We start from the raw sequence: 72,089 nt of genomic DNA, 5'->3' as shown, positions 1-72,089 counted from the left end.
GCAATATGACGTATGAGGAATATTTCAGTCATCTTAACTCACTATCAGAAGCAAACATTATAATGCAAAAATGTGAAATAAAGGATTGCATCATGAGATTTGTCATGGCGATGTCTTGTGTTTCACAGAAACACACGTTTGAATCTGCTGTTCCTGAGGATCTCCAACTGGAAGGCTATAACATGTATAAACACAACAGAAGTGTCTCTTACAGCAATTTTCCAGACGTGGCTAATCAGAAAGGTAGTGGAGTTGCAGTGTATGTAAAAAGCCGTCTAAAAGCCCAAAGGCTGCAGTATCTACAAGGTGTTACAAATATGGAATTTCCTGCACTAAAAATTACAGCTCCCATCCAAGTCATCATTGTTGCTGTTTATAGACCTCCGAGCTACAGAATTATGGATTTCTTGAAAAATATGGAGAAGCTGTTGGAAGCTTGTGAAATCATGGATCTTGACCACATCATAATCTGTGGAGATTTCAAAGAAAATCAGATGTCAAGAACTGCAAAGCCCATACATGGTTTACTTGCTTGTAGAGGTTACACACGGCTGATACATGGAGCAACAACAGAGAAGAACACGCTCCTTGATCTCATGTTTACTTCTCACCAACAAAAATGTATTACATCTGGTGTAATGCACTCCTACTTTAGTTACCACAGTCCTGTTTATGGTGTGTTCCATGATTAATGCACCATTAAATGAGAAGACCATGCTCCCCTCATGAAATGTGAATACTCTCTTGTTTGGGATTTGCCTGAAGACAAAGACATTGAGTCTCGCATGTGGAGTCTGCATTGTGTAAAATCCATATGGAACTGGTGGCACTGAGTACGCATTAACAGTACCAGTGGGGCTCTTTACAGCCTTAGTCACCAGGTAGGCCAGAGCGGATATGTTGTATTGGTAAAATCCAAATGGAACTGGCGGCACTGAGTATGCATTAACGGTACCAGTGGGGCTCGATACGAACTTAGTCACCAGGTAGGCAAGAGCGGATATGTTGTATTGGTAAAATTTATATGGAACTGGTGGAACCGAGTACTGGGGCGGCACCAAACTTCATATAAAAAAAAAAATGAATCACTCCACAAACATATAATCCTAAATTTATTGTAATGATTAACTTGCATGCAAAGCCAAAAGTCTGCTCCAAGCTGTAAGCAAACAGCCATCAATAAAACAGTTCAGCTTTTGTAGTTTAACATATTTGGTTGTAACACTGTAAATCATTCCATGCATGAACCTAACTAATTTTTTAAAAATACATTTGATTTCTCACCAAAAACAGTTCAAAAGAACATAATTTGTTGTTTTTATTCTAGTAGTTGTATTTGACAATAGCATCCACCATCAGCAACATCAATGCAATCAGCCAGCAACACCAGAGAAACCAACACAGAAACTAGCAACAACCTAGCAGGCAGTGGGAACCATTTAAGCTGCGCAACCATTCTGCGTTTCCTTCAGGAAATGCACTTTTCTAGTTATATTTATTATTAAAAGTAATTATTGTTAATATTATTAATATTATTCTATTTATTGTATGTCAGTATTTATACTAGACTTTGATAATATTATATATAATATTATTACAATATTACAATCGAGTATACACACACACACACACACACACACACAATATATAATTATAATTTTCCACACTTCTAGTCAGGTTAGCTACAGGGCTAACATCAGGTTAGCTACAGGGCTAACAAGTAAGCTAAGGACACCACAGTTTTTTCAGCCAAGGTTACCTTAGATACTGTTGCTATGTCATAAATCCTGCGAAGTGGTTGGTTAGTGGAAAAACCAACCACAGAGCTTCTACACACAGGAAAGCTTTTGACTGGTCAGTTTATTCCACTGGGGTGGAGCCACTATGTTGAGTTGCTGTCACTCAAGATAAAAAAAGATGGTTCCTGTCTGTTTACATCTTGCATCAACCTCTTCGCCCCACCCCTGTGTTCCAAGACAACAGCAGCACCCTGTGCTGAAAGAATGGGCAGCAGCCTGAACAAGCAGAAAACATTGTTTTTTATTCAAATCAGCTCACCTTAAATGCATGTTTATGCTCAGAATACTCATAAGACCCTCGGATTTACAAAAATGTCTGCAAATTTTACTGTAATGATAAAGGAGGAAAAAATTATTGCCAAAGTTTGGTGAAATGTGCAAAATTTCCTGCTGGTGTGAACAGGGACTCAAGCCTCTTTTGTCTGCTTAAGGACCTCTCCCACTAGCCAAAATCATGTGACTGCATTCCCATACTTTGTCATTGTGGCTCTTGCCATAATCTTTACGGACAACAGAGAGGACACACTTCACGTATCCTCCCTGCTGTCACTAAAGATTATGATGACAGCCATCATGCCAAAGTATTTCCAGGAACGCAGTCACATGGTTTTGGCAAGTTGGAGGTGGAACTCACTCACTTGCCCCTTCAACAGACAACATTTCACAAAACTTTAGCAATTATAAGACCCCCTTCAAGATTATAGCGAAGTTATGACCATTTGTGTAAATGTGATTGTCTTGTGAACTTTCTAAGCTTAAAGTCGCATTTTGGATGTGCTGGTTTTAATAATAATAATAATAATAATAAAAAAGAAACAGTTCTTTTTCAGGTTTGTTCAGCTGCTGCCCCGGGAGACGGGGACAGGGCAAAGACTTTTCTCCTCATTCACTTGAACAGAGCGCAGTTCATTTTGTTTAAGCTCAGTAATAACACTCTTTATTAAGTCTTATTTTTATTTGAACAAAATCATATTACTACACTGAAAAATCTTAAATCCACAACAAAAACAATGAGCAAAAAAGAGAATATGCTCTGTATGTATTTTAACATCTGTGACTGTGACTCAAATGTGGCCTCTCAGCATGTTTACTGTTGGAAAAGTTGCAACATTATCTATGATAAAGTGGTTCCACTCTTGCATACCATGCACTTTGATATATCTCCTCAATCACTATTCTCCTAGCCTAACTTCTTTATTTATAGATGTGTTTGATTGATGGACAGTTTTTTTAAGTTTATGAGTTTTGTTCTCTTTTTTCCATAGAATGTTTTCAAAAGTCTCAACACCCTATGGACGTCCTCAACCCATAAAGGTCAAGTGTGTGGCCAAGTACAGTGCCACACGAGCACTTAGTTATGAAATGGTGGATGGCACAATTGCAGTTCAAGCTCTAGGCCTATAGCAAACTGTGCTGTGTGTGCAGTAGCCCACTTCAAGGGGGAGGATTGTGATAGCTTGAGGCTGGCCAGTCATACTACCTCAAAAATTACACTCTGACTGAAAAGTACGGCCAGGCCAAATTGTTTTTCATGCCTTCCACCACTGTCTTTAAAGCTGGGAGGTCAGAGTCTCAAGTGACCAGGAGACTAACTGCAATCATGCCGTCCATCCACCCTCTAAAGAATATAAACATGACAGGAAGGATCGATGAGTTCAGCACTCTACAGGGCAAAATCGTCCAAGTAAGTATTGATATATGAATTATTTATAATACAAAAAAGAAGCACTGCTGTGCATTCAACTGGCAGCATATTCCTGACTTTTTCAAATTCAAATAAAAAATTACTAATTAAATTGTGTATTTATAATCATCAGCCTGGTAAGTGAGTGTTCAAATGTCATGCAGTGTTTACTAATGCTAGCTCTATGTGGCATTAAGCATCTAGCATTTACTCCAAAACTTCTAAGTTTTAGACTTGTCAGTTTTGTGTAGTTAGTATTTTAAAATTTGCATTTGAATTCAAAAAGAAGTCTGGAATATGATGCTATATGCACACACTGACTGTCCTAAGCACTACATGAATAGGTGGCCAAACTTATAGTCATAAAATAACCAGCCACAGTTTATTTGAATGGTCCCCTATAGATGCCCTAAAGATACTTAAATTATTAACACACTTTCTGGTGATGTTCATTTGATTATCAACACCATTATGGTCAGGAGAGGGATTAGCTGTAGCTTTTGCCTTGAACATTAAGGTTAGGTTTAGTGTTAGGAATAGATTTAATAAAATCACACACTGAACTTGTTTTTAGTTGAATGTTACTTAAAGACAGACTAAGGATTTACAAATCATCTGCAGCGGACCATCCAAATAAAGTGTTACCAAATAGCCTAAGTCATATAGACTGACTCACTCATATTCTGGGCATAAATAACACCTTAACTGGCTGTTTAACCTCTGATGGTCCAGGGTATGTTTTATTTTTCTACCTGAATTTATGTACTCAAATCCTAAGGCATATTAATCAGTAACTGCATGATATAAAAGTAAAGTGTAGGTGGTTTTTGTGAAGGAATCCCTTAAAATTAATATCATAAGAATAATGATATGTGTGTTTTCTGAAGACCATTTTTTGGCTGTCTGTTATATTTTCCAGAAATAGTTTTATCTACATAGAACTATTGATACATCTGAGATCACTCAAACATCACGCATACCCACACACACAAGGGCATCACACCCAACACACTGACACACACAAATGTTCTGTCATACAGAACCACACACACTATCAAACACACACTTCAGTGAATGACGCCTGTCCAGTGTGCCTGTTCAAACGTGCAGACACAGACACACAAAAGCCACACATATACACTTGCTAGTAGAATACAATTTACTTTTATTCCTGTCTATTATCTGCTGTAGTTGCGAATCCATATTTCTAAGTGTTTAAATAGATAACAGTGTCATGACACGTGTGCTGTGAACGGTAAAGATGACATATGTTGACTCATCATACATGTTAGGCCGGGGCCCAACAATCATATCTACAAAGGGCCAGTGTGCTTTCATTCCAGTCAGGCAGATGCACACCTGTTTATACCTGTTCAGCAGGTCTCAGTCTTCTGACATTTTATTAGCTATATGCTCCTGTTTGAATGAAACGAAATGTAGTAGCCACACCAGCCCTTTTGCGGATAAGTTTAGTGTGAGATCATGGAATTCATTGACATTTTTGTATAAAATATATTGAGTACAACAAGACTTCAAAATGCAAAGAATGGTGCTGTGCCAATATGGCCTACAGTCTTGCTGGCATCGGACAACTCCTCTTCCTATACAGTTGTCACAGTAAATTGACGTAAAGTTGATTTTTATTTTCATTACTGTATACCAATAAAGACCCAGGGTTTGTTTCTCAGAGCAGGATCTTTCAGTAAGTCCATGGGTCCATGCTGCTCTGTTTATAGTGCTGCATTTTGTTTTTTTACCCGTGACTTTTTTGCTATACAGTAGATATACAATGTTCAATCTTATACCAAAAAGGCAGTGTGACTACAAGTTTTCATTCCAGCAAAGACTTTTGGAATGAGATCTGCAGCTACACCAGCCCTTTGCAGATAAGGATGGCCACTTCTCCTATGCAAGAATGAATTTTGAATGGTAAAAAAAAATATGGTGCTTTAACTTAAAAATTCAGTAAGCTGTCTGATTTCACAATTTTGAGAATAAAACACAAATGACTGTTTGGGTATTTTCTATTAGAAGATTAATAAACAGTTTTTTACAGTTCACAGCATTTGTAACTGCTTAGAAGAAGCTTACCTTCATGCACACAAATATGTTTTGTGTTGTTTACAGAAACTAGAGAGCACTGCTGTTAGCGAAGAGGTCGACACTGTTGGGATCACCTCCAGTGCATCAAGCACTGTTATTTTAATGGCAATGATGGAGAAATATACACTTCCATCATCGGTGTGGAGTGGCGACATTGACACCATGGTCTGCATGCTTCCTTTAAGAGCGACAATTAGGAGGCAAGGAGGAATCATTTCCTCTATATGCTTTCCAGACTTTAGCAAACTCTAAAGAAGTTTTATCGTTTTTAGCTGGCTTTTTTAAGCCAACTTGAAGTACGAAAGTTTCCCTTTCTAGTACAGTTGTAATTACCTGCGGAAGCGTCTACATTCATCTGACACTTACCATGACCGTGCTGAGGGACTTTCTTCAACGTAACCAGCTCTGGCATCTATTCCAAGATGTCCAAAGCATTGGGGAGTATTTCCTCAATCCCCAACAGCTGGTGGTTGAACACAACAACGCAAACATGGTCACTTCCATCAAATTGGACACCGAGGCATCTGGCGGCCAGTGCAACATGCTCCCTCAGCCTTCAAAGTAAAAAACCCCCGAGACCGACCCTCCGCAAAGCGGAGTAACGTGAGTACTGCTGCAGGTTCTTCTGCTCAAAACCAGGAGCAGGACGAAATACATGGTGTGGCGCAGGCCATCAGACTTTTAGAGCAAAACCCCGAAGTTACCGTAACCTATGTGTTGCCGTCAGGTCATGCTGTGCCCACATTAGGTTTTAGTGTATACTGATGCTTTGTGTAACTGTTTTCCTTCACTTCACACAAAACTGTCCAACATTGAGTTAAAATATGTAGTTTTCATGTTCGGCTATTAAGACAATGATCATCTTTACCTCTGCGTTTTCAGGCGATCTCAAACGTAGATTGCTTTATTGATTCAGATTTAAAATAGTCTGTTTTCTGTTATACATATGATTATGTGCCTGTTCTAATGCACTATGAAACAGGGGAGTCCAATCTTATCCCAAACGTCCAATGTAGATGCAGGTTTCCTTTACAACAGAGCACGAGGAGACCTAATTCTCATCACAGCCTATAAACTGTCGATCATGTGCTCGTAGTTTGTTTCAGTGAAAACCCGCAACCACACTGGCTACATGATTATGGATAAGATTGATTACCCATGTTAAAAAGAAATGTTCTGTATGGTTAAAAGGTATGTAAATGTGCTGCATGTAAAAAGTTCAAACCAGACCAAAGATCGGTTTGTTAATTTTTATTTGGTTGATTTTTATTTAAAGTTCAGTCAATCAACTTTTTAGATTCAATGCCTTTTTTTACGCCCATGTTTTTTGTAGGAAGTCTCTGTTGAAATTTACAGACAAGCTGAAACGTTTAAATGTTGAAGTGCAATTATTTAGTTGCGCTGGTTGATGATTAGTAGGGGTGCGGGAAAAAATCGATTCTTAGATGCATCGCAATGCGGATGTGAACGATTCTGAATCGATTCACAAACGGCAAAAATCGATTTCCTAAATATTTATATTTATAACATAATTAACATCATTGAGTTTAAGATATCTGTGTATTTAAAGTACCATTGGATTTATTTAAACAGCTTTAGGTTCAGGCTACATCATTTTAACCATTGTTTACAGCTTTAAACTTCAATAGTAATATTTAAACAGCTTTAACACATTCTACAGCTGTCAGGCTACATCGGTTTAACCATTATCTACAGTTTTAAACCTCAATAGTAATATTTATACAGCTTCAACACACTCTACAGCCATGAGGCTACATCGGTTTAAACATTATCTACAGTTTTAAACCTCAATAGTAATATTTAAACAGCTTCAACACACTACAGCCATCAGGCTACATTATCTACAGTTTTAAACCTCAATAGTAATATTTAAATAGCTTTAACACACTCTCCAGCCATCAGGCTGCATGGTTTAACCATTATCTACAGTTTTAAACCTCAATAGTAATATTTAAACAGCTTTAACACACTATACAGCCATCAGGCTACATCGGTTTAAACATTATCTACAGCTTTAAACCTCAATAGCAATATTTAAACAGCTTTAACACATTCTACAGCTGTCAGGCTACATCGGTTTAACCATTATCTACAGTTTTAAACCTCAATAGTAATATTTATACAGCTTCAACACACTCTACAGCCATGAGGCTACATCGGTTTAAACATTATCTACAGTTTTAAACCTCAATAGTAATATTTAAACAGCTTCAACACACTACAGCCATCAGGCTACATTATCTACAGTTTTAAACCTCAATAGTAATATTTAAATAGCTTTAACACACTCTCCAGCCATCAGGCTGCATGGTTTAACCATTATCTACAGTTTTAAACCTCAATAGTAATATTTAAACAGCTTTAACACACTATACAGCCATCAGGCTACATCGGTTTAAACATTATCTACAGTTTTAAACCTCAATAGCAACATTTAAACAGCTTCAACACACTCTACAGCCATCAGGCTACATGGTTTAACCATTATCTACAGTTTTAAACCTCAATTGTAATATTTAAACAGCTTTAACACACTATACAGCCATCAGGCTACATCGGTTTAAACGTTATCTACAGTTTTAAACCTCAATAGTAACATTTAAACAGCTTCAACACACTCTACAGCCATCAGGCTACATCGGTTTAACCATTATCTACAGTTTTAAACCTCAATTGTAATATTTAAACAGCTTCAACACACTATACAGCCATCAGGCTACATCGGTTTAACCATTATCTACAGTTTTAAACCTCAATTGTAATATTTAAACAGCTTTAACACACTCTACAGCCATCAGGCTACATCGGTTTAACCATTATCTAGTTTTAAACCTCAATTGTAATATTTAAACAGCTTTAACACACTCTACAGCCATCAGGCTGCATCGGTTTAACCATTATCTACAGTTTTAAACCTCAATAGTAATATTTATGCTGTATTGTTTAGAATGTTTGATTGGTCAGTCAGTAAAAAATAGTCCAAATGTGTTTTTTTGCAAATATAAGATAAGCATTAGTGTTTCTTTTGTTTAATACTGTTTTCAGGAATAGTTGGAGCCAGGATGAGGAAGAGCTAGGACTGGGTGGAGCCAGGACAAAGTGGAATCATGAACAAGTGGACCCAGGGTTGGTGCAAGCATTAAGTGTAGCCATGATGGGGTGGAGACAGTACAAAGTGGATTCAGGAAGAGGCGGGGCCAGGATGAAGTGGAACTAGGGTTAGGATGCAAGATTAGGTGGAGACCACATGAAACCAGGATGAGGTGGAATCACAAAGAGGTGGTGCCAGGGTTGGTGCCATGATAAGGTGGAGCCAAGATGAAGCCAGGATGAGGTGGAATCACAAAGTGGTGGAGCCAGGGTTGGTGCCATGATTAGGTGGAGACCACATGAAACCAGGATGAGGTGGAATCACAAAGAGGTGGTGCCAGGGTTGGTGCCATGATAAGGTGGAGCCAAGATGAAGCCAGGATGAGGTGGAATCACAAAGTGGTGGAGCCAGGGTTGGTGCCATGATTAGGTGGAGACCACATGAAACCAGGATGAGGTGGAATCACAAAGAGGTGGTGCCAGGGTTGGTGCCATGATAAGGTGGAGCCAAGATGAAGCCAGGATGAGGTGGAATCACTAAGAGGTGGGGAAGAATGAGCCTGTATAACACACACACACACATACGCAGACAGATGCCCACACATTTATTGTTCTTCAGAAAGGAGTCAGGTAATAAACTTGACATTTTGTAGCTCTCAGGTAATGTTAGTCTCCGGTAGTGTTATAAATATGATTAACTGTCTAAAATGTTTAATTGACTTTTCTATCTTGCAAAACACAATAAAAAAGATTATGGTAGCTGTAATATGTGTGTAAAACATCTGCAGCATTGGTGGTGTGTGGATTGGAAATGAACACTTGGTCCAAAATTGTGTTTTTCTCTGTTGTGGCAGTGTTTATAACTTGTGTGTATTCTTTTGAATCAAATAAATAAAAAATGGGCTTATTTGAGGTAGCTGGTCTTCATTAAAGTCACCACACACAACAACTGGTTTGTAGTCCATGATGTTCAACAAGGTCAAAAGTGCCTCAAGATATGGCAGAAAATCTGAAAGTCTGTAGTTTGTTGGTCTGTAGACAACGGCAATCAGAGCCTGTTTTGGGACTTTTACTACTAAACTCCAGATCAGTTACATTCTGTATATACTGCAGAGGATGAGCTTGAACGTCATTTTTCACATAAATAGCAACTTCTCCACCGCCTCTGTTTGACATGTGTGTATAGTTTGTATAGGATGTGTGCCTGTTAGCAGAACCAGTCAGATGTGTCTCAGTAAGGCACAGAACATCTGATAGGAATTGTTTATGATTATGTTTAATATCTTCAATTTGACTTTGTAGGCCCTCTGTGTTGTGAAGTACTGTCCTCAGAGTTGAGCTCAGATTTGGGTCTCTTACCATGTGGAGAAGTGGCTGAATGACATGCTGGTCAGCTTTTGGCATATTTTCCAATGCAGCACTGCTATCAGGATCACAAAAAATCTTCTTCTCATCATAGTCAATGACATGTCGTCAGTGATGTAGTTCTGCTTAATGCAACATAAGCCATATCCGGTTCAAATACCTTCTTCAGTGATACAACAGCACAGTGAGTGGTCATCCCCTGTACTTTATGAGCAGTGCATGCAAAGGCTAAGTTTAAAGAGACACCTAAGCGTGTTTACACTATTGTAAATGAAAACAGAGAAAAGTATGAAAAGCACAGTGAAGCGATTGAACAGGCCATTGAAAATTTTGAAGAAAATGGTCCTATTGAAGATGCCTGGACTAACTTAGCACCAACAAATGAACTGATCCGTTTGGAATGCATGATAGAGCAGGAACCCCCAAACCCCACTGATGTAACTGAACAGGATGATGTTCTAGATTATGTTGCATCCACGTCTGGAACACGCCGGGGAGCCGCCACTTGACACACAGGGGTAAGTAAATCAGGAGACACTGAGGCTATGGGCAGGTCCGGAAATTCAGAGGCTGCTGCGTCGTCCTCGGAGGCAGGCGGGCCTGCTGCGACGCCCTCTGAGGCAGGCGGCTCAGGGGAGCAGTGCAGAAAGCAGACATGGGCTGTTCCTGGGGTGCAGAAGCAGCAGGAAGTTCAGCCACCGACAATTCCGGTGCAGCTGGACTGGCTACACCCTCACTGCCCTTATGCCTATGGCGTTTGCATTTCTGCTTCCTCAAAAGATTGCCTTCCTCCAACTCCTGTTCGGACGTCACTTGCTCCTGGCTTATGGCTGCCTGAGGGACTCGGGCCAGGGAGGCTTGAGCAGCCATGGCTTGCTGCTGGGTGATACACCGGTCAGAGCCCAAGTCCCTTGGCACCCTCCCTCCCAAAATTATGCTTCAGGGGGAAAGCAGTTCTCTCCCCAGCCAGGATGGTGGAGATGTGCGGAGCGGAGCACAAGAACCAAAACAAAAACACAAGCACGTGGCAGAAAGCACATGGCTACAAAACAGGGCAGCACACACACAGGAACAAAGGGAAATCGGGACACACAGGAGCACAACACCTTCCCTCTTTGCCACCTCTATGACCTCTGGCGTGAGGTGTGACTTGTGGGTATCGAAGACAAGGAGCAGAGGATGCTCCTTCTGAGCATGACGGACAAAATGCTCAAACCAACATTGGAACAAATCCCCATCGTCCTCCCCAGCTGCATTGAAGCAGGCCACCACAGATACATCGTCCCAGGAGCAGGAGGCCTGCTGGTAAGCATCTTTAGACCCCCATCCATCTGGAAACCAGTCTCATCACAGTTATAAATTTGTGATGGCTGGTTCAACAAGCTATGGTCTTCCACCCTCCCTCAGTCAATGGTGTCAGGGGTCCTCATGGTAAGCTCAGCAGCGTGTTTCCTCCTGAAACAATACCACCACTTCTTCCCCAGTGGTGGCGCATCTTCATTCGGCTTCTCTTCCTCCTCACTGCATTGGCGTATGCCAGCAGCCGCACCTTAGTGAGGGGGAACCGTGCTGTGCACAGTAAACGCAGTACTGCACCAGAGAGCATTCGTCCTCTGGTGCCAGTAACTGCTTGCGACCTGTGTGACAGCCATGGGTCACCCGCCCACTCACTCAGTCCCTCAAGATGTTGTGGGGGACATTGAAGAGTCTGGCTGCATGGCGCACAGCCATGCCAGCAGAAACCTCCTCCAGTGCCCGCATCATCTCCTCTTCTTTTCAGTTTTTTCTTTTTGCCATTTTTCTGTGAATATAAAAGTCACATTTCTAGCTTTTCTGTGATTTTACTTTTTAAAGACTACCACTTTATTATGATGTTGATTATAAATTAGCTATAATTTATTATTTTTAGCTATAATGTAAAAGTATTGATATTACCAATCATCACCATATTATTATTAAAATAATAATAATAATAATAAGGTGATTGTTATTATTAATACTACTAATAATAATCATAGTAATAATAGCTAACGTTTGTAATAATGCATGTTTTTATTCAACTTGATTTGCTTGTGTATAGAACACAGCTCTTTGCTGCGTGTCCGATTGTGCCAGTCAAATGAGAAACCGCGGTTACGCATGATTCCTACCAGATGGTTTACAATGCAATTAAGTTTGTCCTTTGTGGGAACTTTTTTTACCTCAGAGCAGAGAAAGCTAACCAGTAAGATAACTTTTTACACAGACAAATATTCATCGCGGAATGAAAATGAGTTGTGTGTTCTGTGTGGTTATGTACACGCAGAATTACAATGTTATTGTTTTTGGCTAGAATAAAGTTTTAATGCCCTTGTAAAGCAGGAGCTTATGTGTTTTTCAATTTCCCTGAGCAATTGGTAGAGAGAGAGAGAGAGAGAGAGAAAGAGAGAAAGAGAAATACGCAATACGCGGAAGTGGCTGATATTCGGGGACAGCCGAGGTTAGGGGTTGCTATGTTATAGCCTGTATTTCCTCTGTATATGTTGTGCACAGCGTATCTTGTGTAGCATTTTAAGTCTAGATGCTCTACTTTTTGACCGAAGTAAGCAGTGTTCTCTGTGATTGGTCCTGAAGTGCAAATCTGTCTGATGTAGTCTTTTAAATTTTGGCTTCTTCTGTTCACGAAAATTCAGATCATCTCTGTACCGTTTTGTAAAATATTTCTTCTGCCTTTGCCTGAAAGCATCATCTATTTTGTAGCTATTGGTGATGTACCGTCTCTGCTTCTCTCTGGAAGCAGGATTATTTTTGTAGCTATTGGTGATGTACCGTCTCTGCTTCTCTCTGTAATCTGGGTTATTTCTGTAGCTATTGGTGATGTACCATCTCTGCTTCTCTCTGTAATCTGGATTATTTCTGTAGCTATTGGTGATGTACCGTCTCTGCTTCTCTCTGAAAACGGGATTATTTTTGTAGCTACTGGTGACGTATCGTCTCTGCTTCTCTGAAAGCTAGACTGTTTTTGTAGCTATTGGTGATGTACTGTTTTTGTTTTTCTCTATATATTGTGTTAATCATGTAATTAACTCTTACTGACTTTTGCTTTGCAAGTCTGTAATTTCCATTTTCAGTATAATGTACTCAGCTGTGCTGTTTCATCTTTTCTTTGATCATTTGCATATTTGTTCCTTCAATTTAACCTTGTCTAAGCAGCAACGTCTTACTTACATCACCTCTCAGAGTGCTCTCTCTGGCTTTACATACTCTTCCATTCCTGAGGCACATCGTCCTTCAAAAAACTGAATCTCTGTGGATGTTTAACAATGCTGTAACAGTGTGAGTCTGTCTCTATTGTACTTGGCAACTCAGCAAAAGTCAGTAGATCACTTACATACCTCCCTTCATTTAGCAATGATCGTTTGATCTCGGTATACAGCGCATCACCCTTCGCTAAAATGTTGTCAAGATTGAGACTGTTCAAGTTGTCATTCTCACTGTGTACAGCAAGAAACATAAGGGCACTGCATGTACACTGCACCTCTCGAGAAAATTCATTATATCTTACATCAGCTTGGCAGTGAGATGCTATGACTGAGGTAACATGTGCGTCAACAGTGTTTACCATCTGACTAACACTTCCGGGTCGTACCTTTGCTGGCTTTCTTGCTTTTTCTTGGCATGGTTCAAATCTGTCCTCCGGACACTGTATAGCACAGTAAAACCTTGTTCTATTAGATATGAAAGTTTATATACACCCACCAAGTAGCATGTGTGATGAATGCTGTTAAGATGTTGTCAACAAGAGGAAGTGTTCAAAATTACATTGGCTTCTACTCTAACAATTTACATACAAATACGATTTGTAATTGTATATAGAAAGCAATAATAGATTTATACAAACAGTACAATGAATGAGCAAAAGTGTCAAATCTGAGCGCTAAAAAACATGAACTGTGCAGTTTACTAGATTAGACCTACTTATGTAGTACAAGCTTAAACAGATTGCAGTAAAGCGCAGATTTAGAGCTTTTCTAAAGGCAGATGATGTTTCCCCAGCAGTTCCACTAAACAGCAGACTTGTGTATTATTAAGATTAAAGTACTGTATTGCTACTTTTGCTGTCCTTACCACTTGTAAAGTCAGTACCCAGAAGATGATGCCTTCCTAAAGGATGAACTTTATAAAATCAGTATCCAAAAGATGTGATCCTAAAACAACTTCACGTTCCCAGTCTTAGGTTGGCCTCACCTTTACTATTTTTATGACTGTATAATCAATGTTTCACATCTTCACAACTTTCAGCTACTTTTGATAATCAGTTGTCACAGCTATCACAATATTCCACACCCCCCCCCCCGGGTCAAATTATATTTCTGTTTATTTTCTAACTTACATATCCTCTGCAGACTGAATTTACTGTATTTAACATAACATAGGAATGAAAAAAAATACTACATACAATGGGACTTGTGCAAAAGTTATGGCACATTTTTTATTTTGTGGTTTTGGTTAAACTGTAATTATAAATTGTGCAGTAAAATGTTCAGAAAAATGCCATATGAAGTGTGTTCCTGGTACTGAATGTGTTAACCATTTCACCTTAGAAAATCAACAAAACATATAATTTGACCATGGGCTTTCAAATGATTGCAAACAACGGTAGAAGCACATTGAAGTCTAAACAAATGAAGCCTGTAGGTGCCATATCAACATCAAAGACATGTTAGTACTGTACTGTATATCAAAGACTAATGAATAAATAAATAATAATGAACAAATAAATACATAGCAATCATAGAAAAATAATGCCCTGAAAAACAATGTACAAACAAATCCAGACTGTGAAGTGTTAAACGACTCAGCTTAAGAATGGCAAAAATTAGTGGTCAAATGGTTCTTGAAAAACATTGAAGCTTATGTTTTAGCACTGCACTACTATACTTAAAGGGGAATTCCACTTATTTTTCAAAATTTTAATTAAATTATTAAATTATTTCATAAATTATTAGGACCCCAGAGTGGTTTGATTATGCAGAAATTTCGAAAAAAAATTAGAACTGCTCTTTAAGTCTGTTTTTTTTTCCCTTTTTTTTTTTGAACGTTTTGTTATAGAAATGATTCCATACAAAGGAACAAACTTGTGCACACGTTCAAAGAGGTGTGTCCAATCTCAGGACTGGTAGTGGATGTATGGCAGATCAATATTTCATACTTTTCAGCTACTTTTGATCACTGACCAAACCATATTGACTACAGTTGTAAAAGGCTTGTTTCATTATATAGTCATATGCAAAAGTTTGGGCACCCAGGTCGAGCTTGAAGTTTTGTTGATTTTCTAAGTGAAAATAAGTTACACATCTTCTACAGAGAACACTCTTCTGCATGTTTTAGTGCACAGTTATGGTATATTTATTGAATTTAACATGCTGGGAAAAAAAACATAGCCTGTGCAAATGTTAGGTTTCATATTTTGTTTTATTTTTTTCCCCTGATATGTTAAACTAGAATCTATTAACTCTTTTTCCAAGAAAACATTTTGACCAGAGGTGCCCAAACGTTTGCAAACAACTGTACAAGCAAACTAAAGTCTTATGAATAAGTGAAGCAAATAGTTGCCATATAAATCTCCAAGCCATGTCAAATTATCAAATTTATTTTGATAAATAAATTGAGCATATTTACATTGGGGCCTATCACCATGACTGTAAAGAGGTTTGGGTCAGCAAGTGTCTCTTTTCTTGACTTATAATAATATGCTTACATTATGCAGAAAATTTGAAAAATCAGTGTAATTCCCCTTGTTGTTCCCAACTTACACGGAGTAGCAAGGCTTGTGAATATGAACAAAGCTCCATGATCAGGGAGAAGGAAAAAACATACAAAAATGATGTAAAATAAAAGAAAGCTGGCTTTCTAGAAACTCATTTACCACCACTGGATTGATGGCATTAAAAGATATGTAACATTCCACATATGTAACACAGTAGCATGATACTGGCTTCAAATGACTATATTATATATATATACACACACACACATATATATATGTATATATATGAGGTTTTAAGAATGTGGAGCAACAGTAACTTTTAGAATGTATTAGCGAAAGTTTAGAGTCATGACTGAGAGAAAAAAATAACACACAGGGCAGCACTGTCTGCTAGGAAGGTCTGTAAAGACAAATACACAGAAACACACAAGACAACAAATAATTATGATGTGCCCTGCCAAGTAAAGTAACGATGTAAATATGTAATTACATATCATTAGTTATTGCATCTATATATATCATTAATTTATAGCATGTAAGAAGTAAATTATTCATCAGTGAAATGACTGGAAAGCACTTTACAGAATTATTAGTGAAGACCATTTATTGAAACAAACAATTCTAAATGTCTTGCAGCATAACTGAGCATTATATGAAAAAAAAAAAGTCAAATCAGCGCACTGTTGAAACACCGTGAACAGAGAAGTTTGCTCAGCACTGTCTTTGTGAATGTGTTTAAAAAGATACCACACGTTTTTCTCTTAAATGTACGGCCATCATTTTGTTTGGGTTTAATCTCAAGTGATTCCAGGTGCATATTAGTTAGATCAGGCTTAAAAATGAGCTTCCACTGTTGTTGTTTCTCCACCCTTTCTGTCCCACTTTTGGCGCACGCGAGAAAGGAGGATCCATAATCGTGCCGGACAAACATAGACTAAAACTGGTCCGAATTTTTCAAGATGAAACGGATGTACAGAGTGTTTTAATACTGTCTATCCTTAAGTATTATTCTGATTTTCCCAGCGTGGCTCACATCACTAAGGCTACACTGCCCACAGATTATTTGTGTTCAGGCATAATTTCAGTCGCACACAAAGGGGCTCTTACTCAACGCATGTGCTCTACAGCACCGCATTTCTGCTGGATATGAGTAGCATTTGTGCTAATTTGTAAAGCGTTCCAACCTTATTTACCATCGATTAATGAGATTTTAGCCTCTGGGAAAAATTTAGTTCAGTATTAGAAGCAAAAACTGAAAAAGGCACAACAAAACAATGACAGTAAATTGGATAGTACTAAATTAGCACAGATGCTAGTCTTTCTGTGTGCATCCTGTCCACATTTAAGTAATGATATATTAATGTAATGCCCACAATATCTTAACATGTATTTACATCATGACTTTACTTGGTGGGGCACATCATTATTACTTAATGCTGAACGTGGAACAAATAGACTATATATAAACATGTTAACTAATGATATTAACTGACATTGGTTATGTGCTTATAATGTGGATGATAAATTTATTACGCCATAAATTTGCTAATTTATCATTATATAGCCACTGTTTTCCTGTCGCATCATTATTGATTAAATAAGTAAACAGCACATTGTGCGCTCTTTTTAATTTGAGCTCAGGCCCAAAACAATTTTAAAAATCTGTAATATTGCATTTTGGTAAACATGTTTAACCTGCTGGATGCAAGCCACTGATTTTCCTGCAGATGAGCGAATTAGTTATTAACCTATCATTTGTGTTAACCTACATCATCTCCAAACAAACATTTTGCATTATAGAAAAGGTTTAAGTAATATATCAAGTCATGGTATTAATTAATAGAAGGAGTTAGAAAATGTTAATACTTAATAATTAACTTTAATTAACTTAATGACTATTTATATCTGACGCAGTTTTTTATTAATGTATACACGTGATAAGCTACTACTTTACCATCATCATTATTCCTTATAAAACCTCAGAAGGCACATGTAGGTTTATTGGTCATTTACAAAATGTAAAATAACTGTAAAATTACTATATTTGCATTGTACACATCCCAACTTCTGGTTCTTGTCACCACCACTGTAAAGAAATATGAGTCAGTGTTTTTTTGGTACAATTTAACTTTTTACCTCAAACTATTTTGAGTGACTTTGGTTACATCTCAGAGACTTAATTATGCAGACATATTGAAAAACTGGTGCAGTTCCCATTTAAGTTCCTTAAGTCCTAACATTAAAAACTGAATGACAAAACTAGGGGCTAAGAAACACTATAACATGGTGATTACAACACATGGAATATCTAATCTCACATTTAGGCCACTTTGTGCTAATGGAATTAATAATCCCACTACTGGTAAATATTATACCCTATAATTAACAGTACTTTAGAGTTTGTTCTTAGATTAACTTAGCTAAGCTAGCTATAGTTAGCTGGTGTGTGAGGTAAAGTAAGCGGCTAATGTATGCTAACATTAGCTAACGTTATATTGTGTACATGCTACAATGAATATGGTTATAATGCAAAACAAGACAAACTAAAACTCTCCGTGTAGTTTTAAACTTTAAACAATTAGTCGCTTCATTCAGCTTCTGCAGAATAACCGTCAGGAACTGCAGTCGGCAGTTAGCCGCCTCGCTAACGGTAGCTAGCAACCACTCGGTTAGCTTGTTAGCTTAGCAGCTAGCTAACGAAAGTTAAGCAGATTTACAACAAACTGTACCACTAGTAACACTGCAAATGATATCAAAATGTACCGAATTATGTCCTAGACATCAAATGAAATGTGACTTATATTCGTGTGTCCAGTAAGATGAGGTTTAAAGCCGTAATTTACCGGAGCTACAGAAGTCAGCTGTAACTCTCCTCAGAAAGCAACGGCGGAATAACAGCTCCGGTCTCGCGACCGACGAATCCTTTTTTTGAACTGATTCTTTTCAATGAATCAGCCGAACCGATTCACAAGGCCACCTGAATCAAACTCGTAGCAGCTTTGCAGTTCTGTCTGTGGAATCGGTTCAGAGTCGGATCCTGCTTAATTAAAATAAACAGCTCACCTCAGTAACAATGACAACGGTACAAAATAAAGTTCAGCCTCCAGATTTAAACTATTAAATAGCGATTTGTGCATAACTGGCAACAAAGGTTGTCAGACCAACAATATTAGTTTAAACAGCCCATATGACACTTTTTGTGTGTTATTTTTTCCCATGAATTCCACTTAAAACATTTGTGTGGTTTTACGTAACAAAAATGAATTATTCTAAGGGCGTACTTTATTTATGCGTATCACATCACAAAAACAATAAAATCAAAGAATTTCTATGTATGGACTGGAAAATGAACGGTATGTTTTGAAACTTTAAGTGTGTTTACATATTACTTCAAACTCAAACTCTTATTTCAAAAATTCAGTTTTCCTTTATATGGTCCCTTTAAGGTCTAATTTTCCTAAATAATGAAGAAAAGCCTGTTCACAATACATAAGGATGGATACTGCATGACAGTGATATAATTACTATAATAACTAACCAGGGCTTCAGTGGACATGACTAAATAAAATGCTAGGAAATGGTGCATCAATCCAAAAAAGCTTCTACACATCCCAAGTGTTTGTGCAGTTTTGTTTAATTATTTTGCATTTGGTGTTTTGTGCAAACTGAGTCACCAGTAATCAGTTTTGATTACTTGACTGACTTAATTGATTGACTGTGATCAGTGACCATCTCTTCATTTGGATGTTAAACTACATTATACATATACATATACCCCCCCTTACATCACCATGGCAACGCTGCGACTACAGGACAAAACAATCTGTTAGCGCGGCTTAAAACATGTCAGACAGCTTTCATAAGACGTCACATGAAACTTGTGAATACACCATTAGCTTGGAGCTGATACTAGTTTGGTAATACGAGTCTTTACACCAGGTTACATTAACTACCACATCACTCGCTTATATTAAATAAAAATACAATATTAGAAAAATCTTGCTTATAACATTTATTGCCCAAAACGTAGCTTTATCTAACAAGTAACACTGACAAATATTTCTCAATCAGTACTTAAATTAGCCAATTATTAGCTCCATTTTATTAATAATTTTGCTAAATTCATTTTCATTTACAACATATAGCCAACGTTATTCAGCACACAGAAAGTCTTGCTATTTATAAAGAATTATCATATTTCTTCATCTATTTTCTTATTTTAAAATGCTTAATGGTACTTAGCAGAGAACAACTCCGACTCCTGAACTTCTCGCGCGCTCATATTTTTTCCCCTTCAGCTATTATAATAGAGCCGGTTTATGAAAATAGCCTCTTCCAGCTGCTTCCTTCTTTATCGATATTAGGTCAGACCAGACAACGCGCAGCATATACTGCCATCTACAATAATTTTAAAATTCAATTAAAATTCTAATTTACTTTTGCACTTGAATCAGTTTACATATTAGAAAAAAAACTACACATTAGAAAATACTGTTTTTGTCCAATAACTGACCTTAGGTTTCATTCTTCGGTTTGGATTTATATTACACCTTACGTATATTTCATTATTTATAATTTTCTGAGGATTTCTCCATATCAAAACACTGTGTGCAGCACTGATTAAACCTCCTTCCAGCCCAGTACAGCTCCTGTCCAGCAGTGCAGATTAGAGTGCTTACCTACTTAGCATATACTGTGCTATCAATTTTTTTTACCTAAATGTCTGAAAATGTCTGAGCAAACAGAAGCAGATATGACTCTAACCTACATGGTCCATCCCTGCAGAAAAAATGCAATTAGGAAAATCTCTGGTGTCCAGCATGTAATGAGACTTTAAAGGGAATTGGCTTAACTCCATTAGAGATGAGACTTCCTGTAAACACCTTTAGATCCAATTAGAAAACCATCAGATCCATCTAGAGTCAGACACAGGTTACCTATTTAAAATGTTATCTATTAAACTATTACAGTTCTTTACATTTTGATACCGACTGATCAGAAAAAACACAGAATACCATAACTGAGTATTATAAAACCAGCAGGAACAAACAGAAACTTCTGATGGTTTCTATGATTTTTTTAGGTAAGATAGGATAGTAGAAACTATGCATTTTTATTAAGAGGTCTCAAACACATATAAAGAGAGCATATTAATATTTAATAAAAATCACATAGAAACAAACGAACAAACAAAACAGAACAACAAAACCTTTCAAGCCTCATAAAAAAGAGGACTTTATAGGACATGTACTACTCCTCCTTCTGTTGTGATTGTGACTTTGGCTGGCAAAGCCTCAGCCACAGCATCAATGTCCCCACTCCACACTGCGAGGGGAATAGTAAGCTCCTCCATTGTGGAAGTCAGGAGGAGTGTTTCCTTTGTGTCTGGCTTAGTGGAGATGCCCACTATCTCCACCTCCGAACACATTCTCGAGATCTCCGTCTTCTGCGAAAAGCACAAGACATACTAATGAGGATAAGCTCTAACCATGAGGGCCCTCTGTTCTGATCATAGCACAAGCACATAAATAAAGCGTAAAACTGCCATGTGGGTCGGTGCAGCTGTAAACTGGGGCTAAGTGAATACATCACTCAGGCATGGTTAGGTGTGCTGCCACAATAGCCAGTCAGCGCCCAGTTTACCAAAAGCTTTGTGAAATGATCTTAACTGAAAGAGAGCGATTAATGTGATGCTGCGCTACCATTTAACAATGGTCTTCATGCTAAGATGCTTTTGGGACACCCAGTCCTGATCAATTCCTCATTCCTGAGCTAATGATTTTAATATGTTTATTATATGGACAGAGAAGAAAATACTTGCCGAGTTTGGTATTTCAAAGCCTCTTTAAAGCTATTTTCATAAAATGGCAAGAATTAATAAGTGTAATATATTACCACCACCACTACTACTACTAATAATAATGATGATAATAGTAATAATAATAATAATATTAACAACAACAATATGAATAATAATAGGCTAAACTTTATTGTTACGGAATTATGTTTTTTACTGCAATGTGTAATGCTGGGTTTGCAAATCAGACACATGCGGATAAAAATGAACCAAAAGATTTATTTAAAAGGAGATGAACTGGGTTAACACCAGACCAGGTCCATAACCTAAAGAGCCAGATACAACACATAGGAGTAGGCCAAAACGGAGTCGAAAAAACAGGCGAGGGTTGTAACCATAGAAAAATCTTGCGCAAAACAACAAAGCCAAAAACAGGAGCGAGAATTGGAAACCGGGGAAAACAAAGCAAGATCGAAACACAGAACAGCAATCAGGAAAATAAACACCTTGGTATGCACTGACGGAACAATGGCAATACTTCACAAAGACAAGGTTCAAACAGACAGGTATATATACAGGTGGTGATAATTAGTATTCAGGTGACTGTGATCTGCTGGGTGGTTTGTGATTGGCTGGAAGAGTCTTGTGACTGACAGAAGGATTCTGGGAAGTGGAGTCCTTGATGGAACGAGTGTCCGACTGAGAACCAGGAAGCGTGACAGTACCCCCCCAAGGAGTCTGAGAAGGCCAAGGAATGAGGCCGACCTCGACGACGACCACCCACACTCCTGGAGGAGTCTTGGGCCACATTCCCGGAGCTGGCGCGGTGCTGGGTCGAAGATCCACTCATGGAACGTCCTCCCCGATGACCTCTGGAGGAACTGGCTGGACGACCTCTGGGACGACCTCTGGGATGCGGTGCTGGGTGGTCTGGATGGCGCTGGTGAAACTCCTCCACCAACCCCGGGTCCAGGACATCCCTGGCAGGAACCCAGCTTCTCTCCTTAGGTCCGTAACCCTCCCAGTCGACCAGTTACTGGAGAACTCCTCTTCTTCTCCGAGAATCCAGCAGCCTGCACACAGTGTAGACCAAGGAGCCCTCGACCGGAGGGGGCAGCTGAATGTCAGGCGAAGCCTCGTCCAGCAGACCAAGGATTACTGGCTTCAGAAGGGAGACATGGAAAGAATTCCAAACTCTGTATTGCCGTGGTAACTCGAGCTGATAAGTAACTTCATTAATTCGTCTAATAACTCTGAACGGACCAATGTATTTAGGGAACAATTTTTTACTTCCCTCTGAGAATCTGAAGTCCCTGGTCAAAAGCCAAACTTGATCGCCTGGAGAGTAGATGGGAGTATCCCCACAGTGACGATCAGCCTGGCGTTCCTGACGACGTAGCACACTCTCGATTCGCTGGTGGGTCTGTTCCCAAACCTGTTCGCTATGTCTCATCCAGTCGTCGACTGCGGAGACATCAGAGGGGAGAGCTGACCAGGGTGACAAGGGAGGCTGATAACCATAAATGCACTAAAGGGAGTGAGACCTGTAGAAGAACTAATGAGAGAGTTCTGTGCAATTTCAGCCCAAGGTAAGTAATGAGCCCAGTCTGATTGGTTATCATGGCTATACAGGCTTAAAAATTTGTTCAACTCCTGATTAACTCTCTTGCACTGTCCATTGGATTGCGGGTGGTATCCAGATGTCAGACTAACTGTCACACCCAGTCTTTCAAAAAAGGCTGACCAAACTAGGGATGTAAACTGGGGGCCACAGTCTGACACAGTGTCTTCAGGGATGCCGAAAAAACGAAAAACATGTTGAAATAGAGCCTCAGCAGTTTGAAAAGCAGTAGTTATACTGGTGAATGGAATAAATCTAACTCCTCTGGAAAAGCGGTCTACAACAGTGAGAACTGTAATGTATTCGTCAGACGTGGTAAGATCAGTAACAAAGTCTATTGCAATATGTGACAAGGGACATGTAGGAATAGTCAGTGGTAGGAGCTTTCCTGCAGGAAGGGACTTGGGAACCTTGCACTGAGAACAAATGGAACATGACGAGACGAATTTATGAATATCATTAAGCATATTCTCCCACCAGTACCAATTAGATATGAGTTGTTGTGTGCGGGTTTCACCAGGATGTCCTGATGAAAGGGATGAGTGAGCCCAGGTAATGATACGATCACGGAATTGACTAGGTACACATCTTTTGTCAGTTGGACACTGTTCAGTTTCAAGTATCTGATCTATCTCCTTGTCCACCTCCCAACGGATGGAGGCTACAATGAATTCTGATGGCAAGACATTGTCTGGAGTGCAAGACGTTATGTTCTCCACTTGGAAAGCCCTAGATAAAACGTCTGCCTTGGTATTACGAGTACCAGGCCTATATGTGATCGTGAATTTGAATCGAGAAAAAAAAGGTATCGAAGGTATTCCAAGTTCTTGTGATCTGTGAGTACAAGGAATGGATGTGCAGAACCCTCTAACCAATGATGCCACTCTTCAAATGCCAGCTTCATTGCTAACAGTTCCCTATCTCCAATGCCATAGTTACGTTCAGTTGGTGTAAGTTTCTGAGAATAAAATGCCACAGGGTGTAATTTAGGTGGTGAACCCACACTCTGAGAAAGAACTGCTCCTACTCCCACATTGGAGGCATCAACCTCAACCACAAAAGGCTGAGTAGGGTCAGGGTGTTTCAAAACAGGAGCAGACGTGAAAGTGGACTTCAACAGGTCAAAGGCTTTCTCAGCTCGGGGGTTCCAGATTAGTTGCTTGGCGTTGCCCTTCAAAAGTGCTGTTAACAGTGCCACAATCGAGCTGTACCCACGAATAAATCTACGGTAGAAGTTTGCGAATCAGAGAAAACGCTGTAAACCTTTAACACAAGTACATGTGGGCCAATTTAAGACTGCAGCAACTTTAGAGTCATCCATGGTGACTCCCTCAGAACTGATTATATATCCCAGAAAGAAATAGTCAATGCAAGGTCTTGGTCCTCCGTCCTTCTCTTCACAAAACAGAACCCAGCAGCTGCGGGTGAAGTACAAGGACAGATGAAGCCCTGAGCCAAAGCCTCCTCTATATACTCCTCCATAGCTCTTTCCTCTTCCTGAGTAAGAGGGTAAACTCCAGCTTTAGGGGGACTAGCACCTTCAATGAGGTCAATAGAACAGTCATTCACGGTTTGGGGGAAGTTCAGTAGCCTTGTTCTTACTAAGAATGTCTTTTAAGTCCTCGTATTCGGGGAAAATTGTTAGAGGTTGGTCAGAATTTGGACTTTAGATGGATGTGGAATTTATAGATAATCAGGGAAGCTCAAGACATTGTTCATGACAAAAGGGGGACCAGCTACAAATTTCTCGTTTGGACCAGGAAATGTTTGGATTGTGTTTGTGTAGCCAGGGTAAACCTAGGATCACTAAATATGCTGAAGTATTCAAAACAAAAAACTGATCTCTTCCCTGTGAAGAGCGCTGGTATACATGATGACCGTTTAGTGAGTGTATCGATGAGATCCACTGCTGACAACCGAACAGATGCTTGGAGAGTCTCTACAGGAAGCTGGAGCTGCTCTACCAGTGTCTTGTGGATGAAGTTTCCCTCTGCACCAGCGTCAATTAAGGCTGAAAAGACATGAACAGAATTTAGGCAGCACAAAGACACGGGCAGTTGAAACGACTTCGTAACCAACCCCTTTGTGGGAGCACTCACCACATTAGTGTTCTCCACGCGCTTTCCAGGGGTCAGCGCCTGAGGTCTATGCGGACGCGCCCAACAGTCACGTAAAACGTGACCAGCAATGCCACAATACATGCACAGGCCTCTGTGTAACCTTCAAAGTCGCTCCTCCTGTGACAGACGGGTGGAATCACACTGCATGGGCTCGACTTGAACTGGATCCTGGCTGAGTGGCGGCGAGAGGGCGACTATTTCTAATCGTTCTAATCATGATTAAAACAGGAGCATTTATGCACATAACTTTGTTTCGGCAAGGATTTTTAAGGATGTGCTATATAAACCATAAAAATTCAGATAGAAAATGTTTTACTGTTAAATTTCAGTATATGGGTTTTTGTTTATGTCTGTATCTTTATTGTTAAATAAAACCTAAAAATGACCTTGACCTCAGTGTACGATGTGGAATTGAACTTTCTGTCTCGCTTAACATGCAGGTGAGTGATGGTCCTCCTTTCACCAAGGGTTATGTTATGTTTCTCCACAGGAAGACTTCAAACGGTCTCCCTGCACATTGCAGAGTGACGTTCTGGAGCGGCACAGCACCACTTTTGGTGGGCTGCAGCTGCGTGGGGCTCAACTAAGGCACAGAAACAACTGAGAATCAGAGGAATGATGAACGAGCCATTTAAGAAGCATGAAGACCCAGAGGAGAAGACATGGCTGTGCGCCATGCAGCCAGACTCTTCAATGTCCCCCACAACACCTTGGGGGACAGAGTGAGTGGGTGGGTGACCCATGGCTGTCGCACAGGCTGCAAGCAGTTACTGGCACCAGAGGATGAATGCTCTCTGGTGCAGTACTGCATTTACTGTGCACAGCATGGGTTCCCCCTCAATAAGGTGTGGCTGCTGGCGAATGCCAACGCAGTAAGGGGGAAGAGGAACCCCAATGAAGATGTGCCACCACTGGGGAAGAAGTGGTGGCACTGTTTCCGGAGGAGGCACGCTGCCGACATTTCCATGAGGACCCCTGACACCATTGACAGAGGGAGGGCAGCGTGCGCCAGGAAGGAGACAGTGGAGAGGTACTTTGACCTGCTGTCATCCATGCTGGAAGAGCATGGTCTGTTAAACCAGCCATCACAGGTTTACAACTGTGATGAGACTGGCTTCCAGATGGATGACAGCAGGTACAAAGAACTGACACCCGGGGGTCTACACATGCTTATCAGCAGGCCCCGGCACCCGGGACCACATGCTGTGGATTCAAGCCACCTCATGCCCTCCTCTGGCCTGAGGAGCAGCGCCACCGGCACCACCACCACCACCACCCTGCAGGAGTCAGTGGCGTCATCATCCTCCTCTCCACTGGGGGCCTCCGCATCCACCCAAACACCCCCTCCAGGTCCCTCAGCCCCTTCAAATCATCCCCTGGTGGCAGCAGGACTGATCCAGCCTGACCTTGCGGAGGTCCTGACCTGGGTCGACTATCAAAAGAAGACCATTAGTAGAGTTCCTGTTGAGGCCCGGGTCATCACTGGAGAGGAGTATGAGAGACTCCTGCGGCAGAAGGAGGATATGGCCAGGGAGGCTGAAGAGGCGAAGGAGCAGAGGGCACAACGGCCCAGACCACCAAGGGTCCCACCCCTGGGACAGCAAGAGGGAACCTCTGACCCCACCACGGCCTCCGGGACAACCCCCAGCAATATTAGCAGGGCCAGTGCACTCTCCACCTCTCCTAGTGCCTCCTCCTCTTCCTGCTCACGCCTGCCAGCAGAAGGAAGAGGTGACCTTATTGCAAATTCACCAGTGTTACTGTTCCTAATATTTCAAAGGTGAATACAATAAAATTTTAAATTAATCACAATCTAAATTTTATCAACCCGCAGGTGAAAAGAGAAAAGCTCCGGCACCGAAGACAGGTGACTTAAATATTCAGTTGGCAATTTAATCACTGTTCAGGAGCTTTTAGTTTGTATCTTACCTTTTCAGTGTGGTAGATTTTCTTGTATAATCTGTAAATGTCCAGGTTCTAAAGATTATTCTTACAGGTAGAAAGAAAGTGCGGAAGGTCACGCAGTTAGAGGAGGGAGGGGGCAGAGATGCGCCCATGACACAAGCCAAAGGTAGCCAATAAATAGATAGCTAGTATAATAGATAAGAGTTCTTAAAAATATGTAAAAACATTGGTTGATAGCACATTACATAAAGTTACAGTGGACAAACTCTCTTAATTTATACTCTGTCAGCAAAGGAAACAGAGAGTGAGACAGTGTTTCTTTCATGTCAGACATCTGTGGCAGGTGTAGACAACCCTCCAGGGGATGATGCCATCGTGTCATGGGTGTACTGTCCCCTGTATGAGGAGTGGTTTCACTGCAGCTGTGAGCAGAAGAACCTCTCCAAAGAGGAGGATTTTAAATGTCTTTGGTGCCGGAGGACCCATGCTCGCATCATGTCCTCACTACATTTATAATTTCAAGTGTTTGTGTGTGTGTACATTTAAAAGTTCAAGTGTGTGTCATGTTTAATATTAATATGATTTTAATTTATTTTAATATGGAATTATTTTTTAATACATTTAAAACAGTTTTAATAAAGTTTGTCTTCTTAAAAATGGAGTCTGAGGTCAATTTTTTACAGCATTAGTTAAAAAAATAAAAAACAACACTGCGTATTTAATCAATAATAATAATATAATAATAATAATAATAATAATGAAACAATACAATAACTTCACATTTTACTAATAAATATATACATTTTTTTGTTATTTTGTTTTTTTACAATTTTACATGCTGTATTAGGCTGAAAGATGAGTTACGGGAAACCGGAAGTGAGGTGGCCGATATTGGGGGAGCCCCATCATTCTAGTAGTACTAGCATCAAAGTAATCAAAAACATTATTATTGAAAAAACTGTTTTCTCATCATGTCAAATCACTCTTGGACATTAATCTACACACATATCTCTCCTGAAAAACATTAATTGGGGTGAGTAAAGTGCTTTCATTTATTTACAGTTAGCTTAGATTCCCGATGTTTTGTTTTTTGAGGTGGCTGATAATAGGGGTACCTACGCTAAGTAAAGCAGGTTGTGCCAAAAGAGGGAGTGTTCAGATTAAAAACTGGTCAAATAAAATTGTCAAATAAATGTTATACATACATGTTTAGTCACAAAATCACTACAAATCTTTAATTACATTAAGAATGGTTGCAAAGAAAGAAAACTGTGTGTTGAATTTTTACAGTCACAACTAAACTGAATACCCATCAAGAAAACTTTCTCTAAAACAATTATTTTAATTTTAGTTTATTTTTTATTGTAGTTTGTTTTTTATTTTATAGTTATTTATGTATGTATACACAGTAGTTTGTAGATTTCATTTTTTCATAATTTACTTACTTGAGGCTTGGTTACTCACTCCGATGAACTGAGGACTGACGAACTGATAACCTCAGAGACAACTTAACAACTTAACAACTACCAACAGTAGAGCTGAACGGTCTGGTTCTGGAAGCAAAATCCAGTGTGTAATTCATAATCACACACACACACACAAACACACACATCATCTAAACCGCTTATCCTTCTGGGTCACGGTGATTCATAATCACCTCAGGGATTTTAAATTTTTACCTGTAATATTTTATCCAGCTGGCGTAGACTTACCAGGAGCTACGAGATTGTGAGACTATGGTCCACAGCTCCAATTAAAGCCATGAGTCAGTTTAATTTCAACATCTTATAACAAAGTCTGAAAATCGCGTTTTCTTGCCTCATTCCTCATAATGAAATACATTACCCACAAGTCTTACAGCGAGCTCCACCAATCAGGGGCGTCGCTGTTACCATGGAGATTGAAACAGTTGGTTCCAGAAAGGCACGAAGCATCGCCTCAGCAGCCATAACGTTAGTGTAGTTTCACTGTCAGATACGATGCGGTAATTTAGGGATCCAGAGAAGAGAGTTCGAAGGGCTTAAAACCAGAGAGTGGTTGGGTAGTGGAGCGTAATGGTTGTGTAGTGGTTGTGTAGTGGAGTGTAAGTTTTGTATGTGTGAGGTGGGGAGAAGGGCCCTGGTCAGTTCTATCACAGTTAGTATGAAAGACAGCACGTGCAGGGTTTGTCACTTATCAAAAATGATCTGAATCACCGTCTAGAAATAGTATATCAACTATTTAGTAAGAACATAAAAAAATAACTTAGATACCACTGTACCTGCCTAGCAACTTCCTAGTAACAACCTGGAATATCATATCAATCATCTACCATCTGCCTGGCATACCATAATAACCATAAGTCCAAAATATACAACTTTTTAACTCAACAAGTACCAGTGGATTTATTTGAACAGCTCTAACACACTCTACAGCCATCAGGCTACATCGGTTTAACCATTACCTACAGCTTTAAACCTCAATAGTAATATTTAAACAGCTTTAACACACTCTACAGCCATCAGATCATCAGGCAATATCAGTTAATGAAGTTCATAGTTTAACATTTTAATGTAATTAACTGGCTTTTTCAAGCCAACTTAAAGTTTGTTCACAAACTTTCCCTTCCTAGTTATTATTATTATTATTTTTACTTATTTGAATGTACCTGACTCATTTCTTTTTATTTATTACTTTTTGTTACTGCAAATAAATAAATGACACATTAAAAACCTACATTGGTGCAGTATCCTTTTATTGTGAACTTTGTTGTAATATTTCACACTACAGTATCAAGATGAGCTGGGAATAGTCTGTCACTGATGGCCAGCTTTCTCAGAGTCCTCAGAGCACAGAGGATTGTGTCCACATTTGGGGCAAGGCTGGGCCAGTGTTCTGAAGACCAGGCTGCTCAAGTCAGCGAGCACTGATGGTGACATTGAAGGGATCAATGCAGCCAAGGTGCTCTGTAGCTGGGCAGCATTCAGGTGGAGGTCTGTGGTGGTGGTCTGGGCCAAATCAGTCATTTTGGCCAGAAGAGACTGCAGGGTAGGGGCCAGGCTGGACTTGACAGAGGAGGTCAGGGATGGAGCATCACTGATGGCTTCCTGGCTGAGGCCGAGATCCAGAGAAGTCTTAGTGGTGTTAGGGGTCGCCTCCTCAATCAGGCCTGACTGAGAGGTCTGACTTCGGGATGTGGAGGCCAAAGTCACTGGGTTAGAACCAGAGTTCCGTTTCGCCTTGACCTGCAAACGGCGCTTCACATGGATGAGGAGCTCAGGGTGCTCTCTGCGGAAGTAGCCATTGTAGAAAACTTCTTTCTATAGTAAACATGGAGAGTGAATAGGTTACAGCCTGTTTACATGCTTAATATCTATTCAGCAGTTATTCTATTCCAGGGGTCACCAGTTCTGATCCTTAAGGGCCAGAGTCCAGCACAGTTTGGTGATTTCCACCAACAAACTGGGAAATTAAACTGTACAGGTCTCCTCCCCCCAGAATGGGAACTGTTGGTCTCTATTCTTAGCCATCTTACCTTAGAAGTAGATTCCATCTGATCCATACAGGTGCTCTCTAACCTGCCCTCCAAGGATCTGATCTTCTTGAAGCCATACAGGTTGAGCTGTCGCATGAAGCTCTTCATCACTGAAGTCTCGAAGATCTTTAACTCTCCCTGTCGACTGAGAATCTCAGCCAAGAAAAGCTCTACATCAATGACGATGCAGGTTCCCCACCGGTGCCATCCGATGGACTTGTAGGTCTCGTTCTCCACTATGTGCCACAACTTCTGTGGGAAGGTGAGTGTGGAAAAGTTCACCTCCTTACCGTCAGTGCGACTCCTTTTGATTGAGAATGTCTGGGCGAGGGTCTGGTCATCACTACCTTCACTTGCTTTCCTTTTCATTGTCTTGGTCACTTAACAGCATAAATCATCAACCTATCACTGAGAGTGATTAATCAAGAATGAGCTGCTGAACTGAAATGTAGGGTTTATAAATTGTCACCCACTTGTGATGTCACTGATGATGTCATAATGGAGCTGCGTGGACAAATACTACATATATATATGGTGTGTGTGAGTGAGTGAGTGAGTGAGTGAGAGAGAGAGAGAGAGAGAGAGAGAGAGAGAGAGAACTAGGATGCTGATGACATCACAGTGAAGCCATTAGCTGCTGTAAAATGAATGCTTGTCTATGGACCCAATGTTAAGATATTCTGAAAAATTGCTTATATCACAAAAATGCTCAGGTTTACTGCGATTTTTTGCAGAAAAGCCCAGTTTATGTTCTTTCACAAGACATTTCATGTTAAATAATCCATGCAAAAGTTTTATATCTGATATATATATATATATATATATATATATATGATCTATAATTTCATATGAATGGATGTAGCTATTCAAATGTATGTACATCCAAATACATTTTAGCATTTATGTAGATTAGTGTGCATCAGTCATGTGCAGTTTGAAATTCAAAATAAATAAATAAATAAATTAAGTATCAGAAACACACCTTACCAGCAGTAATACAACAGTGCGTTATTGAAGATCTGTTGTGAATGTAAAAGTACTGTGTTGAGGAGCTGGATATGGTAATAGCAACAGCATCTGTATCAGCTGATATTCTTTCTCCTCATGCTTTGTTAGGGCTTACTTAATTTTTTTAATTAAGAAAAGCTGTTTTTTTATGGCAACATCAAATATTAAGATTAAACCTAATCAAAACTTTTTGTTTTTGTGTTTAATTGGCTTGATACATACTTAGAACTTTACTTACAAAAAAATCAAATTGCTTACAAAATCTTTAACTTGTATATTAACAGAAAAATAGAACTTTAAACTGATTGGTAAGACTGGAAACAACAAAGGTTGTCAGACCAACAATATTAGTTTAAACAGCCTAAATCATGCTTTTTTGTGTGTTGTTTTTACCCATGAAGTCCACTTATAACGTTTGTGTTTACAACCCATAAGGAAACTGAATGACAGTGATATAATTAAAATAATAACTAACCAGGGCTTTAGTGGACAAAATGCTAGGAAATGGTGCAACAATACAAAAAGGCTTCTGCAAACAAAATAAATAAATAATAATAAATAAATAAAGGCCATTAAGAGCCACATTATGTACACACACTTAATAAATCCCCCTTAGAGTAATATTAGTGTAATTTTAACGTCCCTTAAGCTGAACCACCATCACATCAAACCAGATAGCAGATACCTGACTAGATCAGTGACCATCTCTTCATTCGGACGTTAAATTACATTATAGGTGGACGGTACCCCCTTACATCACCATGGCATCCCCAACTGACTGCACGACAAACCAATCTTGCTAGCGCAGGTTAATACATACTGGACAGCTCTCATATGATGTCACATGAAACTTGTGTGTACACCATTAGCTTGGAGCCGATAATCGCTTGGTAATACAAGTCTTTACACCAGGTTACGTTAACTACCACATCACTCACTTATATTAAATAAAGACCTAATATTAGAAAAACCTTGATTATTGTTCAAAACATAACAAGTAACATTAGCTAAATAATACAAAGTTGATTACTGACAAATATTCCTGTCAGCACTTAAATTAACCAGCTAGCTATCAGCTTCATTGTATTAATAATTTTGTTAAATTCGTTTTCATTTACAACATACAACATTATTCAGCACAGAAAATCTTGCCATTTATAAAGAATCATCATATTTCCTTATTTATTTTCTTATTTTAAAAATGCTTTATGGTACCAGAGGACAACAAGGCCAACTTCTGAACTTCACACACTCTCACATTCGTTCCCGATCAAGCCATTATAGAAGTCTCGTGATGATCTGTGAAACCAGCCTCTTCTAGCTGCTTCTTCTTTTTTCAACATTAGGTCAGACCAGACACTGTGCAGCACCACCTATTGTTTTATATATGTTTCTTTTAATGTGGTTTCAACTGATGACTTTATAAGCACTCCATCAGTTCAGTATCATTTATACAGTAACTGTGCAGGCGCAATCAACTACAGACCAACTCTTAAATTTATATGTACATGTAATTATATTAAAATTGAATTAAAATTCTAATTTATTTTAGCACTTGAATCATTTACATGTTAGAAAAAAACTACACATTAGTAAATACTGTTTTTGTCTGATAATTGTCCTCATGTTTCATTCTTCTGTTTGGATTTATATTACACCTTATTTATATTTGATTATTTATGTTTTTCTGAGGATTTATACAAACCGAAATGTTGTGTGCAGCACAGGTAAAGACCTCCATCCAGTCCAGTACAGCTCCAGTGCAGCAGTGCACATCAGAATGCTTACATACTGCGTATATTGTGTTATCCAGCAAGTAATAAGACCTTAATGGGAATTGGCTTAATTCCATCAGAGATGAGTAGTTTCCTGAAAACACCTTTAGATCCAATTAGAAAACCATCAGATTCATCAAGAGCCAGACACAGGTTACCTAATTAAAATGTTACCTATTAAACTATTACAGTTCTTCACATGTTGATCCCAGCAGTCATAGTGTCTCTGAATCAATTTTAAATGAGCGTCGGCCCTGAGAAGGTGGCAGCATTCCTGGATCCTGTTTATATATGGTTTCTTCTTTGCATTTTAGAGTTTTAACTTGCTTTTGTGGATGCAGCAACAAACCGTGTCTGTGTTCACAGACAGTGGTTTTTAGAAGTGTTTCTGAGCCCCTGCAGTTTCCACTAGAGAATCGTATCTGTTTTTAATGCAGTGCTGCCTGAGGGCCCAAAGAACATGGCCAGCAAATACTGCTTTTCGGCCGTGTCTCTTGCATACAGAGATTTATCCAGATTCTCTGAATCTTTTAAGGATATTACGTTCTGTAGATGATGAGAAGCAAGTCCTTTGCTATTTTATATTGAGAAACGTTATTCTTGAATTGTTGTGTTATTTGATCGTGCAGTCTTTCACAGAGTGGTGAACCCCTCCTCATCTTTACTTCTGAAAGACTCCGCCTCTCTGAGATGCTCATTTTATACCCAGTGATGTTACTGACCTGTTGCCAATTAACCACCGGATGTTTTTTTAGCCTTACACAACTTTACCAGCCTTTTGTTGCCGCCATTCCAACTTTTTTGGAACCTGTTGTTGGCATCAAATTCAATATGGGCAAATATTTTTCAAAAAACAATAAAATTTCATTTTATTGCATTCAAAAATTTCAAACTGAACATTTGCTATGTTCTCTTTGTACCATTTTCAATTAAATATAGAGTTTAAATGATTTGCAAATAATTGCAGTTTTATTTATATTTATCACTGTGTCCCAACTTTTTTGGAAATTCGGTTGTAGATTTTACTTCTTTTGGGGCAGATTTATGGCAACTTGAATGCTAATATCGCTCTCTGAGAAAAAGTTCAGACTACAAGTGACTCCCAAGGCCCTGTCCACATGCTTTACATATTAAACAAGGTGTTTTCTGTTATTACAGTAGAATTGACATCATTCAGGTAACCACCTGGACATTTAAGCTGTACAGAAACTACCACAGATTTCAGTTAATCGCATGCAGTAGTGACAGTGTGGAATTTACTATAGCCTTTTATAGTCCCCATTATAACATAGTGTTTTAATAGTAAAAGTGAATAAAATACTTCATGGGCAAATTATATAATACTATTGTTTAATTTTTTATAATGTTTCCTGGCCATAAATGGGGATCAGAAGAACTTTTTTCTCCAGGGTTAGAGCTAGCTGCTCTACGGTAAAACCCAGTCACTTTAGCTCTGTTGTTTTAATGCATTGAGTCACTCTGAAGCAAGTTGGCAAACAAGGGTGAGAGCTGGCAGAGCGTAACAGGGAGAACAAAGAGACAGATTTATAACATCTCTCTCTCTCACACACACACACACACACACACACTTCTTAAACATGAACTCCAATTTCCCAACATATTTACAAGCTGACACATTTGTCTGGATTTTGTTGTTATTTTGTTGTCTAATGTAGGCAATGTCGTTGGGCACCTCTGGTCCTAGTTTGCCTGCTGTCTGACAAGCACATATTTTGCGAGGGAATGCAATTTCATTAACTTTTTTTTTTAAAACACTGCCCCTTAAGGGCTCCGTACTGCTGCAGCAACAACTGTAATCTGCAACAACTCATGAAGCTGAAGTTGCTTCTCATTGTCCTGCTTCTCGTTAAAATTTTCCCATTACACCTTAAATGGTGCAGCAGTACAATCTGGTGCCTCGGGCATCATTTAAGGTGGAACGAGAAGTTGGAGAATGAGAAGCAATTTCAGCCTCACAAAAAGTCGAACATTGAGAGATATATACAAGAGACTCATGGAAAAGTTTCCTGACATGAGAAAAGCGGCTATAGCTGAGCTAAAGGTTAAAGCAGAGCAAAGTAAGTCTGAGTTTGTGTTTATTTAATTTTTAGCATGAACAAGTGCATCAGTACCTACTGAGATATACTTACAACAGTGATGGTAAAACGGACATAAAATGTTGTGGCTCCCAAGGTGGTTTCATTATTGCTGAAAGGACAAAATGGCTCTTCTTAACATTTCGGTTGCGACTCCTGAGCTAAGCCTACTAGTAACATTAAGGGGTGTCCGCGACCTGTCCGTGGTTCAGTCAGGATTGCACAATCGCCACCAGCCCAGTTAACGACCGTTTACTATGGTTCAGATTGTAGCGAAAAATTTTGCTATAACTACACAAAAAATTGTAGCTATAATTTGGCTCTCTAGAGTACTTAGCTAGCGTTTGCTAATTTAGTTAACTAGCTAGCCGTTGTGACTACTAACCCCAAACATCAAGACACTAAATTGTTTTAAATCTTGTTTTTGCTATCCTACTGACCAGCTAGGACAGCTGTGTAAATCAGCTTAGGTTATGTATTGCTAGTACAGTAGCTAACATTACCTAGTTATTTCTCATTTTAGTTACTGATAACAGCTACTGGAAAGGTTATGATTCACAGAGATAGATGGTTGTGCCTTATAAATATTTTAAACTCAGAAATCGGCTCGACATCAGTGCAGCCGCAGCAACAAGTTCAGCTGCAGATTCAGCAGCCAAGTGAAGCAACTGAGGCAGAAGATGGAAAGGTGTTGTGTAGTGAAAATGTTAGCTGACATTACCTTGCATTAACTTACATGGTTAAGTGAAAGGCTGTAAGATTGGGGCGATTTTAAACACTTTCCATTAATTTTACATATTGATCCTTTAAGTTGCTTTATTCTTGCTAAAACACATTTTTAAATGTATTCATCCATAAAAATGATTAAAATTAAAGCCAAAAGGAAAAGTCAGAGCCAATGAAAGAACAGCTAATGAAAACTGGACAAGCACAGCCAGTAACTAGCACGTGGGTGTGACAACTAGCAGCCACATCAGACCCCTCACTCTTTAAGGGGGGGCACTCAGAAAGACACTGGTTCTTCAGCAGCATTTTCAGCTGCAGGACTATCAGTGAAAATTAAGAGAGCCTTTAAGATCAGAGAAGCACAGCTGGAACTAAACACACTGGAAAACTCACATGTGGAGTAATTTGGTGAGAGCTTTCTGAGATGCTGCTGTAATAAACTGAATATTAGCACATTATCAGTGTATTTATATATGTATGCTAGTAGCTATTTAGCTTGTTAGCGGCTAACAGACTCAAAAGCAATTTTTTCATATTAGTCAAAGATAAAACTTAGTAGATGTCAGCTCACTGTCTGTTTTTATGTAAGAAACAGATATTCATGTACTGTTAAAACGCTGATATAGCAGTGAAAAAACTTGTAGCTTCACTGCTACATGTGAGCCATGTGGGTGCCTCATGGTGCTGTGAGTGAGACGTAGATCTGTGGTGTAAAATGCATTTTATACTTAGTTTTAAACTCTTTTGAATATGTTGGATCATGTGCTCAACATAAGCAACGCTGTGTGAAATTCATATTCATATATATATATATATATATATATATATATATATATATATATATAGCTTATTATGTTAATAAGCTAAATATTAGTGACTTGTAAAAAGAGCCTTTGAAACCTTGAGTTGGCTAAACTTTTTTTCCTTCTTTTTTCTTTCTTTCTCTATGAAGTGGTTGCCTGTGTGTTTAACAGGTTATTGGGTTACTTTAGTGACAGGATTGAGTTAATAGACTTGTGTTGTATATAGTTCAGGTTTTTTGGAGGACACATTTACCCACTGAAGATAACTGCATGTAGAAGACTGAAGGATGAGGACATCTTTCTGAAGACAGGGAGGACTTTCACACAGCCACAGCCACACTTGAACAAACTGGTGAAGATTCATATACACTATATATACAGACACACACACACACACACACACACACACACACACACACACACACACAAACAAAACACACATTGATTTGGATTTTATTAATTTTTGTTTATTTGTGAACAGCATTCAAAACTCAGGAATAGTATTTGGGGGAAAAAAAAGAAGAAGATGCACTAAAGTTTACCCCAGGGCCCCAGGGGGCTTAGCTTACATGGACATTGTGATTATTAGTGTCTCTATTCATGTGAATCCTGATGATAGATTATACCTCTGTTCCTGTCAACCTGAAATGAAGTAAATACACACACACACACACACACACACACACACACACACACACACACACACACATCATCTAAACCGTTTATCCTTCTGGGTCGCGGTGGGGTGCTGGAGCCTATCCCAGCTGTCATTGGGCGGAAGGCAGGATATGCCCTGGACAGTTCACCAGTCCATCGCAGGGCAGACAGACAGACATACACACACTCACACCTAGGGGCAATTCAGCATGTCCAATCAACCTGACTGCATGTCTTTGGACTGTGGGAGTAAACCCACGCAGACACGGGGAGAACAGGCAAACTCCACACAGAAATGACCCTAGTCGCCCGGCCGGCAATCTAACCATTCTTGCTGTGAGGCGACAGCGCTACCCACTGCGCCACCGTGCCACCCAACAAAAATACAATTAGGTTAAAATATTTTTGATTAAAGTCTGGTTTATGCTGTAAATATGAACCCATAAAAATCTTGTAACGTCACCTCTTGAACCTAGAAGTAATCTATTGTCCAAGCATAGCAAACATAAATGGTACAGGTAGGTTGTTTGATAGCTGGCTAGGTTAGCCAGCATGCTAACAGGCCGATATATCTCCACAGTTAACATAATAATAATAATAATAATAATAATAATAAAAAAAATAATAATAATAACGATAATTAATATAGCCACAAGCGACAATGAGTGGATCCAAGCACGCAGTAACCCAAGTCGGCCTACTAGGCAACCATGTGGAAAAGGAAAAAAAGCAAGACAAGACAGAGTTTATAAAAAGTCCAACATTTGTCAAGATTGACAGACCATTACAAAGTCCATGTTTATATGAATGAATGAAGTGTTTGGAGAATGAGGCTTACTGAGTTTTAGCTGTTTTAGTCAACCTCCAGGTTGCTGTTGGTCTCCGAAGTGGTTGCTAAGGCGTTTCAAGATGCTTGCTATGGTCACTTGAGTGGTTGCCAAAATGTATCTAGGTGATTACTTAGTTATTGCTAACTAGTTGCTATGGTGCTTATGCTGGTTGCTAGTGAGTTTCTACGTGGTTGTTAGGTGGTTGCAAAATAATTGGCAAACTGTTGATACTCTGTCTCTGGTGGTTGCTAAGTTGTTGCTATGTGGGGGCTATGGGATTGCACTTCTCAGGCCAATGCCTGTTACAAATCACACATGAGTTTAAGCGTTTAAACATCTTCTTTGGAATCATGAATACAATGAAATGTGAACAAAGAGACAACACGACCCATCATCCATAAATTTCACCCACACATGAGAAAATCCCAGGGGAATCTAATGCATGAAATCCTTACCATCCAACATGGCTCCTGAAGAAAGTATGGTTCGATATCCAACTTGATTTTGGACAGTGAGGTATAGAGGGCAACAGAACACTTATCAAAACAGATGAAAACTGCACAAAACACGGCACGCTAACTTTCAGTGAAGAAACAAGAAACTTCAAACATATTATGGACTGAGAGTGAGAAAAGTATGGAGTGCTCAAGGGTTTCAAATGTGAAGAGAGCCTATGTCCAGTTGCAACATTAGAAAAATAATGCCACACGATATATGAGCATTTTATTTACATGCCAAAAAGTCACCGTCTGCAGCATATGTAGTACGGCACATTGCAAGTCTACTGGGAGTGAATGAGCTTGCCACAATGCTTCCACAGATACGCAGCGAGGTTGGTACACCCTGAATATATACCAACCACTGCTTGGTTTCCAGAGCAGGTCAAAAATTGTGGAGTCAAAGGAGATTATGCATGTTACCAGACATTAGTGGGAAGGTATAAAAGGACTTGTGCAGTTATCATGCAAGTAACCTTAAAGTAAGGTATATGTTTAGAGTTCTAAATAGCGATACTAATTACGTGTCTGAGAGTTGACTGGAAAGCTGCTGGAGACCCTCACTAGTTGACAAAAAAATTTTTTTTTTCCATTCCATCTTTGTATTTCAAACCAGCATTACATCGTAGTGCTATATAAACTCTGCTAGGCAGTTGTCACTGTTGCACAAAAATGATTTGTTTCTAGAATTCATTTTTGGTGGAAGTAATTGCCAAAGTTAAAATCATATTTATTCTGACATTTATGTTATGTTTGCTTTATTGTGTTTCTTTATTTTGGAGGCCTGTTGTTTAACAGTAATGGAGCGTGTGAGGTGTGGTATTGTAAATAACATCATGGCTGTGTGAATCTATGACTCTTTGGCTGTGATCTTACTCATGAGAACACTCATTCATGTCATATGGCTTAATGAGGTCATGTTTTTTAATATGTGAGCTTTCATTTGATAAGTTAATTTAAAAATGTTATACTCTAAGGCTTAAGATAAGAATGAAAAAACACTTCAAGTGTTAGTATGTCTACGTTTTGTAATGTTAAACAGGCTAAAAAGGTTTAATATTAGTATATTTCAATAAGCGTTTGTATAAAATGTTTGTTCTGTCAGTGGGCATCATTTAATCATTTTTAGATCAAAGTCACTGAGCTCATTTTACATGAATTAATGCACTTCTGAGAAAAAACACTGAACTAAATATTAATTTATGGAATGTATTTGCCACACATATATAAATTTTGTTTCAGGGTGTGATAGGTCAAATAAAATGTTATTATCTATAATACATCATGTTTTTCATCAACAATTCACCAGCAGTGGATGTTGCCAAAAAAGAAATGTAAAAGTTTTATGATTAAGTTCAAGATGAACTCACAAGACCTGCTCATGTCTTGTACTGCTGGTGATGAGGAAACTGCAATGCCAAACTTGTAAAAATAAAACTGAAGGGTATGAGAGTACAGTGAATTTTTCATTACTAATACATTCTTCAAGCAATTCAGATGATGTCTGTAGACCTGGACATCACCAGATACAGTTCACTAAAACAAAGTTCTTTGCAGCAGGAGATGGAGGCATTCCTTTTTTATTGCAAAGACATGGAGCTGATTTTGGAACTTGTAATGTGCAAGCTCCAAGTGAAGCTGAGGACAAATAATCAAGCCTATATAGTTTCAAAATATGTTCTAAGAACTTTCAACTGATTTCAGGTGACAGAGAATCAGAGGAGCTATGTTGAGACCCAAAGAAGTTATCAAATATGAATCAGAGAAAAACTGGGAATGAAGAGGAAAATGAAATCGAATTCGATGACAGATTGCACAGTGAAGACTGTAAAAAGAGAAGAGAAGCTAGAATCAATTAGAGTGAGGATTTTTAAGTGAAATAAACCCTAAATTCCAGAAAGCTGCCAGGAAGGACCAAGACCAGTACAACCAGATGGAAACAAATGTGGAAAGACTAGGAGTGTTTTTCAGAAAATTTGCAATCAAAAATAAATTTTAGTCTAGATTTGTCATACTAAGAGATCTCAATGGACAACTTGTCCTAAAAATCTAATGGAAATGAAGTGAATGCATAGAATGTTTCTACAAAAGACATCAATTGTCACGATACTTTACAGAGTGTCAGCTACATAGAAAAAAAACTTTGTTTGCTCGAAGATGTAGTCAGTTAATCTCTGGGACCATTGCCCAAAACATTTTTATTGACATATAAATTAAATGGGGTAAGGAGAAATGTGCTAACTATTAAACAATGTTTCTTATATGACATGCATGATAGAGATTTGCCAGATGTCCAAGTGGGATTCAGGAAAGGAACTGGAAATATAATGGTATATGTACACTGGGTTATAGAAAAAAGCAAGGTATTAAAGTAGGAAGTCAACATGCGTTTCACTGACTACAGCAAAGCCTTTGACTGTATTGATCAAACAATTATGGAAATATCAGTCTCAGAAAAATGGTTATACCATGGCATCTTATTATTCTCTTGAAGAATTTCTAAATCTACAGCTACAGTATAGTAAAGTAAAGTAAAGTATGTAGACATGGCTGGATTTTATCACTATAGCTCAGAAAAGCAAACTGAAGTGGTCAGTGGTTAGACACATTATGAAAAGAACAAATTCTAAGGTAAAGACTATAGAGCTGGAACAACTGGAGGTAAAAGAGAAGGACGGTGGATGGACACAGAGAAATCATGAAGCACGAAGACCCAAATGTTTGTTATTCTTATTCTGCAGCTCCTATCATACGATGCAACATTAAAAGTTTTTCACTTTGTTGATATATCCGTTGGTGCTTTTATATGATAGTAGAGACATCATGAGCGAAATAAGCAGTCAATACTAGGGCTGAGTACTTCCACTTTGAAACTCCAGTGTACCAATGACACTGTGAAAATCAGTGCCTCAGACAGGTATTGTTTCATAGGTCACCTACCTAAGGAACCAGTCCTGTGAACTTGCAAGTGGGGCTTTCTGTATCATCACAGCTCCATACAGGTCATATTTTGAAAGGCAAGGTTCACATTTTTTTTTAAAACATTGCCACAGATGTGTTTTCATATGCAAAGTTGCAAAAGGATTAAATGTGAGCCTATATATTTTACAGGTTGATCTGAAAATTAGCAACAAGCGGGTGCAGTTTTTCTGGAAAAACTTCTGCCAAACTTCCAGAGAAAACTTGAATTTGCACTGGCTATTTTCCAGAGCAGTGTTTTGAAAATTTTACTCAAAAACAGATGAGGTTTGTCAGAAAGCTTATACTGAAGCCAAATGCTTTTCGATCTATTTACCCTGAGCACCCATCAATTATGAGCCAATATGTTCATCAACTATTAAGTTTATATTTGTTGTGTTTTATCTATTGACTGTGCACCTGAATGTAAATGCAGCACCTTTTAAGGTGGTATGGGACATTTGAATAAGATGCTTACGAATAAGAACCTAACTTCTGCTATGTCTGAGTGTGTACAATAAATCTGCAGTGTGCTAGATAATATCAGACAATGTTAGCCTTACAAGTTACAAGATTATTTATGTCAAATGCTGACAGGACGTTTTATATAGCCTGGAAATGTTTGCGAAGTGAATTAGAGCAAACATTACTCAAAGTTTGTCATATAGCTAAGCAGCTGAATTGTTGATGGCTATATTCAATATAATAATTCTGACAGAAAACGTCACATGATTGTGGGATGTTCATCAGGAAAGCATGTCATAAACTGCTAATATAGCTAATTCAAGTGCATATGGAACGTAGATAAAGATGCTATTTCTGAAAACTGTTCAGGCAAACTTCTCTCACATGGGTTTATATGCATGACTTGTGCTCAAGAAGTAGCCAACGTTATCATATCTTGGAAACACAACCATCCACTTAAGCTAGTTAAATTCATGTACCATGGATATGACATTGCTTTAAAATATTTTTCAACTGGGCATTCTAAAGCTTTCGTTCATGCCAGTAGAGGGTCTGTTTGTGTATACTGTCAATGTGTCTGTTCTGTTGGGTAATTCGATTCAACTTCTCAATACTAGTTGTAGGGCACCACTGCCGTGCACTTTGAGCATTCGACTGGGTTGAATGAGGTGTAAAATTTCTCATAAAGTGAAAAAGTACCTAGATTGGCACCAGGGAATCATCGCAGGAATGCATTTTTGTATGTGCTTCCAACAGCCTCAGAGCTAAAACATACACTTCACGTAGGCACGACTGCAGTGTTTGCCATGTTTTTGCTGTATTTTAGAAAAAAGCTTTATATTTTGGGTAACTCACATTAACAGACAGATGAACGAGTAGAACTAAAGCTGATGCGTCAGCGTTTGAAACCGACGTTCCACCGGTGGAACCGTCCTAAGCAGAGACTATCCAAAGCAGATTTCACCGGAAGGACAGCATTTGTGAAAAGGTTAAAGCACCGTAGTCAGAACCTTCTGTTTTCAGTATTGGTCAAACAATGCACTTTCACACAGATGTTGAGAATCAGTAAAGAAAGTGTCATTTTTACTCCTTTAAACATGTAGTGATCTCATAAAAAGGTTAATTGCTGCATACCTTATGAGGCGTCTTAGGTAAAATCCTCCTTGCTACTTGGTAGATATATAGCTTGGCCTTTATTTCCTATAATTTATGTCACGGTAAGAAGTTGCATTTAAATAGCTTCCGGAATTTGAACATCGTTCTGCATTATTTTTTGACGATGCTTTACTTGTTTATTGTTTGTTTATTACGTTTTTTTTCTGCTGGATGCAGTTCTTTATTGTAGTATACCTGTAGACATTTTCTTTCATTCTTAGACTACAAACGGCTCGTCACATCAACCTAGAAAATTACTTCATGTGGTAACAAGTAAATTAACTAATTTTATTCAACATCAAGAAATACTTTGAATGAATGTTTCAATGTATTTTTTTTATTTGAATAAAACTAGTTCAATTGTTTGTGACTATATGAAGTATTTTTAGGTTGATTTGACGAGCCATTTTTACAGTGTAATGTAGTTCATTATTCAACTTTTATTGAACATTTTAAAAATAGATTTAAGCGTGTATTCTGTTTGGTGACAACTGATGAATCAAATTATCTGTTTCAGAACATTGATTTAGATATGATTACTATTATTTTTTTATGTTTAAAATTTTTTTTCAACACAGTGCATATATCATGTTATACTATTCTTTTCTCTATAATTCTCCCTTTCTTTGTTTTTTAATTTTTATTATTACATTTGGTTTGTTGTATAAGAGCCTTTAGACATTTAGACACCAGATGGCTTAAGACAATGTAAATGGAAGTTGTTCTGTGCGTATTTCATGTTAAATAGCACCCCCTACTGAGGACTTTTAGTTTGGCAGCTTTTGACTTTCCCTTGCTAGGGCAAAAACCAGGAAATAGCTTGGTCTGATGCCACGCTTTGCTGTGAAAGATTATCTGGTGCAATCGTGTTCGTTTATCCTGTCAAAAGCATCGTCTGTAAGTGTTTCAGACATCATATAGACACTAGTTTAATATTTTATAAGTATGTGAGATTTATGTTCGCTTTAGCTTTTTTTTCTTATTCGTGTTGAAAAGCACTATATAGCCTTGTTCCTATATCATCCCATTGTTAGCTTAGCTTCTATTCCTTGTTGCTATATGTGTTAAACCATATGAGAGCTTAAAGCCATTTATACTCAAGATTTATAATTTGTCAGTGTGGTTTGCATAGCTTTGAAATGCTTATTTTATTAAATGTTAAGCTGGTAGTATGTAAGTTTCGTAATCAGCAGAGCATTGCATTCAGTAGCCTTCTCCAGTCAACCTGTACTGTTGTGTAATACTGAGCATACTACAGCTCTAAAGCATTACTTATGCTGTACATTGTTATTTTTATTTTTCCTATAGTTTCACTCCTATTCACTCAGTGCATGAATGTGCAGCTCAATAAAGCACTGGAGCTTGGAGGCTATATCCTGACTCCCATGTATTCGTTCCAATGGAGTTTGGCTTGTTGTTAAATTGTGTACTTACATACACACAAGGAGAACAGTATAGAAGTACTTTTGCAAAGGTTGACACAGATACTTAACGGCCGTTTCCCGACCTTAGCTCAGTCCTACTTCAGATCAAAAGATGGCAACTTTGTAATAAAACTCAGTAATTTAACCCAGTGCTTCTCAATACTAGTTGTAAGGTACCACTGCCATGCACTTTGAGCATTCGACTGAGTTGAATGAGGTGTAGGAAAGAAATCACCAGACAGTGCTGGGACTTCTGCCCTGCCGGACGGAACAACACATGCTTGTGATATATGATTAGCGACAAAATGACAAAAATGGAGATACAAGTTTTTTCTTTTGACAGCAGCGCTAATTAAATATACAGAGAAGCATCAAATTCATTTCATGTAATTTGTGTGTTTTTTATTTTATTTTCAAGTAGTCCGCGTTCGACCGCAAATCACTGAACCACAGGTGCGAGTTGTGTCGGCTACTTCAAAAACTGTATCCTTCCCTGCAAAGGTTAGCAGTACAGTTGTACTTACCTGCGGAAGCGTCAACATTCATCTGACACTCACCCTGACCATGCTGACGGAATTTCTTCAACGTAACCAGCTCTGTCACCTACTCCAAGGTGTCCAAAGCATTGAGGAGTATTTCCTCAGATCCCAACAGCTGGTGGTTGAACACAACGACGTGAACATGGTCACTTCCATCAAATTGGGCACCGAGGCGTCTGACGACCAGTGCAACGTGCTCCCTCAGCCTTCGAAGTAAAAAACCCCTGAGGCTGAGAGCAAAACCCCTAAGTTATCACAACCTATTTCTTGCCGTCAGGTCGTGCTATGCCCATATTAGGTTTTAGTATATATTGATGCTTTGCGTAACTGTTTTCCTTGACTTAACACAAAACTGTCCAACATTGAGTTAAAATATGTAGTTTTCATGTTCGGCTATTAAGACAATGGTTATTTTTACCTCTGCGTTTCCAGGCTACCTCAAAAGTAGATTGCTTTATTGACTCGGATTTGAAATAGTCTGCTTTGTGTTATACATATGATTATGTGCCTGTTCTAATGCACTATGAAACAGGATCCAATCTTATCCCAAACGTTCAGTGTAGATGCAGGTTTCCGTTACAACAGAGGATGAGCAGACCTAATTCTGTTCACAGCCCATAAACTGTCGATCATGTGCTCGTACTTTGTTTCAATGAAAACCTGCAACCACACCGGCTACATGATTACGGATAAGATTGATCAGCCCTGTTAAAAAGAAATGTTCTGTATCTTTAAAAAGTGTGAAAGTGTGCTGCATGTAAAAAGTTCAAACCAGACCAAAGATCTGTTTGTTAATTTTTATTTGGGCTCTTTATTTAAGTTCAGTCAATCAACCTTTTAAATTCAATGCCTTTGTTTTTTACGCCCATGTGTTTTTGTAGGAAGCCTCTGTTGAAATTTACAGGCAAGCTGAAACGTTTAAATGATGAATTGCAATTATTTAGTTGTGCTGCTTGGTGATTAGACTAGTTAGTTTTTAATGAAGATGTTAAATGATACTCTTTATTTGAGACTGTTTCTGTTGATGTTGAAAACAGCCACGATATTCACCAGTTTGTTATTTCTCCTACATTTATGAAGGTGGTGTGTTTCATGAAAACGTTTTACACAGTTTATTTCTGTTATTTGCATGTTTGCTTGTTTTTCCTGTTAGTATTAAATGGTTTTATGAAGATTCTCTGATTGCCATAGATTCATTTTTTTTTAGCGTAGTGGTTTTATGACATTTTATTTACATACTGAAGTGTGAAAGCAGCTGTTCATGGTGCTGAACTAGCATGGTAAGCTCAAAATCGTATCACTACATTGAAAAATTCTTAAATCCACAACAAAAACAATGAGCAAAAAAAGTTTACGAGTTTTGTTCTCTTTTTTTCATTTCAGCCCTAGCATCCTTCCATTCACTGCACTTTCTAGTGTTGGCGAAGACCTGGATCACTCCCAAGAACTCAGAGACTCCAGCAGCCCTGTCCTCTGCCTATCACTTCTCCCATTCTCCGAGACAGTCTGGCAGGGCTGGTGGCACAGGTTTGCTTTTGTCCAGAAAGAGGCGTTTCACTCCACTTACTCTCTCATCCTTCAGTTTCCTCCTTTGAGTACCATGTGGTCACTTTATCTTTCTCCACTAAGCTTATCATTGTCCTTTATCGTCCTCCTTCTTCTCTAGGCAACTTCATTGATGAGTCAGACATTCCTCTGAGTCTCTTCCCCATTGCTGGAACCCCACTCATACTTTTGGGTGACTTCAACCTGCCATCAGCCATCCTGTCTGTTACCACTGCCATCATCCTTTGACCTCACCCTCAACCAGACTCTGCCAACGCACAGAGCAGGCAACGCTCTGGACATGATATTCAGCAGACCTACCTCTGCACTGGATGAGATAGTAACTCCCCTTCACCGCTCTGATCACCACATCCTATCTTTCACACTATCCCTCCCTGCTACTCTTGTCCATTCCACCCCTTCATGCTCTTCTACTCAATGCAACCTGCACTCCATTCCTCCCTCGTCATTTGCTTCAACTATCCTGACCACCCTTCCCCATCCTGATTCATTTTTTTCTCTCTCACTGGACACAGCTACAAATGTTTTTCTTCACTCTCATCTGCAATTAACTTTGTGTCCTCTCTCCTCCAGGCCAGCTAGATCCTCCCCACCTGCCCTCTTGCTGACAGGTGTCCTGTGCAGCAACCAGCAAGAGCTAAGGAAGGCTGAGAGAAAGTGGAGGAAGTCCCAGCTTGACTCGGATCTTCACTCCTACCAATCTCTCCTTTCCAAGTTCTCACTCGAATTACTGCTGCAAAGTCATCTTTCTACAGAAATCATCAGCATCCAATCCACACAAGCTCTTCAGCATTTTCTCCTCCCTCCTTAACCCTCCTCCTCCCCCTCCACCCTCTTCTCTCACTCCCAAGGATTTTGTCACCTTCTTTGAGGAGAAGGTTGATAGAATCCACCAATCTTTTCCCTCTGTCTCCACTTCTTCCACTAGACCTCATCCTCTTGTTCTCAGTCCCTTAAACTGTTTTTCTTCTCGTTCCACAGATGATGTCCTACAACTGATCAAACCCAGTAATCCAACCACCTGCCCACTGGATCCCATCCCATCCACATTGTTCCAGTCAGTCTCCATGGATCTACTGCCCTTCATCACTTTTCTCATAAACAAGTCCTTGTCCATCAAGTTCCATCAACTTTCAAGACTTCAAGAGTACTTCCCATCCTGAAGAAGCCCATCCATGACAGCTCTGATGTCAACAACTACAGATCGGTATCAATCCTTTCTTTCCTTTCAAAATTTCTTGAACATGCAGTCTATAATCAACTGTCTCTCTCTCACACAGAACAAGCTTCAGGACCCCAACCAGTCTGGCTTCAAACCGGCACACTCAACAGAAACTGCCCTTATAGCGGTGACCGAGAAGCTCCAGTCAGCAAGATCAGCCAAACTGTCATCTGTCCCGATTCTTCTTGACCTCTCAGCAGCTTTTGACACGGTCAACCATACAATCCTTCTGGACGTCCTCACCAACCTTGGAATCACTGGCTCTGCGTGGAAGTGGTTCAAGTCGTATCTGGAGGGTCACTCTTATTAGGCAACATGGAGAGGGTCCACATCCTCTCCATGCAGGCTATCCAATGGTGTCCCACAAGGCTCGGTGCTTGGTCCTCTTCTCTTTTCACTAGTTCTCTTGGTGATGTAACATCCTTTCATGGCTTCTCTTATCACTGCTATGCTGATGACACTCAATTAATGCTTTCTTTTTTATCTTTTGACACACGGGTTTCCAGTCACATCTCAGCATGTCTGAATGACATCTCTTCATGGATGGCAGCTCAACACTTGAAGCTCAAGCCTAGCAAGACTGAGCTGCTATTCATCCTTGCAACTATAGGTCCTCTTCATGATCTTGCCATCTCATTCGAGAACTCTGATTGTTCCGTCTGAAGAGGCAAGAATTCTTGGTGCAATTCTGGATGGCCAGTTATCGTTCTGGGCTCACATGGTGAACCTAACTCGGTCATGCAGGTTTCTCCTGTACAACATCCGGAGGATCCGAACCTTTCTCACTCGAGAGGCTACCCAGGTGCTAGTTCAGTCTCGTCATCTCAAGGCTTGACTACTGCAACTCGCTATTGGCTGGTCTTCTCATGCAGGCCATCAAGCTTCTGCAACTCATCCAGAATGCAGCAGCACGGTTTGTCGTCAATCTTTTTAAGTTCAGTCACGTCACCCCACTGCTGCGCTCCCTTCACTGGCTTCCTGTAGCTGCACGCATCAGATTTAAAATGGAGGATGCTTGCCTACAAAGCCAAAAATGGACCAGCCCCTCGCTACTTGATGGCAATGGTCAAAACCCTTCGAGCTTTGAGTACAGCTTGGCTTGACCCACCATCCTTCAAGATGTGTGGAAGACAAGCATCAAGACTTTTCTCTGTACTGGCATCCAGGTGGTGGAACGAACTCCCACTGGCTGTCCAAACAGCAGAGTCTCTCACAGTTTTCAAACGCAGACTGAAGACACATCTCTTTATACAGCACTTAAGTGAGCACTGATTTAAGTATTTATGTATTGTACTGCACTGTGTTTAACTGTTCTAACTGTTTCTTTTCTCTAGGCATCAACATGGACTTTTGTTTTTAAGCAGTATCTGAGATCAGGACTGGCTTTCTCTCTAACCTATTGGCAACTAGCAAAAATACTTTCTCTAGATAGACAAAGCTCTTTTTGTAAGTCACTCTGGATAAGAGCGTCTGCTATGTAATGTCGCAGTTGTTCATTCCTTAGTTTAAAAGTTTAAAGGAATAAACTAAACCTATTTTATGTTAATTATTTTTTTGTTACCCTTTCTTTCAAGATCTAACTCAAACAAAAGGAGAGAGTGATTCTTGAGGAAGCGCTCATAAGATTATGCACCACCAGAGTTGGAAGCAACAAACAGCTAAGTTGGAGTTAGAAGAACTTATCAGCGCACTGGCTCCGCCCAGCATTTTCAGGTAGTTCTACGTCAAAGGAGAAGCTAGCAAATCCTTAAGTTTGTGCCAGCCTTGGTCAGAAAATACAAGTCACAATATTAGAATGCTTAAATATCAGATCTGAAACCTGTTTGTGTTTGTAGCTTGTCTGTCAGTTTGTGTACACTGTTTAAACCACCCTGAGAAGGAAAGTGATAAGGTCTTTTACGTGGCCAAGTGAAAGGACTTCTCCAAAGAGAAGTAGTTAGTAAAAGGTAGTGTCTCCAGCCTCGAAACCCTGACTGCAACCCGAGCCAGCTAATCAAGGAGTCAAGGAGCATTTCTGTCAATACAAAGACCGTAGGATCGCATTCAGAGCCTCAGAGCAGATTGATCATCAAAAGACTATCCAAGCTCCATCCTCGAGACGCCTCTGCCTAGTCTCCCTGACTATGGACGAATTTGCCTGTATGGCTAATACGACTGAGCCTCCATCACCAGTGAAGTGAGACACCAGTGCATGAGGTCGCAGCCGGAACATCCCTACTACATAAAATGTTCATAAATTTAATAAGTAGTCAAAAGTGCTGTTTTCATTCAGCCACAGAGCAAAACATGTCAAAGTGTAGAGATGAGTTAAGAGGGTGTTCAGGTGACCCCTTTTTAAAGTGGAGTGTCTTGTGTTTAAAAATAGGCAGGATGCACGTCTATGGGTTAACACCCCTTTTGATTAACAAGCAGGTAAACATCAAGATTTTGAGAGAACACAAAAGACTGACGAGCAATAAACTTTTTGAAACTAACGTGTGTAATAATTATAAAAGTCTTTTTCACTTTCAGATTGTTGTGATCTGTTTATCTGTGTGGAATATTCCTCAAACAAGCTCAATCACAGCTGATTTGTCAATTTGCTTCCAAGAAAGAAGCTAATCTTAAGCTTAGAATTGAAGTAAATATGAAATGCGTATTTTATGGGATTTATAATGAAAATGACAAAATAAAAGTGATTTGTTCTGGTTAGTCATTTGTGTTGTCAAGTCAAAGCTCTGGATGACAAGTTGTAGGATAACAATCATTCAACAATTTGTAAGTGAAAATGTTACAATTGAAACTGAACTGAAAAGACTGAAGATAATGAACATTTTGTTTAAGGACACAGACTTGTGGGACTGTTAATTTATAAAATTTATTTAAAAGTTCTAATGTAAAACTGTGATTCTGTGCTTTTGTTCTTTTTGATCCTTGTATTTTCATTAAAACTAAGGGTTTATTTAAAACAAAAAAAAAAAAAGACAAATAAGATGCCAAAGAAGATACAAATCTACCCTCCTCATGAGGGGAAACACTTTCTTTCTGTGCTTGTAAGAACAAAGCACTGTGATTTCTTTCTGCTCTGCTCTGTTCTTTTTTCTTTTCTTTCTTTTTTGTTTTTTTTCTTCTTCTTCTTCTTCTTCTTCTTCTTCTTCTTCTTCAAATACAAAGCTGTCTAATGTAGCATTCACTCCCTCTACAAAGGTGTGACAGTGAACTGCTGCTTGTGTGGGCTTTTAAGCTGAACCCAGCAGGTGTGCCTGGTCAGTGCTGATTAGCGCTGGGGATTCTGGGACTTGAAGTTCTTTGACCCAGATCCACCAGCTCTTCCATTGCACTGCCCCCGCCCCCTGCTGGTGACCAGTGGCACAGGCTGACCCCTTCATCTTTTAGTAAGCAAAATATGGGGATTTAAAAGCCCAGAAAAGGAACATACATGAATGTAAAGTACAACAATAAAAACTGTGATGTTGAGTAAATACAATAACAGACAAATTAACAAACTATAACTTTAATCCTCTAGTCAGCAGATTCTGGTTCAAACCCTAGTCTGCCGTATCAGCTAAGGCTGATTACCTTCAGTAGTTCTTGACTGACTGGAGCAGATGCATTAGTGCTAGGTTAGGAAATAGCTTCCAAGTTGGAATCAAACAGTTTGGAATGTAGATCTCCAGGAGGAAGGTTGTTGACCTCTTGCTAAAAAAAAGGACACTTTTCTGTAAATTTCAGCACTGTATTTATTTGCTAATTAACACATTGTTAAAAAAGGCACATAAATTCATTCTTCGTCCCCCCCAAAAATTACTGTGTTCTCTGCAGATGTTTATTTGTAATTTCACCAGCACGTACCAAACTTTTACATACAACTGTACATAAATTACAATCTTGTTTCCAAAAAAGTTGGGACACTGTGCAAAATGTAAATAAAAACAAAATGCAATGACGTGTGAATCATTTAAACCCTATATTTCATTGAAAACAGGATAAAGAACAAATCAAATGTTGAAACTGAAATTTTGTTTATTGAAAAATATATGCCCATTTTGAATTTGATGCCAACAACACATTTCAAAAAAGTTGGGGAGGGGCATGTTTACCACTGTGTTTCATCACCTCTTCTTATAACAACACTATGTAAGTGTTTGGGAAGTGAGGAGACCAATTGCTGTAGTTTTGAAAGTGCAGTGTATTCCCATTCTTACTTAACATAGGATTTCAGCTGCTCAATAGTTCAGGGTCCCCTTTGCCATATTTTTCATTTCATAATGCACCAAATGTTTTCAGTGGGTGACAGATTTGGACTGCAGGCAGGCCAGTTTAACGCGCGGACTCTTTCAATACAGAGCAATGCTGTTGTAATACATGCAGAATGTGGTTTCACACTGTCTTGCTAAAATAAGCAAGGCCTTTCCTGAAAAGAAGTCGTCTGGATGGCAGCATATGTTGCCAAAACACATATATATCATTCAGCATTAATGGTGCCTTCACAGATGTGCACGTCACCCATGCCATGTGCACTAATGCACCCTTATACCATCATGAATACTGGCTTTTGAACTGTGCACTGAAAACAAGCTGAGTGGTCTTTAGTCCGGAGGACACAGTGAACCTTTGAATGAGTCCATTTTAAATAAGCTTGGGCCCAGAGAAGGTGGTGTTGTTTCTGGATCCTGTTTATATATGGTTTCTTCTTTGCATTTTACAGTTTTAACTTGCATTTGTGGATGCAGCGACAAACTGTTCTCATAGTCAGTGGTTTTCAGACGTGTTCCTGAGCCCATGCAGTGATTTCCACTACAGAATCATGTCTGTTTTTAATGCAGTGCTGCGTGAAAGCCCAAAGATCACGGCCAGCAAATACTGTTTTTTGGCCTTGTCTCTTGCATACATAGGTTTATCCAGATTTTCTGTATCTTTTAATGTTATTATGTACTGTAGATAATGAAAAGAAAAAGCTATTTGCTATTTTACGTTGAGAAACGTTATTCTTGAAATGTTGCACTATTTACTCGCACAGTCTTTCACAGAGCGGCGAACCCCTCCTCATCTTTACTTCTGAAAGACTCAGACTCTCTGGGATGCTCTTTTATACCCAATCATGTTACTGAGCTATTGCCAGTTAACCACCAGGTGTTTGTTTAGCATTACACAACTTTACCAACCTTTTGTTGCCTCTGTCCCAACTTTTTTGGAATGTTTTGTTGGCATCAATTTCAAAAAACAATAAAATTTCTCAGTTTCAACATTTGCACATCATTGCATTTTGTTTTTATTTACATTTTGCACAGCGTCCCAACTTTTTTGGAAATGGGGTTGTAGATAAGCATTACAGAAGTAACGTTAATTTTGACATCTTTGTTAAACAATTTAAATTGTACACAATTACGAGCATCTCAGACATCCACTACGTCTAAAATCAAGCAGTTGTGTTATGCTGATGACACATCAGCTGCAATTTCTAATAACCTGCTACAGACTCCTCATTACTTTCCACCACTGGTGTTTCAGTTGATGTTTCAAGAACACTGGCTGAGCTCACAACCACTCCCTTGTTTAAAGTCAAAATCGTCCTCTAGTGTAGATAACTCACTAACACTTATGATGTTACAATGAGTGTTGCTTCTGCTGACACATATGACACTACTGCTCTACCACTTAAGGTTCACGCATGGCTGTCATTTTACTGACGGAGTTTACACCACTTTCAACGATAACTGTGTCCTTAATCATTGAATTTCTCCTGCCTTTTGTGGCATTGGTGGCATCTCCTTGTCTAAACTGTGTGCTAGTGCTACTCTAATGGCTCCTCAAACCAATTCTGTATCAGTTTGAACAGGTGCATGAAAATTGCTGATTGGAACAGTGTTCATACTTTGCGTTGTGGTCAAATGTAGACCACTTTTCTGTATAGAAGGGTCAGTCAAGATGTAATACTTGATGGCTGTAACCTGTGAAACAAAACCACCTTGATCTTTCCGCTTTCTTCTGTCACAGACTTGCACTTAATCATCACTTGTAGATGCACAACACCAGGAATCCTACTCATTCTCATGATCCTGTCCTATATATATATATATATATATATATATATATATATATATATATATATATATATATATATATATATAATTAAAATGGCAAATTTACAGGAAAAGGAAAAAAATGTACATTACTTTTAATGTAAGTCAATGGAATCAGAATTTTTTCCAAGTAATTTTTGGCCGTTTCTTATGGTCAGTTCATCATGAAATTTACACACAATGTAAAGGGCAACAGGCATTTTCAGATTATGTCAAAAACTGAAAAATGGAGATTTTCTTCCGACAGCAATGGTTTTCTTCCGACAGCAGCTGAAATTAAAATATATATATATATATATATATATATATGTGTGTGTGTGTGTGTGTGTGTGTGTGTGGTGGCGGCCTGGGGATGGGCCACACTGGCTGGGAAGCTAAAGAGAACCCCAAAAGACACACACAGAGACCAAACGTGGGGGCAAAGTGGAGCTATGATTATGTGTGAAAACAAAATTTCAGCGTCCAGCAGAGTCCAAGATAAAGCTAATCAATGTTAAGAAAGGTGAAAGTAAAACAGTACATTTAATGTATTATTACACCAATATTAGCTAATAAAGCACATTCAGTTTCTATTCAGTTTAAAATGAAACAGCCTTTTTGATAAACAAACAGCTAGCTGGCTAATATTAGCAAGCTCTTTCATGCTAGCTTGGCTCTATGAAAGTTAACGTTCCTTGGCACCTTAGTTGTATTCAGCTAGTTAGCTCACATTGCTGGAGTTAAGCTACTTTAGATAGCTAGCATATTAGCTAACATTAGCTGTGCAGGGTTCAAATGTATGTGTACATGTCAAGTTGTTAGCTAGCATTGCTTACAATTAATAATCTGCAGTACAATTTCTTTTGTTGTGCTTGTGAAGTGTTTTTATTTAAACAGCCGGTAGTTTAAATAACACTTCTCAAATGCACTACCTTACTAGTATATAGGCATATTAGGTTGGTAATGCAAGAATAATCCCAGATAGCATGAAGACTTGGCCCAAGCTCGGCTGATCTGTGGCAGTGCTGGTTGAGACTCATCATCGGGCAGCCTGAATTGGGCTGAGTGTGGGTGACACCTGGCAACCTGCGTAGTGCACTATGTAGGTCTTAAAATAACGGTTCCTAAAACCAAACAGTGCATGATATGTCTAACAAACAGCCAATTAGGATTCATCCAGGTGTGCACAATTCCCTACTGGACATACAGTGCACTATTTAGTTGAATTAATAGGATTTCTGTTTGGAAAATGTTATTTCATCACTGCTTATACAAAAATATCACTGATGACGTGTCCTTGGCATGAAAATGCAAGGAAGACACCACATTCGTTGGAATTCTCCCCTTTCAGCTGGACTTCAAGACAGGCTGCTTCACGATGTCCAATAAGTTTAATTATGGTTGTGTAACCTAAGTTAAAATGACTTCAGAAAACTCTAAACAGTTTCAAGTAGTGATGTAATATTAATAAAAACTAATAAAAAGCTTTGTATTGAAAGGTAGTTAACTTATTAAGCCATTTGAATAGCATATAGCCAAGTTAGCTAGTTGGCACTATCCACTCACACTGCTGCACAATTTCTGTATATACGACATTTCCAAAAAAGTTGGAATGCTGTGCAAAATGTAAATAAAATAGAATGCAGTGATACAGAATGAGGGTTTTTCATACATTTCTGAATTTTTATCTTAGTCATGCTGTGGTAAATTATCCAACACTGCCAACAGGCACCCTTTATACATATATCTCAAATGAAACATTATGAATCTACAAGAAGAAGCTCATATAACAACGTTTTGTGCTGTAACTTTATTAATTTAATCTTATTCAGGAAACATGAATGTGTGAGAAATGGCACTTTGGACCACTGGTACTGTAAACTGGACGAGGTGATGAGATTAAGACGGGTGATTTCACACATTTTGGATACAGAGGTGAAAGTTAAACTAGTCTGAAAATAAAGTTTTACATTTACGAATGAAGTTTTAATGATTTTAAAAGAAAATGCAGATCTTTGGAAAACTGGCTCCACAGAATGTTCTGTAGAAGTACACAAAAACAGTGGATTGCTGATTGCACTGTGTAGTTATACAGACACTGGCTGTATATATATATATATATATATATATATATATATATATATATATATGTATGTATATATATATATATAACATTTATTAACATTTATTAATGGAGTGCAACTTTATGTAGATTCCAAACTGTCAGGAAGGTCTAACACTATGAGTGGGAAAGAAGCTGCTCAACAGAAGCTCAGATGCTTCCCAGAACTCCTGGACATCATCTTCCGTCTGAGTGATGGGTTTGTTTCTTCTTCGGGTTTCAGTTTCATTCTCTGTTATAATGTTAAATGTCAATGTTATTATTATTTTTCACGACTTTGTTATAATACAGAGAATGTTATTTCATATTATCAATATTTTCTAGGGAATGGAGGACTTTGATAAGTGATGTGCCAAATGAAGGTAATATCAAAACCACAATGACTGATGCATGTTTAAGTAGGAACTTTGGTCAGTTTTTAGTAGTTGAGATGCTGTGTGAAATAAAAATTCTGAAACATGTTCATGATTTCTGATGTGTTCATTAAACACATGTCGAAAGTGCAGTTTACATCGCTCTGCACACACATTGTGATCTCTGTAGCAAAGTCTGCAATGTAGAGTTACATGCCAACTCTCATTGGTGCAGTTGGGATGGAAACAGTTCTCATGGCAGAAGAAAAGCTAAAGAAAAAAGCTAAATCTGAGTCCATGAGTCTGTCTGGCAAGTCTACCACCACTAACTCCACTGCACCTTCATCCTGAACCTCAGCTGGAAGGTAAGACTGAAAACCCCAAGAATGTCACTTTTCATTTTTTCTGTTTCCCCTTCCTCTGTACACCAGTCAGAGAACTGTGTCCTTCACTAATTTTACAGTGATTCTCTAATCTCACCACAAACAACAAAGAAAACAAATCAAGTAACCAGATAATTAACTGTATTAAAAATCTGACTAACAGAGGTGGATAGAGGAGCCTAAAATCAAGTAAAAGTAGAAAATAATTTGTAAATTAGTTCCAAAAACAACTCCAGTACAAAAGTAGAAGATCAAAAAAACTTCTGAGTAGCATATCAAGCTGGAGTGGAACCTGTTAGTACATCTAACATTTATCAGCACAGCAAAAGAAGATATTAAGTTGCTAATATTTTCCTTTTTAATGCATTCTTAAAATTAAAACACTATTAAAGCTCAAAGGTCAGAGACTGACCAATCCCTAAAATGAGGAAAGCAGAAGAAAAGCATTATCATTTGGAAAAAACTCAAATTAATCAATTTTACTTAATCATAATGCAGCAGATGTGGAAAAATAAGCCTGATTAAACATTTTCTTAAAAGCATGTTTGGTAAAATTATAAAGTCAAGTTTTCTGTTTTAGTAATTGAAATCCAAATTTGTTGTAACAGTTATTTTTGCAGGCAAACTTTAAAAACCACACAAATATATGAAACACACAGACAATGAAAACACATTAATCATAGATTCATATAAAAAATCAGGCTATAATCGATGCTCGTGCCCCTTTTCCCGTTTCTGACGAGATAATACGCTGTCCTGCCCATAATTGAAACAATTTAACATTCAGATTTCTAAGAAACATATCTGGACCATCACATGTTTGGAAGCGCCCCTCAGACTCAGTTCTAGAACCTTCATGGGTCAGAAACAATCTACCGACTGTCCAGGTTCCTTCAGTGCAGGTCGATGTCTCAGAGAGATAGTGAGAGCTCAGTGAACTCCAGCGTGGTACCGTGATAGGATGCCACCTGTGCAACAAGTCCAGTTGTGAAATTTCCTCGCTACTAAATATTGCACAGTCAACTGTCAGTGGTATTATAACAAAGTGAAAGCGATTGGGAACGACAACAACTCAGCCATGAAGTGGTAGGCCACGTAAAATGACAGAGCGGGGTCAGAGGATGCTGAGGCGCATAGTGCGTAGAGGTCGCCAACTTTCTGCGGAGTCAATCGCTACAGACCTCCAAACTTCATGTGGCCTTCAGCGTAGATCAAGAACAGCGTAAAGAGCTTCATGGATTGGGTTTCTATGGCCGAGCAGCTGCATCCAAGCCTTACATCACCAAGCGCAATGTAAAGTGTTGAATGCAGTGGTGTAAAGCACCGCCACTGGACTCTAGAACAGTGGAGACGTGTTCTCTGGAGTGATGAATCACGCTTCTCCGTCTGGCAATCCGATGGATGAGTCTGGGTTTGGCGGTTGCCAGGAGAACGGTACTTGTCTGACTGCATTGTGCCATGTGTAAAGTTTGGTGGAGGGGGGATTATGGTATGGGGTTGTTTTTCAGGAGTTGGGCTCGGCCCCTTAGCTCCTTAGCTCCTTAGTGAAAGGAACTCTTAATGCTTCAGCAGACCAAGAGATTTTGGACAATTTCATGCTCCCAACTTTGTGGGAGCAGTTTGGGGATGGCCCCCTTCCTGTTCCAACATGACTGCGCACCAGTGCACAAAGCAAGGTCCATAAAGACATGGATGAGCGAGTTTGGTGTGGAAGAAATTGACTGGCCTGCACAGAGTCCTGACCTCAACCCGATAGAACACCTTTGGGATGAATTAGAGCGGAGACCGGGAGCCAGGCCTTCTTGTCCAACATCAGTGTCTGACTTCACCAATGTGCTTCTGGAAGAATGGTCAAAAATTCCCATAAACACACTCCTAAACTGTGTGGAAAGCCTTCCCAGAAGAGTTGAAGCTGTTATAGCTGCAAAGGGTGGGCTGACATCATATTAAACCCTATGGATTAAAAATAGGATGTCACTCAGGTTCATATGCATGTAAAGGCAGACGAACGAATACTTTTGGCAATACAGTGTATGTACACACACTTACCACATCATTTTTAACATTGAGTTACTATTTAAATGTAAGACTGTATGTTATTTTTGTTAATCTTGATGTTTTTGTTTTCTTTTTTCAGTGTTTGCCCATGTAGAAGTCAACTAAAGCATGTCCTGCTGGCATGGTGTCCAAAAATCATCAGTGTGCCTCCAACTCTGGAAATCTTCAGGAGTGTAAGTACATGAAAAATAACCCACATAGTCATTGATTCACAGTGGACACACTCATGACCAAGTATTTCATTAGCTTAAAGTTCAAATGTCCCTCATAATATCATTTTTTATTTTTCTGACTGTACAGTTGAGAATAACAGAATGAACTGGATCTTTACTAAGAAAACAGTTTTGTCAGTTGATGTGATGCTGATTCATTTTATCTTCGCAGCTTCACAGAGAGAATCTAAGGTTTTGATGACACCATTTAAGAAAACCCACAAACATCTGTCCAGGGTTTTCTCAGCCCTCCACAGAGCACTGCCCAACCCCTTCCAGTGCATGACTCGTCCATGTTGAGCACTACATTTCCTGTTTTTTCCTGTGAATCCTGTATTCATAATGTACTGTATATGCATTTATAAGGTGTTATATGGTCTACATAACATGTTTTAATACCGGGCATGAACTTGTATAAGCTTTTAAATGGTTATAATTACATGCAAAACACTTTATAAAACAAGAGTGTATGACTTTACAAGCTTAGGGTCCATAATGCATTTCAGAATCTCTTCTAAAGAACATTGCACACACTTATGTTGTAATGAGCTACAACATTTTATAGAGCTTTATGCCAGGATATTACAGGCTTTAAGTGATGAAACGTTTTTAAATGCCTTTTAAATGTTACATTCTGCCAATGCAGGAATTGATGAAGTCTTTAATTAGCAGAAGTATCTTAAAGCCTTTAGTAAACCAAGTCAGCTGTCATTTACTGTTTGTCTCTACTGGCTTTGGTTGCTACCTGCTAACAGTCTAGCACCTGTAGCCTGCTAGCCTGACGTTACAGTTTCCAGATAGTTAAAAATAAGCATTATCAAATCCAAACTACATATAAAAGGTTATGATTTCTAAAACTTCTTATTAAAATCAATTAGTTCTGATGAACAGATATTATAATGTGTTAAGAATCCTGTTATTATAAAGTTTTAAACTCTTATTTTATAAAGTATTATGAATGTAACTATAAATGGAGTTATAAAGTAACTGAAATTTGGGAGGAGGACCATGCCTGAAATCTCTCCTCCTTCCAGTCTAACACCCTATAAATTTCCATCCCAACCTTCCATTTCTGATGACGAAGCTTTCAGTCTTTACAATCTGGTGTCGACCCGAGGAGGATGGGCCCCCCTGTTGAGTCCTGGTCTCTCTCAAGGTTTCTTCCTCAGGTCTAGGAGTTTTTTGCCGCTGTCACCCTCGGCTTGTTCATTAGGGGTTCAGACCCAGATGTCTGTTTGAACAGCTTGCAACCGCGTCACCATCAAGCTATTAAACCAAATCAAAAACTCATGTTGAAGGCCTGAACTCGCAAACTTTTAGTATGTATATGTGTAATTTTTTTGTTATTATTTATTGTTTGGAGCTTTATTTTTAACGTTTTCCTTTCAACTGTGAGCTTTAGTGAAAAATATTTTAACATGAAACAAATTTAAACATGATATTATCTGTTCAGTAATAATTTGTTGGTTTCATAGACGCTTTCATTGCTACACCAAAATTTGATTTAGGGGGATCGTTCTGCCGTATTATCAGGGTTAGTCCTTTAATTACATGCTACAACTACTCACACACACACAGTGAGAGCTTAAAGAGCTGCTGTTTTATTGTGATTTTCAGACTTGTTCCGTAAAATGTGATTAAAATGAGACGGGATTTATCTGAACTAACTAGAGAGGGATGATAAACAGGCATTTATGGATAAAAGTATCGGTAACACTTTCTATGAATGTCACGTTTGTAAGCATCTATAAACACATTCATAATATGTTATAATGCATTCATATGGCATCATGAATATGGCTACAAATATTTATAAAAATGGATTACATGTTATAGCCATGCTTATTATGCATAATGAATTGTTAACATAATGCATTATAGATACTGTTCATAACAAATTATAAGAGCTCATAAGTTGTATTTGTCCGCTCTAAGTAAAGTGAGGCATACTGTACTAAAGCCGAAAGTTAATATACACCACCATTAGCTTGGCACTAACTTAACACTGCATATCCAATATTATACTGTTTGGAGCATCTGAATATTCAGGACTGAAGCCCCCAAGATGCAGCCCTAACAGCACCAGTGCTGAGAAATGAAATATTGGAAATCCCAGGGCGTAAATAAACTTTGTATTTGTCTTTACGCCCTCCAAGCTGGGACTGACTTCTTCAGTGTAATTAATTTTTGTAAATATTTATAACCATGTTTATAATGCCTTATGAATGCATTATAATGTTATAAATGTGTTTATAGAAGTGTTACCAAAGTATCTTTATTGACAGTGTAGATCTGTACAAAGAGTGGACTAATGATCTGGATATGCTACCTGCTCTTTCATACCCAGATGTTTTCCTAGCTGGTGTGGGGCTTAAGGGCATTTTATTTTGATTAATATAGAGTTTGAAAGCCACTCAAATCCAATGTAGAGTTTATAGAATAAATCAATATTCAGGCAGGTTTAACTTAGTTAACTTACTGACATATTTCACTCAGACACTCACATGTTTAACTCTGGAATATTTATCTCAGTTACCATCATATCTTACTTAGTTACTGCCATATTCCCCTCTAGGTAGCCTTTTAGAAAACGCTTTAACTGATCCAGTTAGTGAACTGATGACAGCACTACTGTACTCTACTGTAAATTTGGTTGGGTAAGATCTATATGAGTAGCCTGTAAAATAAGCTCTACAATCCATTTTCCCAAATGCTAAATAAAAAATGCTGCTTCTGCAAAAGTAAAATGAAATTTTATTTCTTATCTGTTTGTCTTGATTTTGCCTGATTTTATTCCCATGTTGATCCACACTATAGTCAGCTCTACCATAGTATTTAGTGATTACATGGATTACGGATCAGGCAATGTCAATGAAAGCAGGTATGATAGGAATATTCAACTGTTTAGAAGCAGCTTAGTAGAGTAACTAACCCTGCCAAAGTGCTGAATAACCTGCAAGACTCTGTCAAGACGTCTCTGTCCATCATTAGAAGATCAGCCGGTCATTACCAGGACTATGTGTGAATGTCTAGGGTGAATGGTTTAAGATTAGTATTCAAGATTAGTATTCACTTTACTAAGGTCATCTACTACCCACTAGCAAAGTAAGTAGCTTATATGAGCTACACAGATCAGAAGTTCTTACCATCAGGAGAAACAGTGGAGCAGCCTGCAGTGTTTACATGTTGGCATTAAAGAAAAAAGGGTCATTTTATGGACTCATGTAACTGTGTGTAAATGTTGCCATGACAATAACATCTGCCAAAAATGACCCAATGGAGCTTTTCTAGTCTCATGTATTTGCTTAAGATGTTTAATAGTCATGAGGATGCAAGACTTCAGCTCCTTTGTCTGTGACAACTTTATATGTTGTGATATTTTTATTATTCTCAAAGACCTTTTTTATCATGGTCACACATCTGGGGAGGGGAGGAGGGCATCACGTACAGCTTGTGTTTAGACCACAATGCACCTGTGCTTCAGAATGAGGCATGATTTTAGAACTGTGGGAGGGGAATGAACTGAGCAGGAGTTCTGAGAAGCTTCTGCTTCACACTACAACCCTCTCCTTGAAGAAGAGAGAGAGAGGCCTACAGTCCACCACAGGAAATGGGAGAGAGAGGGTGATGTCTGTGTTACACACCAAAATCTTGGATGCCTGGAGTGATCTTTAGAAGTTTGGAAATATTTTACATTCATTTTTTTTTAAGAATTGCTAAGAAGAATTCTCTTATTCAAAACTTTTCACACAGTTAGCACAGCAACACACTACTTGGAACAAACCATGAACTGTTTTTTCTTGTTTGAATACAAAAAATGCATTCAGTGATCATTTCCAAAACTCTTTACCTTACTTTTCACTCAGTATTAGCCTTTAAACCCTTAAATAGTCAGGGCCCACCAGCAGGCCCACAGCTGTGAATAGCCCAGCCAGTTTGCAGTGAAGTTCCTGTAGTTACTAAATAATAAGCTTTAGTGTGTGATGAGTCTGAGAGTTTAAGGGTTTAACAAAACTGTATATTTCTGTATCTCCCAATGCAAATGTTCACATATACTAACACAAAGCTGTTTCACTGAAATTCAGAACTGAATATGAAAATATTAAATGTCAGGTGTGTAAAATCATGGAATATAATGTAAAAACTCATTGATCATACCTTTCATATGTAAACTTTAAGCCTTCTAAACATTAATCTAACAACCTGGACAACATGTCCCTGCATGACAAATGTAAACCACGCCATATATATATATATATATATATATATATATATATATATATATATATATATATATATTAAAACTGGAATGTTTCCTGACTCATTCAAATTTCTGTTTTAATCAAGTCATTTAAGCTACCTAAACCTGCACTCTTCTGTAACAGGTTGTATTGGTAGATGGGCTGACACTGTCGACACTGGCAGAAACACTACAAAGGAGCAAAATAACATCCAGCCAAGAAATTGTTTTGTTAACATAATGACACAGTGAATAAACATACACACTGTATATATAATACACAGCCAATTCCAAAACATTTGGGACAGTATGTGAAATGCTAATAAAAACAGAAAGCAGTAATTAGTAAATTCTGTTGGATGTGTATTAAATTGAAACAGTACAAAAACACAATTTTTGATGTTTTACCTTATGAACCTTGTATTTTGACAGGGCCATGTTTACCACTGTGTTACATCACCTTTCCTTTTAATATCACTTAATAATTGACTGAAGACGATGCAGTTTTGAAAGTGGACTTTTTGCCTTTATTCTAATGTAGAAGTCTTCCAGATTTTACCCAAGATACTTAAAGCTGTACAGGATGTGGTGGGTATATCGTCTGAACACCACAAAACAACAACAACAAAAGCCATAAAAGCCATAAAGAATGTCTTAAATGCTTGTTGGCATAAAGAAACAATGAATACATGAATGAATACATGAATAAAGTTCATTAATTATATACTATTAGGCAATTTACCACAGATTGAGTGAATTTAAAAGAGACTGGCTGAAGTGAAAAGTTAAAAATACAGCTAATATATGTGAAAAACACCCAGTCAGAATATCTATAAAAATATACATTTAAGAAAAAACTAAAGTACAAAACAAGAGGTAGTAAAGTGAAAGATTACAAAATTTTAATTGAAAAATCATTTCAACATTACAATCACACAAAGAGAATAGGTTGAAGAGGAGAGTTAGAAAAACGGTCAACAGATAAATTTAAAAGAATAAAACCAGACTATAAAAAACACCTGCAAGCCCTTCTCTCTACCCTAACAACACCCCCAACATGATTAGACTTCAGTGTGAATTATATGTTAATCAAATTGATCAGGTACATTATTTCTTATTTCTTACTGTAAAATCAGAATGATCAATATCTCTACAATGATTCTCTTAAACAAAACAGAACGTTAATGACTAAACAGAAGATAACTGCACAGCATCAATCAGAATCGGCTGTGTCAGAAGACCACCCTTTAGCCTAGTTTCAACCCACCCAGCCCCCTCCGGTCTTATCATCTCAGCAGTGACCTTCAGTGGAAACCCAGCAAAAACAAACAAATAAACAAACAAAACTCTCTTTCCAAAGAAATGTGGTCAGACTGACACAGAAGCACAGCAGAGAAGACATGTATCCCATCCACATTTGAGCGAGATAGACGTGACAGCGACAAGGAAAACTCCTCAAATTACATTTACAGGAAGAAACCTGGAGAGGAGACCCAGCTCAGAAAGAGACCTATGTTCTCTGAGGCGACTCCAGAAGAATATATAGTAGATATATTAAATCGCATGAACCTGTATTGATCATTATCAGATAAGATGATTCCACTTTAGAGATATTAGAATTCATAAGAATAAACTATAAGAAAACTTTCTGATCACACTCTTCAATTCACACACTGTCAAAAACCTTTGTTCTCTCTCTCTCTTTCTCTCTCATACACACACACACAGTCTTAACAATGTAAATAATTACAGAGGTGAAAGACAATCATCTTAGAAAAGTGTTGGAATTATTTATTTTGATCATTTCTGAACATGTATATTGCTTGAACCTGTAACTAAATATCACGCTTTGAAAACACATTTAAATAACAGTTTTATTAGCTAACTTTCAAATGATCATCTGTGCATCAATGTTTTTTTGTGTATGATGTGCAGATCATGTGTTAATCAGTGTCTCTGTCACAAACTGAGATGGGAGACTGGATGCTGAATGTTGTGCAAAAGACTTTTAATTCAGAAAGTTACTCTGACAAAACAGCAGGAACGAACAAAACTACTCAGAAACAGTTTACAAAGTAAGGGGCTTACGGCTCAGAGCTCTGTTAGTTGGCAAAAGGCTTCACAACTGAAGAAAGAAAGCTGGAGTTTAAATAGCAGAGATGAAATGAGGAACAGGTGGAAGGTGTAGTCAGTGATCAGTAGACAGGCAACGCCAAGTGAGGGAGAGAGGCAGGCAGAGACCAAGACCTGACAGTGTCCAGTGGCTCCATAGATCTTTTGAGGCCTCCCTGGTGGTTCACTGACCAGCAGCTTTTAAGTTGCCATTGCAGGTCTTTCCATGTTTCCAGAGATTTCTTCTGTATTGCCTTGGTCACTTTGTCTACAATGACATATTAAAGTCACGATAATAATTACTGTCAGCAGGACAAATCCAGTCACCTGAAAGCACAAAGACAATGGACTATTTGCACAATGTCGCATAACATATAACCTCTTTCCACAAAACAGTCTGTTTTGTTTCCATTGGCATCTGTCAAGTTCACCCAAAGACCACACATTTTATACCCTTGTTGTGATGTCATCACTTAGCAGCACTCAAACCTTTCAGGTGTTTAAACCACCTTTAGACCAAAGAGTTTGAATAAATTCTTTTTAACAAGAAAACAGTGAAGTCATTATTAAAAAACATGTTCTTCATACACATACAACATGAAGTTAAATGTACCCAAAGGATTAGTACGGAGCTGCTTTATGACAAACTACAGCAACATCTGAAGATGCTTTTTCCATATTTAATTGAAAATTAACAACAAAAATCAAACATTTAAAAGAAGGTAAGTTGTTGATGGGCATTATAAGTCCATTTGAAAACATTACACAGTTACTCACCTCAGAAGCAAAAAAGTATGTTTGAGTCTTGAGACAATAGTCAGTTGGCGATCTGTCAGCACCAGTTGATACACACAAAAGAACCAAATCCTCACGATATATATTCCTTCCCAGTATGAAGACGCACAGGCTATGTATCTGCCATCAAGGAAGAAGAGAGCTAACCAGATAAAAAATGAACCGATGGAGTAACCAATGCGTTTTCTTTTCTGCTCTCCATTGGTGCGATGAGGGTCTGGAACCAGAGCGTAATACGTAAAAGCAGAAGAAGCTAATCCAGGCACCAAAGCATACAAAATGCATAATGTAATATTTTGGCCATGTATGCAAGGGCAGACAAAGTCACGATCCACCAGTTTCTCCACAACAATGAGGATAAAACTGAACAAGACAAAAGCCTCCAAGGGGCTTGCACAGGAGATGCACAGATAAAAAATGAGTGAGAAAATGACTGCAGTTTAAGGAGATGTACAGATAAACAATGTCTTCCTGTTTGGTTAGTGGGTGAAAAGCTGTGGGTTCATTTCTGAGAAAAAAAGTCGCTGTGTCTAACAACGTCTAGTGTCTTTAATTTTTTTTAATATTTTATTTTTAATAACTCATCTGTAATTCAGCATTCAGGTTTCATACATTTAAATTATGGGTTGGGAGTTACTGTTGTTTTCAGCTGTTTAAGTTTCTCTTTGTGTATGTTGTGCTGTTTGTGTGTATCACAAAATAAAGGCAGTAATTAGGAGGTTAAGCCACTTTGTAAGGTAGCTGATTCCAAACATGATAAGCTAATAAATGGAGTTATGGAATAACTGAAATTTGTGAAGAGGACCATACCTGAACCCCCTCCTCTTTCCAAAGAAGGACTCAAGTGTCAAGACTTGAGACTTACTTATTACTTGCAACTTAGCGATTTGTTCCCACCTCTAGAACATAGTAATAATGACTAACATGACTTATACTGAGGTAAGTATCCTGCTATCAGCTATTCATTGTCTGCTAGCTACCTTTGTGAAATAGCAGTATACTTTAATATGATATTAGTCTACTTAATATATATTTGACGCTCCAAGAATATATATTTTACTTCATATTTGACTTTTTACCTACCGAATGTAGATTTAGTACACTGTGAAAAAGTATACTTCGTTTGGGTGTGCTAATTTGGCACTGATGATACACTTCGCAAAAATATATATTGTACTTATTTTATGATAAAACTATATATTTGCAAAGTGTGTCGCAGGAGCATGTTAACTTATGTGCTTAAAATGTATTTCAATTAAGTATGCTTAAAAAACACGTTGATTTTTTGTTTCATGATATTATGCTTATATGGAACTGTGCTTTAGGCTTAAACTATACTTTCACAGATTTTCTTTGTTCTTAAAAATGTGTTTTAATGAAGTTTACTTGAAAAAGATGAATTTTTTGTTGAAAAAGTGCTTCATTAAATTTTGCTTACAATGAACCCAAATAGCAATGAAGTTTTGGCCCAAATGTGGCCCACATCTGCAGTTCTCTTTTGGCCCACATTTGGCCTTGATGTACATCATTGACTCAGGGTGAGTCTAGCTGCCTCAACTCAGCCACAGGTCCACCGTATATGAGCCAAATCTGGGCCAAATAAATTCACCATATGATCACCTAACATTGGCCATGTCTGGGCCAAATCAGGGCCAAAGGACTTAATCTCAGCTTCACCTTATATGAGCCAGATGTCAAGTGTGTTGTGGACCAAATCAAGGTCAAATTAAATTTACCATATGCTCACCTTACATGGGCCAAATGTGGGCCAAAGAACTTAATCTTAGCTTCACCTAGAATGGGCGGGATGTATGCCAGAACAGGGCCATGACATGACACTTGACCACTGAGAGATATTGTCAGCTATCCTAACTCGAAACAGTTCAGGGTTCTCTACCCCCTGCACCTTCTCTAGACCTAAAGGATCATGGGTGTCTAGAGCTGCAGCCACCTTACATTATGAATTCAGTTAAGACATTTTATTCAAGTGGTGAACGTTGTCTGCCAGTGCTTGATCTATTAAATACATACACAAGTAAATAAATATTGTGTGATTGTTTTCCTTTTGGTGCAGGGGGTGGAGAACCCTGAACTGTTTCGAGTTCCCCAAATGTGATGTAGGATAGCTGACAATATCTCTCAGTGGTCAAGTGTCATGTCAATCATTTTAGCAGACCAGTAGTAGCTGGAGAGGTGTGTTGGTCCTGGAGATGTCCCACCCTGCACATACTGGGCCCACTTTTCATCTAATGAATCTAATCCAATTAATGAAGGCTTTCAGAGGCATCTGAACACTAGAGCCAGGTGTGTTGGATTTGAGCTCTCCATGGCAGTAGATCTCCAGAACCAATATTAAGCACTCATTGTGTAGCAGGTAAAGATCAGAGGGAGTTGCTAGAGAGAGTATCACTTGTGTGAAGAGGAAACATTTTGGAAGAGTTTTGCTTTGGTAGCTTGTGAGTTCAGGTATGGTTAAAGTTCATTCTATTTCATATTACAAATCAGCTACAGATATTGGAATGACTATTTGAATCAGAGCCAGTTATTTAGTATTGTAGTTCTTAAATGAATTAAAAAAAAAGTTGTTAATGACTGTGTATAAGTTGTTAATGTTTGGTTGTGTAAATCTTATGATACAGACATAAACCACAAAGTCAGTCTTTTATTGGGCTAGATGTAAAGTGGCAGGGATATCTGTTTGAGACAGCATAGATTGAGTTGGTTAAAAATCATGAACATAGTTATTTTTAATGTGTACATAAGTTTGTCTTGAATGCAAGATCAGTTATAACTAATATAATATGATGCATAATTTTTGAAGATGTGCTTTTTAAAAAGTAGGATTTATGGTTTATTAGAAGATTTACAGATGCAGTGTATTTTGGGTTTGTTTTATCTTGTTACCTTTTGCTAAATATGTACAGTTACAATGTGCATAGTTACACTTATTAAATGTGTACATCCAATATTGTTTTTTTTTCTTTACAAGGATGGCTCAACTTGGACAACCTAAAAATTGTGTGGAGGGGTACCTCCACGAGGTATCTGCAGTGCTGGACTGGAAATAAGTATTTTACAGCTGTTCTTCAAGAGGCTGCATCTTCAAGAGTTGTGTTCCAAGTAGAGCGTTGTCATACATATGTGATAGCAGAGAAATATCGGTAAGTTTATAAAGAAATGATATGCTAATACACTAAGGTATGTATAGTGCTTACCCAGAAGAGCTAAAGTATCAGTTAAAAGCAGTATGAAATATCTATGTTAAAGACCTTAAGTGTTAAATGACAGCATTACAAATAAGTAAGATTTGTACATGCCAAGTGTACTATTATTCAAAGGCAAATTAATGTCAATAATTGGGTCAGTCCAGCTGTCTTTCTTGTGCAACTTGCCTTTTCCATTCAATTCCACCAAAAGGCTACAGGAAATTTAACAAAAGACAGAGGCAGATATACTTGCAGATCCTGTGGAATATCCGCGAGTAAGTATATAGTAATTTTTTACTTTAATTTTGAAAAGTTGTGACTGTACAGCTAAATATTGGAGGCAGAGTGATGGATGACCTTACGTTGATGGGAGCCTTTACTTTGTGTAGTGTGTGTGCAATCTGCAGAGGTCTTCAGCTCTGGTCCTTGGTTCCAGTTTCCAGCCCTGGATTTTGTGATTACTGGTAGTTAGTTGAAATGTTGTTGCAACTGCCTTGACCTGCCAGTGACCACAAAATGCAGGACTGGAAAGTCCACAGTTGAAGACTTGTTCAGTAGAGTCCTATTTTGTTAAAGTTTTCATATGGTTGTTCTGGGTTTTAAAATTTGCTGGTAGTCTCTTTTGCATGAAACTTTCCTGAGAAATAAACTAACAGGAAAAGTGTAATGTGATTTAAAATGAGATTGCAGTAACTGACGGTGAAAGAGAAGCAAAGATACTTCTTGGAGTTGTGTCAATATGTGAATGGATACTGGAAAGTTGTTAGAACAAACTTTAAAGTGCATGGGCTATTTCTGTTACAGGTTCATGTGACTGCGAAGGTCATGGAGAAACGGGAGAGGGGGACGGCAACCACCAGAGCCAACAAAACGCTGAACAAAATTCTGTATGCTGTTTCTGATGAAAGCGGGTCTACTGGCAAATGGTATCTCCTCACAAACCTGTCTATTAGGATGTTCATTGGAAAAGCCACCTTGAGCACCACAGCGCAAACGACAATTCAACCTGTACCGGATGCTGGACCGGCTGCAGAAGCAGTGAGGGATGATGCTGAACTGGTGTCTGGAGAAATTTTCAGCGCTGATGTGGTTCTAGAGTATTATTGCCCCAGAAGGCATGTCCTGAACGGGGTAAACCCAGGAACACTAATGACGAGGTGTCATCAGTGTGGAGCATTCATTAAAAATGTAAAAATGTCAATGGCAGTACGACAAGGCGGAGATCTTGTGTCGTGGAGGCAGAGCTGTGTCCCTAAAGGGGATCTATGCGTAGACCGGGGTGGAGTCTGGATTGGTTACCACAGAAATGGCAGCAACAAGTGGGTGGATGTGGAAATGGCAGCAACAAGTGTGGAAGATGGCTTGGAAGGAGTAAGTGATTTGTTCAAACATGACCAAGAACAGCAGGACAAAGGTGTTGCTCCAAAGCAATCCAGGAAGTGAGTATCTAAATGAAAGAACCAAGGCTTAGATGTTGGACTATGTTTATGTAAGCCTGTAGTTTTTTTTTTTTTTCTCCACCCCACAGGGTGGCACTTTCTTGCAATACGTAGAAACAAGTGTATTTTTTTCTTTTCTGTTACAGAAGGGTTTTAAATTGATGTTGAACATGAGTTGAATGTGTGGTGTTAAAACGGCTGTAATTTTTCTGTTTTGATGTACATTTTTAATCATAATTTTTAAATGCAGACAATGGCTAAAGCATGTTCAAGTTCCATAGTGTTTGCCAACTTTTTTTGCAAGTGTTGAATTGTTTTAGTGAGGAGTAATTGTATTTGAAATACACATTTGTAACTTTGTTCTTGAAGTACAAATCATTGTTTAATAAAAGCAGAAGTATGTACATGGAGTTTTTTGGGGGTCTTTTTAATATTAACATGATCAAGTAAAAGAGAACAATGAACACTAAGATTATGTAGGAGCTGTTTTAATATTGGTTCTACATTGTCTTAGTTTTGAAGTCATACAGTACTTCTGTGACTTAAGCAGTCTGCTTGGTCTAGGTGTACAAGTGTTCTGACAGCAGTAATTCTGTGTAAATGGCAGAGGTATTGTGTACAGTGATTAGAAGAGAGGTG

General features: G+C 38.6%; 1 pseudogene; it reads left to right on the top strand.

Moving 5' to 3' along the window:
* Positions 1 to 45,726: 45,726 nt before the first annotated feature.
* LOC118802829 lies at positions 45,727 to 71,382 on the top strand (annotated as a pseudogene).
* Positions 71,383 to 72,089: the final 707 nt, after the last annotated feature.

The sequence above is a fragment of the Colossoma macropomum genome, unplaced genomic scaffold (genome assembly GCF_904425465.1).
Source record: "Colossoma macropomum unplaced genomic scaffold, Colossoma_macropomum, whole genome shotgun sequence".
In the NCBI taxonomy this organism is placed as follows: Eukaryota; Metazoa; Chordata; class Actinopteri; order Characiformes; family Serrasalmidae; genus Colossoma; species Colossoma macropomum.
Note: the sequence above shows the minus strand (reverse complement) of the source record. Positions and strands in the feature narration are given on the sequence as shown.